The 51,711-nt window shown below is 55.7% G+C and overlaps 1 protein-coding gene across 1 annotated transcript; it reads left to right on the forward strand.

Moving 5' to 3' along the window:
- Positions 1-1,526: 1,526 nt before the first annotated feature.
- On the forward strand, positions 1,527-50,413 carry APEH (acylaminoacyl-peptide hydrolase; the record flags this gene model as incomplete). The annotated part of the gene is given in 18 exon segments (XM_072132406.1): positions 1,527-1,675; positions 8,000-8,129; positions 8,517-8,643; positions 8,727-8,817; positions 8,894-8,969; positions 9,049-9,194; positions 9,272-9,409; positions 9,478-9,569; positions 9,646-9,686; positions 44,447-44,568; positions 44,644-44,704; positions 44,776-44,873; positions 44,972-45,026; positions 45,159-45,251; positions 49,963-50,100; positions 50,179-50,262; positions 50,334-50,375; positions 50,378-50,413. Coding segments are annotated over 18 exon segments (1,579 nt in total), but the record flags the coding sequence as incomplete, so codon positions are not given.
- Positions 50,414-51,711: the final 1,298 nt, after the last annotated feature.

Consider the following 51,711-nt stretch of genomic DNA (forward strand, 5'->3'; position numbering starts at 1 on the left):
GAGAAGAGGGACCGCGGGGGAGGGGGAGAAGAGTGACTGCAGGGAGGGGGAGAAAGGGACCGCGGGGAGGGGGGAGAAGAGGGACCGCGGGGAGGGGGGAGAAGAGTGACTGCAGGGAGGGGGGAGAAGAGTGACTGCAGGGAGGGGGGAGAAGAGTGACTGCAGGGAGGAGGGAGAAGAGTGACTGCGGGGAGGGGGGACAAGAGTGACTGTGGGGAGGGGGGACAAGAGTGACCGCAGGGAGGGGGGAGAAGAGTGACTGCAGGGAGAAGAGTGACTGCAGGGAGAAGAGTGACTGCAGGGAGAAGAGTGACTGCAGGGAGGGGGGACAAGAGTGACTGTGGGGAGGGGGGACCACAGGGAGGGAGGAGAAGAGTGACTGCGGGGAGAAGAGTGACTGCAGGGAGGAGGAGAAGAGTGACTGCAGGGAGGGGGGAGAAGAGGGACTGCAGGGATGGGGGAGAAGAGGGACTGCAGGGAGTGGGGAGAAAAGTGACTGCAGGGAGGGGGGAAGGAAGTGACTGCAGGGAGGGGGAGAAGAGTGACCGCAGGGAGAAGAGTGACTGCAGGGGAGGGGGGAGAAGAGTGACTGCAGGGAGGGGGGAGAAGAGTGACTGCAGGGAGGAGGGACAAGAGGGACCGCAGGGAGGAGGGACAAGAGGACCGCAGGGAGGAGGGACAAGAGGGACCGCAGGGAGAGGGACAAGAGGGACCGCAGGGAGGAGGGACAAGAGGGACCGCAGGGAGGAGGGACAAGAGGGACCGCAGGAGGAGGACAGAGGCCGCAGGGAGGAGGGACAAGAGGGACAGCAGGGAGGAGGGACAAGAGGGACCGCTGGGAGGAGGGAGAAGAGTGACCGCAGGGAGGGGGAGAAGAGGGACCGCGGGGAGGGGGGAGAGAGGGACCGCAGGGGAGGGGGAGAAGAGGGACCGCGGGGAGGGGGAGAAGAGGGACCGCAGGGAGGGAGGAGAAGAGGGACCGCGGGGAGCGAAGAGGGACCGCGGGGAGGGGACCGCGGGGAGCGAAGAGGGACCGCGGGAGGGGGGCGAAGAGGGACCGCGGGGAGGGGGCGAAGAGGGACCGCGGGGAGGGGGGAGAAGAGGACCGCGGGGAGGGGGAAGAAAGAGGACCGCGGGGAGGGGGAGAAGTGGGACCGCGGGGAGGGGGGGAGAAGAGGGACCGCGGGGGAGGGTCCAGGGACCCCGGTTTGACACTCACGTTTACCGCCTGTGATTGGGGGAAGGTGACATCTATGACACTGACCCCAGGGCGCGCCCCGTCTCCCACCTGCAGGGACTGCGCGGCTCGGATGCTGCAGGCTGCTGCCGGCTCCATGCTGGTGCTGCGGTATGTGTGTGCACAGCGCCCTGCACCTGCCCTCAGTAAAGATGGCCGCCGCCGCTTCTCTCCGCTGTCTCTCTGTTCTGTTCCCCTAACAAACATGGCCGCCGCCGCGGTCACGTGCCCGTCCTCTCCAACAATCTCCATGGAAATATCGAGCCTCGCTGTGTCACATGACTCACGTCCACTACGTGCCACCTGCTCCGGCTGTCACGTGAGGCCCTGCCCCCAGGTGTGGCCGAGCCAATCAGTGAAGGCGGAAGGAACCACTGTAAGTGGGGCAGGGGTGAGCCCGGAGTCTTGTTTCCCCCCAGAGGCGTAGAGATGGCGCAGGTGAGTGATGTGACAGCTCCCGCCATAACCCGCGGCTTGTCCTGAGCGGGAGAACTACATGTCCCAGCACGACCCCCGCATTACACGTGAGAGAGGGGAAAAGTGTCCGGGAGGAGGAGGCGGGGAGGTGTCGGGAGGAGGAGGAGGCGGGGAGGTGTCTGGGAGGAGGAGGAGGCAGGGAGGTGTCTGGGAGGAGGAGGAGGCAGGGAGGTGTCCGGGAGGAGGAGGAGGCAGGGAGGTGTCTGGGAGGAGGAGGAGGCAGGGAGGTGTCTGGGAGGAGGAGGAGGAGGCAGGGAGGTGTCTGGAGGAGGAGGAGGCAGGGAGGTGTCTGGGAGGAGGAGGAGGCAGGGAGGTGTCTGGGAGGAGGAGGAGGCAGGGAGGTGTCTGGGAGGAGGAGGCGGCGGGGAGGTGTCTGGGAGGAGGAGGAGGCGGGGAGGTGTCTGGAGGAGGAGGCGGCGGGGAGGTGTCTGGGAGGAGGAGGAGGCGGGAGGTGTCCGGGAGAGAGGAGGCGGGAGGTGTCCGGGAGGAGGAGGAGGCGGGAGGTGTCCGGGAGGAGGAGGAGGCGGCAGGGAGGTGTCTGGGAGGAGGAGGAGGCAGGGAGGTGTCTGGGAGGAGGAGGAGGCAGGGAGGTGTCTGGGAGGAGGAGGAGGCAGGGAGGTGTCTGGGAGGAGGAGGAGGCAGGGAGGTGTCTGGGAGGAGGAGGAGGCAGGGAGGTGTCTGGGAGGAGGAGGAGGCAGGGAGGGTGTCTGGGAGGAGGAGGAGGCGGGGAGGTGTCTGGGAGGAGGAGGAGGCAGGGAGGTGGCTGGGAGGAGGAGGAGGCAGGGAGGTGTCTGGGAGGAGGAGGAGGCAGGGAGGTGTCTGGGAGGAGGAGGAGGCAGGGAGGTGTCTGGGAGGAGGAGGAGGCAGGGAGGTGTCTGGGAGGAGGAGGAGGCAGGGAGGTGTCTGGGAGGAGGAGGAGGCAGGGAGGTGTCTGGGAGGAGGAGGAGGCAGGGAGGTGTCTGGGAGGAGGAGGAGGCAGGGAGGTGTCTGGGAGGAGGAGGAGGCAGGGAGGTGTCTGGGAGGAGGAGGAGGCAGGGAGGTGTCTGGGAGGAGGAGGAGGCAGGAGGTGTCTGGGAGGAGGAGGAGGCAGGGAGGTGTCTGGGAGGAGGAGGAGGCAGGGAGGTGTCTGGGAGGAGGAGGAGGCAGGGAGGTGTCTGGGAGGAGGAGGAGGCAGGGAGGTGTCTGGGAGGAGGAGGAGGCGGGGAGGTGTCCGGGAGGAGGAGGAGGCGGGGAGGTGTCCGGGAGGAGGAGGAGGCGGGGAGGTGTCTGGGAGGAGGAGGAGGCGGGGAGGTGTCCGGGAGGAGGCAGGGAGGTGTCTGGGAGGAGGAGGAGGCAGGGAGGTGTCTGGGAGGAGGAGGAGGCAGGGAGGTGGCAGGGAGGTGTCTGGGAGGAGGAGGAGGCAGGGAGGTGTCTGGGAGGAGGAGGAGGCAGGGAGGTGTCTGGGAGGAGGAGGAGGCAGGGAGGTGTCTGGGAGGAGGAGGAGGCAGGGAGGTGTCCGGGAGGAGGAGGAGGAGGCAGGGAGGTGTCTGGGAGGAGGAGGAGGCGGGGAGGTGTCTGGGAGGAGGAGGAGGCAGGGAGGTGTCTGGGAGGAGGAGGAGGCAGGGAGGTGTCTGGGAGGAGGCAGGGAGGTGTCTGGGAGGAGGCAGGGAGGTGTCTGGGAGGAGGAGGAGGCAGGGAGGTGTCTGGGAGGAGGAGGAGGCAGGGAGGTGTCCGGGAGGAGGAGGAGGAGGCGGGGAGGTGTCCGGGAGGAGGAGGAGGAGGCGGGGAGGTGTCCGGGAGGAGGAGGAGGAGGCGGGGAGGTGTCCGGGAGGAGGAGGAGGAGGCGGGGAGGTGTCCGGGAGGAGGAGGCGGGGAGGTGTCCGGGAGGAGGAGGAGGAGGCAGGGAGGTGTCTGGGAGGAGGAGGAGGCAGGGAGGTGTCTGGGAGGAGGAGGAGGCGGGGAGGTGTCTGGGAGGAGGAGGAGGCGGGGAGGTGTCTGGGAGGAGGAGGAGGCGGGGAGGTGTCTGGGAGGAGGAGGAGGCGGGGAGGTGTCCGGGAGGAGGCAGGGAGGTGTCTGGGAGGAGGAGGAGGCAGGGAGGTGTCTGGGAGGAGGAGGAGGCAGGGAGGTGGCAGGGAGGTGTCTGGGAGGAGGAGGAGGCAGGGAGGTGTCTGGGAGGAGGAGGAGGCAGGGAGGTGTCTGGGAGGAGGAGGAGGCAGGGAGGTGTCCGGGAGGAGGAGGAGGAGGCAGGGAGGTGTCTGGGAGGAGGAGGAGGCGGGGAGGTGTCTGGGAGGAGGAGGAGGCAGGGAGGTGTCTGGGAGGAGGAGGAGGCAGGGAGGTGTCTGGGAGGAGGCAGGGAGGTGTCTGGGAGGAGGCAGGGAGGTGTCTGGGAGGAGGAGGAGGCAGGGAGGTGTCTGGGAGGAGGAGGAGGCGGGGAGGTGTCCGGGAGGAGGAGGAGGAGGCGGGGAGGTGTCCGGGAGGAGGAGGAGGAGGCGGGGAGGTGTCCGGGAGGAGGAGGAGGAGGCGGGGAGGTGTCCGGGAGGAGGAGGCGGGGAGGTGTCCGGGAGGAGGAGGAGGAGGCGGGGAGGTGTCCGGGAGGAGGAGGAGGAGGCGGGGAGGTGTCTGGGAGGAGGAGGAGGCAGGGAGGTGTCTGGGAGGAGGAGGAGGCAGGGAGGTGTCCGGGAGGAGGAGGAGGCGGGGAGGTGTCCGGGAGGAGGAGGAGGCGGGGAGGTGTCCGGGAGGAGGAGGAGGCGGGGAGGTGTCCGGGAGGAGGAGGAGGCGGGGAGGTGTCCGGGAGGAGGAGGAGGCGGGGAGGTGTCCGGGAGGAGGAGGAGGCGGGGAGGTGTCCGGGAGGAGGAGGAGGCAGGGAGGTGTCTTGGAGGAGGAGGCAGGGAGGAGGAGGCAGGGAGGTGTCTGGGAGGAGGAGGCAGGGAGGTGTCTGGAAGGAGGAGGCAGGGAGGTGTCTGGGAGGAGGAGGCAGGGAGGTGTCTGGGAGGAGGAGGCAGGGAGGTGTCTGGGAGGAGGAGGCAGGGAGGTGTCTGGGAGGAGGAGGCAGGGAGGAGAAGGCAGGGAGGTGTCTGGGAGGAGGAGGCAGGGAGGAGGAGGCAGGGAGGAGGAGGCAGGGAGGTGTCTGGCAGGGAGGAGGAGGCAGGGAGGAGGAGGCAGGGAGGTGTCCGGGAGGAGGAGGAGGAGGAGGCAGGGAGGTGTCCGGGAGGAGGAGGAGGAGGAGGAGGCAGGGAGGTGTCCGGGAGGAGGAGGAGGCAGGGAGGTGTCTGGGAGGAGGAGGAGGCAGGGAGGTGTCTGGGAGGAGGAGGAGGAGGCAGGGAGGTGTCTGGGAGGAGGAGGAGGAGGCAGGGAGGTGTCTGGGAGGAGGAGGAGGAGGAGGCAGGGAGGTGTCTGGGAGGAGGAGGAGGAGGAGGCAGGGAGGTGTCTGGGAGGAGGAGGCAGGGAGGTGTCTGGGAGGAGGAGGCAGGGAGGTGTCTGGGAGGAGGTGTCTGGGAGGAGGTGTCTGGGAGGAGGTGTCTGGGAGGAGGAGGCAGGGAGGAGGAGGCAGGGAGGAGGAGGCAGGGAGGAGGAGGCAGGGAGGTGTCTGGCAGGGAGGAGAAGGCAGGGAGGAGGAGGCAGGGAGGTGTCCGGGAGGAGGAGGAGGCAGGGAGGTGTCCGGGAGGAGGTGTCCGGGAGGAGGAGGCAGGGAGGAGGAGGCAGGGAGGTGTCCGGGAGGAGGAGGAGGCAGGGAGGTGTCTGGGAGGAGGAGGAGGAGGCAGGGAGGTGTCTGGGAGGAGGAGGAGGCAGGGAGGTGTCCGGGAGGAGGCAGGGAGGTGTCCGGGAGGAGGCAGGGAGGTGTCCGGGAGGAGGCAGGGAGGAGGCAGGGAGGTGTCCGGGAGGAGGAGGAGGCAGGGAGGTGTCCGGGAGGAGGAGGAGGCAGGGAGGTGTCCGGGAGGAGGAGGAGGCAGGGAGGTGTCCGGGAGGAGGAGGAGGCAGGGAGGTGTCCGGGAGGAGGAGGAGGCAGGGAGGTGTCCGGGAGGAGGAGGAGGCAGGGAGGTGTCCGGGAGGAGGAGGAGGCAGGGAGGTGTCTGGGAGGAGGAGGAGGCAGGGAGGTGTCTGGGAGGAGGAGGAGGCAGGGAGGTGTCTGGGAGGAGGAGGAGGCAGGGAGGTGTCTGGGAGGAGGAGGAGGCAGGGAGGTGTCTGGGAGGAGGAGGAGGCAGGGAGGTGTCTGGGAGGAGGAGGAGGCAGGGAGGTGTCTGGGAGGAGGAGGAGGCAGGGAGGTGTCTGGGAGGAGGAGGAGGCAGGGAGGTGTCTGGGAGGAGGAGGAGGCAGGGAGGTGTCCGGGAGGAGGAGGAGGAGGAGGCAGGGAGGTGTCCGGGAGGAGGAGGAGGCAGGGAGGTGTCCGGGAGGAGGAGGAGGAGGCAGGGAGGTGTCCGGGAGGAGGAGGAGGAGGCAGGGAGGTGTCCGGGAGGAGGAGGAGGAGGCGGGGAGGTGTCCGGGAGGAGGAGGAGGAGGCAGGGAGGTGTCCGGGAGGAGGAGGAGGCAGGGAGGTGTCCGGGAGGAGGAGGCGGGGAGGTGTCCGGGAGGAGGAGGAGGCGGGGAGGTGTCCGGGAGGAGGAGGAGGCGGGGAGGTGTCCGGGAGGAGGAGGAGGCGGGGAGGTGTCCGGGAGGAGGAGGAGGAGGCGGGGAGGTGTCCGGGAGGAGGAGGAGGAGGCGGGGAGGTGTCCGGGAGGAGGAGGAGGAGGCGGGGAGGTGTCCGGGAGGAGGAGGAGGAGGCGGGGAGGTGTCCGGGAGGAGGAGGAGGAGGCGGGGAGGTGTCCGGGAGGAGGAGGAGGAGGCAGGGAGGTGTCCGGGAGGAGGAGGAGGAGGCAGGGAGGTGTGTGGGAGGAGGAGGAGGCGGGGAGGTGTCCGGGAGGAAGAGGAGGCGGGGAGGTGTCCGGGAGGAGGAGGAGGCGGGGAGGTGTCCGGGAGGAGGAGGAGGCGGGGAGGTGTCCGGGAGGAGGCAGGGAGGAGGCGGGGAGGAGGAGAAGGCAGGGAGGTGTCTGGGAGGAGGAGGAGGCAGGGAGGAGGAGGCAGGGAGGTGTCCGGGAGGAGGAGGAGGCAGGGAGGAGGAGGCAGGGAGGTGTCCGGGAGGAGGAGGAGGAGGCGGGGAGGTGTCCGGGAGGAGGAGGCAGGGAGGTGTCCGGGAGGAGGAGGCAGGGAGGTGTGTGGGAGGAGGAGGAGGCGGGGAGGTGTCCGGGAGGAGGAGGAGGAGGCAGGGAGGTGTCCGGGAGGAGGAGGCAGGGAGGTGTGTGGGAGGAGGAGGAGGCGGGGAGGTGTCCGGGAGGAGGAGGAGGAGGCGGGGAGGTGTCCGGGAGGAGGAGGAGGCGGGGAGGTGTCCGGGAGGAGGAGGAGGCGGGGAGGTGTCCGGGAGGAGGAGGAGGCGGGGAGGTGTCTGGGAGGAGGAGGAGGCAGGGAGGTGTCTGGGAGGAGGCAGGGAGGTGTCCGGGAGGAGGAGGAGGCGGGGAGGTGTCTGGGAGGAGGAGGAGGCAGGGAGGTGTCTGGGAGGAGGAGGCAGGGAGGTGTCTGGGAGGAGGCAGGGAGGTGTCCGGGAGGAGGAGGAGGCGGGGAGGTGTCTGGGAGGAGGAGGAGGCAGGGAGGTGTCTGGGAGGAGGAGGCAGGGAGGTGTCTGGGAGGAGGCAGGGAGGTGTCCGGGAGGAGGAGGAGGCGGGGAGGTGTCTGGGAGGAGGAGGAGGCAGGGAGGTGTCTGGGAGGAGGAGGCAGGGAGGTGTCTGGGAGGAGGCAGGGAGGTGTCCGGGAGGAGGAGGAGGCGGGGAGGTGTCTGGGAGGAGGAGGAGGCAGGGAGGTGTCTGGGAGGAGGAGGCAGGGAGGTGTCTGGGAGGAGGAGGAGGCAGGGAGGTGTCTGGGAGGAGGCAGGGAGGTGTCTGGGAGGAGGAGGCAGGGAGGTGTCTGGGAGGAGGAGGAGGCGTCATGGGGGGAGAATACATGGGCGTCATGGGGGGGTACATGGGCGCCATATCCCCCCCCCCCCATATGACGCCCATGTATCCCCCCCATGACGCCCATGTATCCCCCCCATGACGCCCATGTATCCCCCCCATGACGCCCATGTATCCCCCCCATGACGCCCATGTATCCCCCCCATGACGCCCATGTATCCCCCCCCCCATGACGCCCATGTATCCCCCCCCCCTATGTTTGTGGGCAGCCAATGCCTCCGGTGCAGTTATTAGTTGGACCCTTCTCTGCTTCCTGTCCCTGTAGAGGTCGGGGGTCATCCTCCGGGTGGGAATGGAATCAGGACTAATGGACTTCTTTCTGCAGGTGATGAGGAAGTCCCGGGACGTGGCCGCTCTGTACCGTGGCCTCAGCCAGTTCCCGTCACTCTCCAGCGCCTCCATCGGACCGGATGTCACCACCCAATATGGCGGAAAGTACACCAACCTCTACACAGGTAACCAATGGACCGGGCATCATTCTCAAGATCTCTGCTTGTTGTCAATGACTAGAAACATTTGTGTCCTGTGATTTGTTACACTGTATCAGTGGTGGGGGGGAGACCTGATACACTGTAACGAGAACTGAGCTGGAGGGTCCTGAGTGGAACCTGCAGATAGCTCCACCCACTGCCTGGCCCCTCCCCTCTCTCAGCCCCACTCCCATAAATGTCCCTGGCCCCTCCCCTCTCTCAGCCTGACCCACCTCTGACTCCATCTTTTAGGCCCCTCCCCATCACAGCCTTTCCCCACCCTCTCTAGATGCCCCTCCCATTCTAAGGCAATGCTTGTGGATGCTCGGGGGAGGGTCTATCCTCTGGCTGACCCCGCCCCTTTGTCCCCAGAGTGGTCGCAGAGGGATCTGGACCGCGATGAGCAGGTGAAGTTCTGCCGCCAGTACATCGTCTTCCATGATAACAACGCCGTGGTCTATGCTGGTGCTTGTGGAAACGGCAGTGAAATCAAAGGAGAGTAAGTAAATGGGCGGAGCTCTGAGTGTTGGGGGTCTCCGCAGCGGGGGTCCTCTAACACCCCCCTATCATCTCTCTCCCCAGACTGCTGAGCCGGGAGTCGCCCTCAGGGGCTCTGAAGGCTGTTCTGCGAGAGACCAAGAATAAGAGCGGGGCGGAGGTGCAGTTTCTGGAGGTGAGACCCCTGGCGCCTCACTGTGGGGGTCCGGGGCCTCGGGGTCTCAGCTCACCAGCGCCTCCTCTCCTTTCAGGTCTGGGACAGAAACCGCAAGGTGAAAAGCATCAGTCTGACGGCGCTGGACAAACACGGGAAGGTGTACGAGGACGGTGAGTGGCGTCCCAGGGGGAGGGGCTAGCTGGTGTCTGGCTCCGCCCCTGCTCAGGGTGACTGTTTCATCCCCCGCAGAGCAGTTCGGGTGTCTGTCCTGGTCCCACTCAGAGACGCATCTGCTGTACATCGCCGAACACAAGAGACCGAAGAGCAAGTCCTTCTTTGATGCTGCAGATCCCATCACCGAGGAGGAGGAGGGCGGAGCCACCAAAACCAGCAAGGTGAGGGATCCTCAGGGGTGGGGCTTATCATGTATCATACATCGCCTCCCCCTTAACTCTTTCCCTCCCGCCTGCAGGGGGAGCAGTTTGTTCTCCATGAGGATTGGGGCGAGGGTCTGGTGGATCGGAGCCTCCCGGTTCTGTGTGTCCTGGACATCGAGAGCGGGAACATCTCTGTGCTGGAGGGGATCCCCAATCACGTGTCTCCGGGTCAGGTAAGTATGTGCCCCCCCCCCCCTGATACCCCCCCACCACGTGTCACACAGCACCTTCCTCTCTCCAGGCCTTCTGGTCCCCGGGGGACACGGGCGTGGTGTTTGTGGGCTGGTGGCACCAGCCCTACCGGATCGGCTTAAAGTACTGCGCCAACAGAAGGTAAGTGTATGAGACTGCACCCTCCAGAGCCGCAGCACCCACAACACTGACCACCTACCACCCCCTGTCTCCCCAGATCTGCCCTGTTCTATGTGGACCTGACCGGCGGGAAATGTGGTGAGCACCAAGACTATGAACCCAGCAGAATAGTGAGTGCAGCTCTGGGGTATAATACAGGATGTTACTCAGGATCAGTACAGGATAAGTAATGTCATGTATGTACACAGTGACTGCACCAGCAGCAGCAGAATAGTGAGTGCAGCTCTGGGGTATAATACAGGATGTAACTCAGGATCAGTACAGGATAAGTAATGTCATGTATGTACACAGTGACTGCACCAGCAGCAGAATAGTGAGTGCAGCTCTGGGGTATAATACAGGATGTAACTCAGGATCAGTACAGGATAAGTAATGTCATGTATGTACACAGTGACTGCACCAGCAGCAGAATAGTGAGTGCAGCTCTGGGGTATAATACAGGATGTAACTCAGGATCAGTACAGGATAAGTAATGTCATGTATGTACACAGTGACTGCACCAGCAGCAGAATAGTGAGTGCAGCTCTGGGGTATAATACAGGATGTAACTCAGGATCAGTACAGGATAAGTAATGTCATGTCTGTACACAGTGACTGCACCAGCAGCAGCAGAATAGTGAGTGCAGCTCTGGAGTATAATACAGGATGTAACTCAGGATCAGTACAGGATAAGTAATGTCATGTCTGTACACAGTGACTGCACCAGCAGCAGAATAGCTCGTGCTGGATCATTCTGCTGTGAACTGCTGACGGGTGTGGTTGTGTTCAGCTGAGCTCCTGCACCACCTGGAGCAAACCCAATCCACCCAGGCCTGCTCTCTCCTCCCCAGGGAGGGAGTGGGTTCTGTGGGATGAATCCTGCAGGAAAGTCCCAGGCTCCTGTCTCCCGGACCAGGCCGGCGGGGGGCAGGAGAATCCAGTTACCGGCCAAAACTGATGGCGTGAGAAGATCTGCCCGGAGCCAAGGACGCAGCAATGTGACCTCGGCTGCCACCCCCAAGACCCAGGGAAGCCGCAAGGTCTCCGGAACACAGAATATTAAGGCAAGTAACATCAGCCTGAGTGCTCCTCCTGGAAAGCTGAGTGACTGTGCGGGAAAGCTGGGTGGTTCAGCTGAAAAGCTGGGTGCTCACGGAGGTGTGCAAAAGGCATGGGGTGATCTTAAGGCCCGGGAGTCTGCTACCATCTATGGCTCCCGGATTGCTGAGCACCTCCGTGAGTACGAGGAAGCTGGAAAAGCGCTGAGGAGGCTCCAGGAGGAGATAAGGGAGACCTTGGCCCTAGCGGGGGTGGCCACTAAGAAGAAAAAGTCTGATCTTCTTACCACCATAGACAGACTAAAAGCCGAGGTCACCGCTCTGGAAGAAAAGCGTCATCTAATCCGTGAGCACAGCGGTCCGTTTCGTGAGAAATTAGAAAACGACGCCCGGTTTGATGATATGCGCCAGGATAAGCTGAGAAAGCTGAAGGGGCTTCAGGTCCAGGCGGATGATGGCGATGATGAGGAGGATGAGGAAGACCTGCCGTGTCCGTCTGGTGGCCTGCACCAACACCAGCAGGCCTCGCACGACAGGCTGCCTGCGGAGCAAGCGCCATTACCATCAGGCTGCGGCTCTGCCAACCTGGAGGAGGAAAGTGATGACAGCGGCCAGGGGGGGGCGCTAATGGCTCAGATCCGTCAGCTTGAGTCCCCAGTTCACCTCCAGAACTTCTCCTTCGGCGATGATATGCCAGATGACGACCTAAAGAGAAAGAAGAGAGCCAAGAAGACCAAGGCGTCTCAGGAGGTGAATCTGGTGTTTCGTCCCCTCCCTGTTCCCTCCGGGCGGGCAGCAGTGCCAGCCTGTCGTGTAGGCCCCGTTGCCCAGCCCAGCACGAATCCTGCAGTGGACTCGGCGCCAGGGTGCGGGGAGAGTGCAAAGCCACGTTCCATCATGGCGCAGAGCACCAGCCTTGTTTGTAGTAGCAAGGATGGTGCAGGGAAGGCATCGGCCGAAAGGCCGGACAGTGAGGGCGATCCAGCAGGTCCTGGTACTGTGCGCTGCCCCCTAGTGGGAGGGGGGGGTGGCCCAGTGCCAGGGGCAGTGGCGGTGGCTCCTGTGGCCCTTAGCGCTGTTGCTTGCTCTGGTGAGCAGCGGCAGCGTGATGGGGCTGCTGGGGCTTGTAGTGCGGCGCCTCCCAAACATCCCGTGCAGCCTGCAGAGAAAAGCGCAGGAAAAGTATTATTCTGTATTGGTGCATCAAACTCTGAAGACATAAAAGGGGCAAAAAAACTGTCTGCAGTCTGTAAGGACAAGAGGCCTCTACCACCAATCGAGCAGCGATGCTCAAACATCATAAAAACTGCTGGACAACAAGGGGTTAATGCCAATGAGGCAGAGGGCACAAGTAAGATCGGGGTTGGAGCTGCCTCTTCTCAGGCTGTATCAGCTATGGAGGTGGCTCTACCCCCAGTGCCCAGTGACGCCGAGGCAACCCCAGGTCCTCCTGGCCCAGCTGGTGTGAGTGATGCAAGGAAGCGAGGCAGTATTGTACATAGTGTGGTGAATGTTGGGGTGGTGAATGGCGCTGGGGGGGATCCTGGTGTGAGTGCTGGACCATCTGCACCCCCAGTGGTGGCCGCTCCCATAAGGAGCTATGCGAGTGTCACCGCTGGGGCAAGTGGGGTTAACTCCTTGTCTCCTGGCTCTGGGAACAGCGTTTTGCAAAGGCGTCTTCTGGAGGCTCTCAGGAGAGGGGAAAAGTCAATCACTGTAGAGGGGAGAGAGGTTGATCTGTCCTTCTGGACAGACAGGCATGGCCTGGCAGCCTTCCAAGAGAAAAGGGGGGGAGAGACTGTATGGTCTTTACCCACAACTGGGCCCGGAGCTGCCCGTAGGAATGTGGTTCGTCTTCGCTGGAGGGGCAGTGACGCATGCCCACCCAGGTCAAGGGTGGTGGAGCTCCTCCTGAAGATGAACTTCAGGGCTAGTGACATCTTTGCCCTGATACATCCTTATGGTACTCCGGAGTTCGATGTCAGCTTTGTTCGGCCGGAGGGCTTAGAGCTCTTCTGGTCGAATTATGAGCTGGCAAAGAACGAGCCTGGCTGGCGAGACTTTGCTGTGCAAGCAGTGTCTCGCCAAAACACAGTCAAGAAAGTGACCGTTTTGACCCGTAACGAGTCACTTTCTTGCATGGACATCATGACTTGGCTCAGTCGTTATGGTGAGGTTGTACAGGTACCTCAGAAAAACCGCGATGAATTTGGCATTTGGTCTGGAGCCTGGACCTTCATGATGAAGTTGAAGTGTTCAGGCGGCACAGTCGCCCACATTCCCTCTTCAGCCTTTCTTGGGCGAGACAGAATCCTGATTTTCTACCAGGGGCAGCCGAAGGTCTGTCACAGGTGCGGTGACCCCACACACTTTAGCGCCAGCTGCCAAGTGCAGAAGTGCGCTTTGTGTGGTGGGCTAGGTCATCTCGCTGCATCCTGTAAGGACATTAGGTGTAACCTGTGTGGTGAGCTCGGTCACCCTTTCAGCCGTTGTCCTCGCTCCTTTGCCAATGCGGTTGTGACCCCAGTGGAGGAGAGCCATGAGGTTGCTTCTGCTGGGGAGGGTACCAGCAGAGGTGGAGGAGCTAAGGGGCCTGTGAAGAAAAGTAAGAATAAGTCACCTTCTCAGTTGAGGCGGCTTGAGGCCAGACAAAAAGGGAGAGACCTGGGGAAGCCTCAGGTTGCTGGGGTGACCCTTGGTCCTTCCTCAGAGGCTGGTCTTGCTACTGAGGCCCTGAGGGATGATGAGTTGGATGAGGAGGTCAGGAGGATGGAGCGCGAGAAAGGTGCCATGTCCTCCACGTCCTCCCATTATGAAAGTATGGATGAGGATAACAGGATTTGGCTAGAAAATAAGCGCAAGCAGAAAAAGAAAAAACGCGGCGTATCTAAGGTACCTAAGGAAGGGAAAACTTCCTCCCCTCTGGTTGAGCTTTCCAACCGGTTCCTCACCCTCGATGAGATCGCCTCCTCGGGAAGAGAGGCTGAGGGTGGGGTTCTGGAGGTGGCGGCGGAGCAGCCTGCAGGGGGCGCCGAGTCTCTATCCTCTGGGGAAGCTGGGTCCTCAGAGTGGGAGACTGACTCAGAGTCAGGAGACAAGGACGAAGGAGAGGGTGGTCCGGGTGGGTCCTTGGGGGCCAGTAATAATATGGACACCACAATCTCATTAAAGAGAAGCTGCCCCAATTCTGAAGGTAAAAGGGAAAAGGGATCATCCTCAGAGGACAGTAGAGGGAAGGGAGGCAGTAAGAAAAAAGCCGTCTAACTCAATCACTCATGATGGCGGCACCCACTCCGTTGACGCTGGCGTCCATTAATGTCGCCAGCATTAAGTCTGATGCGGCTAGATTTGCGGCCTTTGATTTTCTCGGCCGTGTTGAAGCCGACATTTTATTTTTGCAGGAGACCAGGCTGCCAGATTTGGCGGCCGTGTTTAAAGCTAAGAGGGAATGGAGACACGGGCCTTCCTATTGGTCTCTTGCGGCCGAGCCGTATAGCGGAGTGGCGGTCCTTTTTACCGCGCCGGTAGAATGCCGACGAGTTATTGAGTTAGAAATGGGGAGGTGCCTGATCCTGGATGTCCTCATGAAGGGACAAGAACTGCGCCTAATTAACATCTATGGTCCCCAGTCCAAGTGGGACAGGAAGTGTCTCTTTATGAGGATCAAGCCCTATCTTTTTACAAGTCGGCAGGTGGTCTTTGGAGGGGACTTCAATGCTGTCACGAGGTCCCAGGATAGGGGAGGTTCCAGAGACAAGCTGACTTATGATAGCGTCGCTCTTAATAGCATAGCTAGTGAGGCTCGCCTGGTGGATGTCCACATCCGGCACACCCCAGGCCACGCGGGGTTCACCTATTATAGGGGTAGCTGCAGGTCTAGAATAGACAGGTTTTATTTAAAGGAGGAAGCCATTTCTTCAGCAGTGTCCGTTGTTGAGGTGGAGTTCTCCGACCACTGTCTAATTTTGTTTTCTCTGAATGTTACAGAGACCCCCCGGATGGGAAGAGGCTACTGGAAGCTCAATTCGTCTCTCCTGGAAGAAGCGGAGATAAGACAATCCTTTGAGGACTTTCTTCAGAGCCAGGTACCATTGCTGGGCCTTTGTAGCAGTAAGGCAGAGTGGTGGGAGATGCTCAAGAAAAGGGTGGCGAGATTCTTCCGCCAGCTCTCGAGCCTCAGGAGCCTGGACAGGTACCGCCTGTATCAGGGCCTGAGGAGGAAACTCGAGCATCTCGTCTCGACTGGAGGTAGTCGTGAGGACATCTCCAGAGTGAAATCCTTGCTGAAGAGGTGTCAGTACGATAGACACGCATCTTTGGTTTTTGAGAGGGATTACGGGAAATACCGCTCGCCCGACCCTTACAGAAACTGCAAGATGTCAGTGAATGGTAAAGTTGTCACAGGACTGGTTGACAGTACGGGATCCCTGAAAAGGTCCAGATCAGGGATTCTGGAGGTCGTCAGATCCTTCTACTCACACCTCTTGGGCAGGAAGGATCTAGATCGGGATGTGATGTCGGCTTTCCTGGCTGAAACTGTCCCTGAGCCAGGAGTAGACCCCTCTCTTGATGTTTTGACAGAGATGATCAGGGAAGAGGAAGTCAGCCTGGCGATTGAAGGGCTCGCCCTCAAGAAATCGCCAGGTCCGGATGGCTTAACATCTGAGTTTTATAAGACCTTTAAGGACGCCTTGGTTCCCCTCTTGACTGAGGTATTCAATGAGTGTCTTTCCTCGGGCGCTCTGCCGAAGTCAATGAGGAGGTCTGCCCTGATCATCCTGTCAAAGGGTAAGGACCGATCTCGTATTGAGAACTGGCGTCCCATAGCGCTTCTCAATACGGACAGAAAGGTTTTGGCAAAGGTGCTGTTTAATCGGCTGGTGCAGTTTGCACCCCGGCTCCTTTCGGGGACCCAGCACTGCTCTGTTCCAGGCCGCAGTACATTTAGTGCTGTGCTTTGTGTCCGGGAGGCAGTGGAGCAGGGCAGGGCTGGTAACTGGAAGGGGTACTTGCTGTCCTTGGATCAGGCAAAAGCGTTTGATCGGGTTGACCACGAGTACCTCTGGTCTGTCCTTCTGAGGTATGGCCTGCCGGGGGAGTTTGTCAATTGGCTAAAAGTTTTGTATGCAGGGGCAGAGAGTTTCCCGCTTGTGAACGGTTGGATTGGCCGCTCTTTTGAGGTCGGGTCTGGTGTTCGCCAGGGTTGTCCTCTGAGCCCACTTTTATACGTGTTCGCGATTGACCCATTCCTTAGGAGGGTTGATCGTGGGCCGTTGGTGGGAGTCGGGATGGACCAGGCGGCACCGGAAGCCACTCTAAGGGTGGTAGCGTACGCTGATGATGTCACCGTTTTTGTGTCCTCGAGAGGGGAGGCGCAATGGGTGATGTCAGAGGTTGACCGCTACTCAGAGGCTTCTGGGTCCAAGATCAACCGGGATAAGTGTGAGAGTCTCTGGCTGGGAGAGGGGGATCCAGGCTTTGATCTCCCGGACACTCTTCCAGGGCCCCAAGACTCTGCCAAAGTTCTCGGCATCGAATTTGGCCAGGGGGATTACCCCATGCAAAACTGGGATGGCAGGCTTAAGATCGCCGCTCAGAGGGTGGACCAGTGGAAGGGTTGGTCTTTGACCCTCAGGGAAAGGGTGAACTTGATTAAAACTTACCTGCTCCCATTGCTGATATATCTGGGCAGTGTGTGCATGTTGCCAGAACCCCTCTGGACTCGGGTGTACAGTCTGTTCTTCCAGCTGTTATGGGGGAATAGGCTGAACCTAATCAAGAGGGAGGTTACTTACCGCACGAGGAGACAAGGAGGGTTGTGTATGGTCAACCCTGTGGTGTTCCTAGTGAATACCTTTCTTAAGATCAATGTAGCAAACCTCTGGAAAGAGAGGGCTCCTCCGTGGGTATACTCCTGCAGGGGATGGTTTCGGCCTTTCTTCCAGGAATGGGAGACAGGAGGGCGAGTGAAGGATCTCCGTACACCACATGGGCATCTTCCGGCTTACGCTACCCCGGTTCTGAAGGTGATTCGCCGGTGGGGTCTGGGAATGTGGGAGATCAGGACCATGTCGAGGAAACTCCTTGACAAAAGGGTTCTGTTGACCCATTTCCAGAAGCCTCTGGCCCTCAGGGATTGCCCAAGTCGGGATCTTGGGGTGGGTTTAGGTCTTTTGAATTCCATCAGGATCCCCTTGAAGTTTTGGGACTTGACTTGGCGCTGCTTCCATGGAAAGCTGTGTGTGAGGGACAATCTGAAGTGTAGGAGCTCTGAGGAAAGGGGTTGTCCCCGGGAGGAGTGCGGTGGCCTGCTGGAGAGCATGGACCACTTCCTGCTTCAGTGCCCCTTTAACACAGAGGTGTACAACCGGGTGGGCGCTTCCATCCATTGGCCCGGGTTGGCCGGTCTCTCCTATGCGGAGTGGGCCTATGGAGCATTCAGAGGCCTGGGTGGCCGGGACCGATGCACGTTATTCCTAGTTAGTCTAGTGGTCAGGTACCACACGTGGAACGCACGGTGTTTAGTATCGACGCAGCGTAAAATCCTCCCGGTGGATGAGGTGGTTAGGAACATTCTGGGTGACCTGGTGAAGGTGCGCTCTCTGGAGTATGAGAGGCTGGGCACGGGGAGGGCCTCTCTCCTTTGGAGGGGGTTCTCCTTTAGTGTCCCTTAGTCTGTCATCTCCGCTCCTGGTGTTGGGCTGAAGCTGACACTGTAGATTTTTGTTTTGTGTCCTGAGGTTATAGTGATGTTGGGCTTGCAGGCGCCGAACCTGGGCTTTATGTGGTTGGTTTGTTATATGTTGATATGTTTAATGTGTTTGTATTTTGTGTACAGTGTGTATTTATGTAGTTATAGTTAATGTGTATATAGCTTGGTTGGTTTTTGGGGTGTTGGTGTTAGGGTGTTAGGTTGGGAGGGGGGTGGACGGGATTTGGACAGTATGATCCTGGGCACTGGTCTGGACTATATAGCGCGAACTTTGGACGTTAGACCAGTGTCTGGGTGGGAGGGTGATGGGCGTGGGATTTAGTTAGTTATATTTAATGTTTTCATTTCCTGTTTGTTTTTTTTTGCTGTGTATTCTTTAGTTATTTATGGGGAAAAAAAAAAAAAAAAAATTATTATAAAAAATTATAAAAAAAAAAAAAAAAAAATTAGGTGGTGGGATTGGGTGAAGGTTTTGTTTTATAATGCTGATTGTGTGGTGTGTGTGTGGCTGGGCCAGGAGATTTTTGTAAGTCTCTTTTAGTTTGTATTATTGTTTTGTTATTATTATTATTGTTTTGTTTTGCCGGAAGTTATGGCTTGATTTATGTTTATTGTTGTAATGTTTTTCATTTTTATATATAAAATAAAAGATTTACAGGATGTAACTCAGGATCAGTACAGGATAAGTAATGTCATGTCTGTACACAGTGACTGCACCAGCAGCAGAATAGTGAGTGCAGCTCTGGGGTATAATACAGGATGTAACTCAGGATCAGTACAGGATAAGTAATGTCATGTCTGTACACAGTGACTGCACCAGCAGCAGCAGAATAGTGAGTGCAGCTCTGGGTATAATACAGGATGTAACTCAGGATCAGTACAGGATAAGTAATGTCATGTATGTACACAGTGACTGCACCAGCAGCAGCAGAATAGTGAGTGCAGCTCTGGAGTATAATACAGGATGTAACTCAGGATCAGTACAGGATAAGTAATGTCATGTATGTACACGGTGACTGCACCAGCAGCAGAATAGTGAGTGCAGCTCTGGGGTATAATACAGGATGTAACTCAGGATCAGTACAGGATAAGTAATGTCATGTATGTACACGGTGACTGCACCAGCAGCAGATAGTGAGAGCAGCTCTGGAGTATAATACAGAATGTAACTCAGGATCAGTACAGGATAAGTAATGTCATGTATGTACAGTGACTGCACCAGCAGCAGAATAGTGAGTGCAGCTCTGGGGTATAATACAGGATGTAACTCAGGATCAGTACAGGATAAGTAATATCATGTATGTACACAGTGACTCCTCCAGCAGCAGATAGTGAGAGCAGCTCTGGAGGCGGTTACCTCGTTAGAGGAGGGTGTGACTGTGTGTGGAGCTGCTGTGTGTTTGTGCTCCTGAGCTCCTGGAGGAAGATCTGCCCGCCCAGGGCCTGCTCTCTCCTCTCCCAGGGAGGGAGTTAGGTTCCTGGGGATGAGCGAGGGAGCCGACTCCCAGGCTCCTGCTTCCCGGTCTAGGCCGGCGGGAGGCAGGAGAGGTCAGCAACCGGCCAGCGCGATGGAGGACTCAGGGGTGAGACGTTCCACCAGGAGTCGCAGCAATACGGCTCCTGCTCCCCCTGAGTCTAATGTGAAGCAACACCCTAAGAACCTGGATGTCGGTGCGGGTGAGAGCGGTCCTTCCGGGGCTGGAGCCATGAAGCGGAGTGCTCACAGAGGTAAGGCTGACCATGCGGGGGGAGGCTGGGCGGTGCAGGGGCCCCGGGAGTCTTTGTCCACCTATGCCTCCCGGGTCCAGAGCCACCTCTGTGAGTACGAAGAGGCGACAAAGACCATCAGGAGGCTCCGGGAGGAGCTGCGATGTGCCCGCGCCAGGGCGAACACAGCGCAAAAAAAACGGAAAACAGAAATTTATTGTGAAATTAACAAACTTAAAGCTGACATTGATAAGCTGATGAAGAGAAAGAACTTTATTTGTAATAACAGCGGTCCATTTAAAGAAAAACTTTTAAATGATGAGAGACTTTCAGAAATGGCTGATAACAGAGAGCAAAGGCTGAAGGGGTTGCAGCCTGCGAGCCAGGTGGAGGAGGATGATGATGATAACGAGCAGCAGTTCCCACCTGGCGGCCTGCAGGAAGATCAACAGGCCTCGTGCAGTGGGCCCCCTGCAGGACAGTCGGCAGTAACACCTCGCTCGGGGGAGGACAGTGACACCGGCAGCCAGGGAGGGACGCTCATGGCGGAGATCCGGCTGCTCGAGTCCCCAGTGCGCATGGAGAACTTTTCTTTTGGTGACGAACTCCCAGAGGAAGCCGCTGGGGGGAGCAGCCGGAGGAAGAGTAAGAAGACCAGGCCCAAGCAGCAAGAAGAGGTACGTTTCATCTTTACCCCCCTCCCTGTACACCCCCCCGGGCAAAGCGCAGGGTCAGCTCACTGTGCAAGCCCTGCTACCCAAACCCCCCCGAGTTCTGCTGTGGACCCGGTGCAAAGGTGCAGGGAGATTACAGGTGTGACATCTGATGTGGCGATGGGCTCCGTCTCTGTTTGTGGTAACAGTGGGGGAGCAGGGGAGGCATCGGCCGCAAGGCCGGACAGTAAGGGCGGCTCGGCTGTGGCGATACCATCAAAATCCAGTGCTGTGGTGCGTCCCCCGCTGGGAGGGGGGGATAGCCCGGCACTGGTGGCAGCTTCCGGTGCCTCGGTGCCTCTTCATGCTGTTGCCGCTGATCACTTGGTTATGGGGCGGCGGCAGTGTGGAGGGGTCGCTGAGGCTGAGGGCTCCGGACCTCCCACACAAAAAGTGTTATTCTGTGTTGGTGTTGGGGATAATTTGAATTCTACGGAAAATGGAGATCAGCGGCGCCTCACACCAGCTAAAGAACAGCGGCGAATGTTACCAAGCCCCAGGAGAAGTAAAATAACATCTGCTACCGATGATGCGGAGGGCACAAGTGTGACACAAGTCGGGGTCCCCTCTGGGCGATGCGCTGCGAGGGGACCCCCGTCCCTTGTGCCTGAAGATGCGGAGGTGGTCATGTCCCCTGATGTTGGTGCTGGTCCAGCCAGTGTGAGTGGTGTCAGTAATGTTGTGGTGGATAATGTGAATGGTGTGAGTGGTGCTGAATCTTTTCCAGCTTTGGGGGTGGGTGATGGAGTGACTGGTGGTGTGAGTGGCGCGGCTGAGTGTAACATGGAGGTGGGTTGTGTTAATGTGGTGGGTGCAGGGGTTGGTCCGGTTGCTCCCCCAGTGGCGGCCCCTATTAAGAGCTATGCCAGTGTCGCTGCTGGGGGAAGTAGGGTTCCATCATCCTCGTCTCTGGGCTCTGGGGACGGCTTTTTGCAACGGCGCCTCCTGCAGGCCTTACAGAAGGGAGAAAGGACGATCAATGTAGCGGGGCAGGAGGTTGATTTGTCGTTTTGGATAGAGAGGCACGGCCTGTCTGCCTTCCGAGAGCAAAGAGGCAGGGAGACACCATGGTCGCTCCCGACAACCGGGCCGGGTGCTAACCGTAGGAATGTGGTCCGTCTTCGGTGGCGTGGCAGTGATGTGTGTCCCCCTCGGGCACGGGTAGTTGAGCTGCTGCTGAAGATGGACTTCAAGGCGGCTGACATCTTTGCCTTGATCCATCCCTATGGTACATCTGAGTTTGATGTCAGCTTTGTTCGGCCGGAGGGGCTTGAGCTCTTCTGGTCCAACTATGAGCTGAGATACAACGAGCCCGAGTGGCGGGACTTTGCTGTGCAAGCAGTGTCCCGCCAGAGCGAACTCAAGAAAGTGACCGTTCTTACCCGTAACGAATCACTATCTTGCTTTGACATCATGACCTGGATGAATCGTTATGGAGAGGTACTGGGAGTACCCGAGAAAAATCGTGACGAGTATGGTATCTGGTCAGGGGCCTGGACCTTCATGGTGAAGTTGAGGCGTTCAGGTAACTCAGTCGCCCACATCCCTTCATCAGCCTTCCTGGGGAGGGATCGGATCCTGATCTTCTACCGGGGGCAGCCTAAGCTGTGTCACAGGTGCGGTGACCCCACACATTTCAGCGCAAACTGCACCGTGCAGAAGTGTGCGTTGTGTGGGGGTGTAGGCCATCTCGCTGCATCCTGTACAGGGCAGATTAGGTGTAACCTGTGTGGTGATCTCGGTCACCCGTACAGTCGTTGTCCTCTTTCCGTCGCTAATGCAGGCTCAGCCTCAGCGGATGAAAGCCATGAGGCTGAATCTGCTGGGGAGGGGACTAGCAGAGGCGGAGGAATGGAGGGGCCAGGGAAGAAAGACAGGAAAAAGACGCCTGCCCAGCTAAGGCGTCTAGAGAAGCGTCAACAGGAGAGAGAGCGGGGGGAGTCTCGGGCTGCTGGGACAACCTCTGGCGCTGTCCTGGAGACCACACCTGTCGCTGAGGCCCCAGGGGATGATGTACTGGATGAGGAGGTCAGGAGGATCGAGAGAGAGGAAGGTGCCACGTCCTCAGACTCCTCCCATTATGAGAGTATGGATGAGGATAATAGGGCGTGGCTAGAGGAAAAGCGTAAGCGTGGCGCCAAAAAGAAGAAAAAGGGTAAAAAGAAGGGAGGTGTAAGATCTTCTCCCTCCCTGACTAAGGTACCCAAGGAAGGTGCAACCGACCCCCCGCTGGTCGAACTTTCAAATCGATTCCTGGCCCTGGATGGAGCCTCTCCTGCCGATGGAGGGGCTGAGGGTGAAGGGCCAGAGGTGGCGGAGCCTGCAGGAGGTGCCGAGTCTCCCCCTGGGGAGTCAGGGTCCTCAGGAGGGGAGACTGGCCCAGAGTCTGGAGACGAGGATGAGGGGGCAGGTCCTGGATCTGCCCCTGAAGCATCAGAGGTGCGGGAGATGGACACCACAATATGTCTAAAAAGGGGGTGTTCATTTCCCGAGGGTGGTGGTAAGATGGGTAAAAAGAAAGCCGTCTAACTCAATCACTCATGATGGCGGCACCCACTCCGTTGACGCTGGCGTCCATTAATGTCGCCAGCATTAAGTCTGATGCGGCTAGATTTGCGGCCTTTGATTTTCTCGGCCGCGTTGAAGCCGACATTTTATTTTTGCAGGAGACCAGGCTGCCAGATTTGGCGGCCGTGTTTAAAGCTAAGAGGGAATGGAGACACGGGCCTTCCTATTGGTCTCTTGCGGCCGAGCCGTATAGCGGAGTGGCGGTCCTTTTCACCGCACCGGTAGAATGCCGACGAGTTATTGAGCTAGAAATGGGGAGGTGCCTGATCCTGGATGTCCTCATGAGGGGACAAGAACTTCGCCTAATTAACATCTATGGTCCCCAGTCCAAGTGGGACAGGAAGTGTCTCTTTATGAGGATCAAGCCCTACCTTTTTACAAGTCGGCAGGTGGTCTTTGGAGGGGACTTCAATGCTGTCACGAGGTCCCAGGATAGGGGAGGTTCCAGAGACAAGCTGACTTATGATAGCGTCGCTCTTAATAGTATAGCTAGTGAGGCTCGCCTGGTGGATGTCCACATCCGGCACACCCCAGGCCACCCGGGGTTCACCTATTATAGGGGTAGCTGCAGGTCTAGAATAGACAGGTTTTATTTAAAGGAGGAAGCCATTTCTTCACCAGTGTCCGTTGTTGAGGTGGAGTTCTCCGACCACTGTTTAATTTTGTTTTCTCTGAATGTTACAGAGACCCCCCGGATGGGAAGAGGCTACTGGAAGCTCAATTCGTCTCTCCTGGAAGAAGCGGAGATCAGACAATCCTTTGAGGACTTTCTTCAGAGCCAGGTACCATTGCTGGGCCTTTGTAGCAGTAAGTCAGAGTGGTGGGAGATGCTCAAGAAAAGGGTGGCGAGATTCTTCCGCCAGCTCTCGAGCCTCAGGAGCCTGGACAGGTACCGCCTGTATCAGGGCCTGAGGAGGAAACTCGAGCATCTCGTCTCGACTGGAGGTAGTCGTGAGGACATCTCCAGAGTGAAATCCTTGCTGAAGAGGTGTCAGTACGATAGACACGGGAAATCCCGCTCGCCCGACCCTTACAGGAACTGCAAGATGTCAGTGAATGGTAAAGTTGTCACAGGACTGGTTGACAGTACGGGATCCCTGAAAAGGTCCAGATCAGGGATTCTGGAGGTCGTCAGATCCTTCTACTCGCACCTCTTGGGCAGGAAGGATCTAGATCGGGATGTGATGTCGGATTTCCTGGCAGAAACTGTCCCTGAGCCAGGAGTAGACCCCTCTCTTGATGTTTTGACAGAGATGATCAGGGAAGAGGAAGTCAGCCGGGCGATTGAAGGGCTCGCCCTCAAGAAATCGCCAGGCCCGGATGGCTTAACATCTGAGTTTTATAAGACCTTTAAGGACGCCTTGGTTCCCCTCTTGACTGAGGTATTCAATGAGTGTCTTTCCTCGGGCGCTCTGCCGAAGTCAATGAGGAGGTCAGCCCTGATCATCCTGTCAAAGGGTAAGGACCGATCTCGTGTTGAGAACTGGCGTCCCATAGCGCTTCTCAATACGGACAGAAAGGTTTTGGCAAAGGTGCTGTTTAATCGGCTGGTGCAGTTTGCGCCCCGGCTCCTTTCGGGGACCCAGCACTGCTCTGTTCCAGGCCGCAGTACATTTAGTGCTGTGCTTTGTGTCCGGGAGGCAGTGGAGCAGGGCAGGGCTGGTAACTGGAAGGGGTACTTGCTGTCCTTGGATCAGGCAAAAGCGTTTGATCGGGTTAACCACGAGTACCTCTGGTCTGTCCTTCTGAGGTATGGCCTGCCGGGGGAGTTTGTCAATTGGCTGAAAGTTTTGTACGCAGGGGCAGAGAGTTTCCCGCTTGTGAACGGTTGGATTGGCCGCTCTTTTGAGGTCGGGTCTGGTGTTCGCCAGGGTTGTCCTCTGAGCCCACTTTTATACGTGTTCGCGATTGACCCATTCCTTAGGAGGGTTGATCGTGGGCCGTTGGTGGGAGTCGGGATGGATCGGGCAGCACCGGAAGCCACTCTAAAGGTGGTAGCGTATGCCGATGATGTCACCCTTTTCGTGTCCTCGGGAGGGGAGGCGCAATGGGTGATGTCAGAGGTTGACCGCTACTCAGATGCTTCTGGGTCCAAGATCAACCGGGATAAGTGTGAGAGTCTCTGGCTGGGAGAGGGGGATCCGGGCTTTGATCTCCCGGACACTCTTCCAGGGCCCCAGGACTCTGCCAAAGTTCTCGGCATCGAATTTGGCCAGGGGGATTACCCCATGCAAAACTGGGACGGCAGGCTTAAGATCGCCGCTCAGAAGGTGGACCAGTGGAAGGGTTGGTCTTTGACCCTCAGAGAAAGGGTTAACCTGATCAAAACTTACCTGCTCCCGTTGCTGATTTATCTGGGCAGTGTGTGCATGTTGCCAGAACCCCTCTGGACTCGGGTCTACAGTCTGTTCTTCCAGCTGTTATGGGGGAATAGGCTGAACCTAATCAAGAGGGAGGTTACTTACCGCACGAGGAGACAAGGAGGGTTGTGTATGGTCAACCCTGTGGTGTTCCTAGTGAATACCTTTCTTAAGATCAATGTAGCAAACCTCTGGAAAGAGAGGGCTCCTCCGTGGGTATACTCCTGTAGGGGATGGTTTCGGCCTTTCTTCCAGGAATGGGAGACAGGAGGGCAAGTGAAGGATCTCCGTACACCGCATGGGCATCTTCCGGCTTACGCTACCCCGGTTCTGAAGGTGATTCGCCGGTGGGGTCTGGGAATGTGGGAGATCAGGACCATGTCGAGGAAAATCCTTGACAAGAGGGTCCTGTTGACCCATTTCCAGAAGCCTCTGGCCCTCAGGGATTGCCCAAGTCGGGATCTTGGGGTGGGTTTAGGTCTTTTGAATTCCATCAGGATCCCCTTGAAGTTTTGGGACGTGACTTGGCGCTGCTTCCATGGAAAGCTGTGTGTGAGGGACAATCTGAAGTGTAGGAGCTCTGAGGAAAGGGGTTGTCCCCGGGAGGAGTGCGGTGGTCTGCTGGAGAGCATGGACCACTTCCTGCTTCAGTGCCCCTTTAACACAGAGGTGTACAACCGGGTGGGCGCTTCCATCCATTGGCCCGGGTTGGCCGGTCTCTCCTATGCGGAGTGGGCCTATGGAGCATTCAGAGGCCTGGGTGGCCGGGACCGCTGCACGTTATTCCTAGTTAGCCTAGTGGTCAGGTACCACACGTGGAACGCACGGTGTTTAGTATCGACGCAGCGTAAAATCCTCCCGGTGGATGAGGTGGTTAGGAACATTCTGGGTGACCTGGTGAAGGTGCGCTCTCTGGAGTATGAGAGGCTGGGCACGGGGAGGGCCTCTCTCCTTTGGAGGGGGTTCTCCTTTAGTGTCCCTTAGTCTGTCATCTCCTCTCCTGGTGTTGGGCTGATGCTGCACTGTAGATTTTTGTTTTGTGTTCTGGGCATGTAGTGATGTAGGGGCTTGCAGGCGCCGAACCTGGGCTTTATGTGGTTTGTATTTATGTTGTTTAGACTTTAATTGTATTCTGTTTTCTTTGTTATGTTGTAAATACTGTATATATTGTATATATTGTATATAGTGGGGCTTGGGACATAGTGTTAGGTTGGGAGGGGGGTGATGGTGGTGGGATTTACATTGACCTTGGACTCTATGACCCTGGGCACTGGTCTGGACTACTTAACGCAAACTTTGGACGTTAGACCAGTGTCTGGGGGGAAGGGGAGGGTGCGGGCGAGGGATTTAGTTTAGTGTAGTGTTATGTGTATTCTGTGTTTGTTATTATATATTTATAAAAAAAAAAAAAAAAAAAAAAAAAAATGGGTGTGGGATGTGATCTGTGTGGGGTGGTTTGTTATTAGAGGGTGTGGGGTGGGTTTATGTATATTTATAGTCATTTATGTTTATTTGTGGGTGTGGCTTGTCTTATTGTTTATTGGTTTGGTTGAGGGTGTGACAATCGGTTGGGTGGGGGTTGTAGTATTTGGTGTTTATACATTTTGGTGTATTTTAAGTTATTGTTTTAGCTAGGAGTGAATGTGGCTGGACCAGCAGGTAAGATATTGTATATATTTTGTATATATTATGTATTATGTTTGGTTTGTATTGTTATGTTTTTTATTTTTATATAAAATAAAAGATCTACAGGATGTAACTCAGGATCAGTACAGGATAAGTAATGTCATGTATGTACAGTGACTGCACCAGCAGCAGAATAGTGAGTGCAGCTCTGGGGTATAATACAGGATGTAACTCAGGATCAGTACAGGATAAGTAATGTCATGTATGTACAGTGACTGCAGCAGAATAGTGAGTGCAGCTCTGGAGTATAATACAGGATGTAACTCAGGATCAGTACAGGATAAGTAATGTCATGTATGTACACAGTGACTGCACCAGCAGCAGAATAGTGAGTGCAGCTCTGGGGTATAATACAGGATGTAACTCAGGATCAGTACAGGATAAGTAATGTCATGTATGTACACAGTGACTGCACCAGCAGCAGAATAGTGAGTGCAGCTCTGGGGTATAATACAGGATGTAACTCAGGATCAGTACAGGATAAGTAATGTCATGTATGTACACAGTGACTGCACCTGCAGAATAGTGAGTGCAGCTCTGGGGTATAATACAGGATGTAACTCAGGATCAGTACAAGATAAGTAATGCCATGTATGTACACAGTGACTGCACCAGCAGCAGAATAGTGAGTGCAGCTCTGGAGTATAATACAGGATGTAACTCAGGATCAGTACAGGATAAGTAATGTCATGTATGTACACAGTGACTGCACCAGCAGCAGAATAGTGAGTACTGCTCTGGGGTATAATACAGGATGTAACTCAGGATCAGTACAGGATAAGTAATGTCATGTATGTACACAGTGACTGCACCAGCAGCAGAATAGTGAGTGCAGCTCTGGAGTATAATACAGGATGTAACTCAGGATCAGTACAGGATAAGTAATGTCATGTATGTACACAGTGACTGCACCAGCAGCAGAATAGTGAGTGCAGCTCTGGGGTATAATACAGGATGTAACTCAGGATCAGTACAGGATAAGTAATGTCATGTATGTACAGTGACTGCACCAGCAGCAGAATAGTGAGTGCAGCTCTGGGGTATAATACAGGATGTAACTCAGGATCAGTACAGGATAAGTAATGTCATGTATGTACACAGTGACTGCACCAGCAGCAGAATAGTGAGTGCAGCTCTGGGGTATAATACAGGATGTAACTCAGGATCAGTACAGGATAAGTAATGTCATGTATGTACACAGTGACTGCACCAGCAGCAGAATAGTGAGTGCAGCTCTGGGGTATAATACAGGATGTAACTCAGGATCAGTACAGGATAAGTAATGTCATGTATGTACACAGTGACTGCACCAGCAGCAGAATAGTGAGTGCAGCTCTGGAGTATAATACAGGATGTAACTCAGGATCAGTACAGGATAAGTAATGTCATGTATGTACACAGTGACTGCACCAGCAGCAGAATAGTGAGCGCAGCTCTGGGGTATAATACAGGATGTAACTCAGGATCAGTACAGGATAAGTAATGTCATGTATGTACACAGTGACTGCACCAGCAGCAGAATAGTGAGTGCAGCTCTGGGGTATAATACAGGATGTAACTCAGGATCAGTACAGGATAAGTAATGTCATGTATGTACACAGTGACTGCACCAGCAGCAGAATAGTGAGTGCAGCTCTGGGGTATAATACGGGATGTAACTCAGGATCAGTACAGGATAAGTAATGTCATGTATGTACACAGTGACTGCACCAGCAGCAGAATAGTGAGTGCAGCTCTGGGGTATATTACAGGATGTAACTCAGGATCAGTACAGGATAAGTAATGTCATGTATGTACACAGTGACTGCACCAGCAGCAGAATAGTGAGTGCAGCTCTGGGGTATAATACGGGATGTAACTCAGGATCAGTACAGGATAAGTAATGTCATGTATGTACACAGTGACTGCACCAGCAGCAGAATAGTGAGTGCAGCTCTGGGGTATATTACAGGATGTAACTCAGGATCAGTACAGGATAAGTAATGTCATGTATGTACACAGTGACTGCACCAGCAGCAGAATAGTGAGTGCGGCTCTGGGGTATAATACAGGATGTAACTCAGGATCAGTACAGGATAAGTAATATCATGTATGTACACAGTGACTGCACCAGCAGCAGAATAGTGAGTGCAGCTCTGGAGTATAATACAGGATGTAACTCAGGATCAGTACAGGATAAGTAATGTCATGTATGTACACAGTGACTGCACCAGCAGCAGAATAGTGAGTGCAGCTCTGGGGTATAATACAGGATGTAACTCAGGATCAGTACAAGATAAGTAATGCCATGTATGTACACAGTGACTGCACCAGCAGCAGAATAGTGAGTGCAGCTCTGGAGTATAATACAGGATGTAACTCAGGATCAGTACAGGATAAGTAATGCCATGTATGTACACAGTGACTGCACCAGCAGCAGAATAGTGAGTGCAGCTCTGGGGTATAATACAGGATGTAACTCAGGATCAGTACAGGATAAGTAATGTCATGTATGTACACAGTGACTGCACCAGCAGCAGAATAGTGAGTGCAGCTCTGGGGTATAATACAGGATGTAACTCAGGATCAGTACAGGATAAGTAATGTCATGTATGTACACAGTGACTCCTCCAGCAGCAGAATAGTGAGTGCAGCTCTGGGGTATAATACAGGATGTAACTCAGGATAAGTACAGGATAAGTAATGTCATGTATGTACACAGTGACTGCACCAGCAGCAGAATAGTGAGTGCAGCTCTGGAGTATAATACAGGATGTAACTCAGGATCAGTACAGGATAAGTAATGTCATGTATGTACACAGTGACTGCACCAGCAGCAGAATAGTGAGTGCAGCTCTGGGGTATAATACAGGATGTAACTCAGGATCAGTACAGGATAAGTAATGTCATGTATGTACACAGTGACTGCACCAGCAGCAGAATAGTGAGTGCAGCTCTGCAGTATAATACAGGATGTAACTCAGGATCAGTACAGGATAAGTAATGTCATGTATGTACACAGTGACTGCACCAGCAGCAGAATAGTGAGTGCAGCTCTGCAGTATAATACAGGATGTAACTCAGGATCAGTACAGGATAAGTAATGTCATGTATGTACACAGTGACTGCACCAGCAGCAGAATAGTGAGTGCAGCTCTGGGGTATAATACAGGATGTAACTCAGGATCAGTACAGGATAAGTAATGTCATGTATGTACACAGTGACTGCACCTGCAGCAGAATAGTGAGTGCAGCTCTGGGGTATAATACAGGATGTAACTCAGGATCAGTACAGGATAAGTAATGTCATGTATGTACACAGTGACTGCACCAGCAGCAGAATAGTGAGTGCAGCTCTGGGGTATAATACAGGATGTAACTCAGGATCAGTACAGGATAAGTAATGTCATGTATGTACACAGTGACTGCACCAGCAGCAGAATAGTGAGTGCAGCTCTGGGGTATAATACAGGATGTAACTCAGGATCAGTACAGGATAAGTAATGTCATGTATGTACACAGTGACTGCACCAGCAGCAGAATAGTGAGTGCAGCTCTGGAGTATAATACAGGATGTAACTCAGGATCAGTACAGGATAAGTAATGTCATGTATGTACACAGTGACTGCACCAGCAGCAGAATAGTGAGTGCAGCTCTGGGGTATAATACAGGATGTAACTCAGGATCAGTACAGGATAAGTAATGTCATGTATGTACACAGTGACTGCACCAGCAGCAGAATAGTGAGTGCAGCTCTGGGTATAATACAGGATGTAACTCAGGATCAGTACAGGATAAGTAATGTCATGTATGTACACAGTGACTGCACCAGCAGCAGAATAGTGAGTGCAGCTCTGGGGTATAATACAGGATGTAACTCAGGATCAGTACAGAATAAGTAATGTCATGTATGTACACAGTGACTGCACCAGCAGCAGAATAGTGAGTGCAGCTCTGGGATATAATACAGGATGTAACTCAGGATCAGTACAGGATAAGTAATGTCATGTATGTACACAGTGACTGCACCAGCAGCAGAATAGTGAGTGCAGCTCTGGGGTATAATACAGGATGTAACTCAGGATCAGTACAGGATAAGTAATGTCATGTATGTACACAGTGACTGCACCAGCAGCAGAATAGTGAGTGCAGCTCTGGGGTATAATACAGGATGTAACTCAGGATCAGTACAGGATAAGTAATGTCATGTATGTACAGTGACTGCACCAGCAGCAGAATAGTGAGTGCAGCTCTGGGGTATAATACAGGATGTAACTCAGGATCAGTACAGGATAAGTAATGTCATGTTTGTACACAGTGACTGCACCAGCAGCAGAATAGTGAGTGCAGCTCTGGGGTATAATACAGGATGTAACTCGGGATCAGTACAGGATAAGTAATGTCATGTATGTACACAGTGACTGCACCAGCAGCAGAATAGTGAGTGCAGCTCTGGAGTATAATACAGGATGTAACTCAGGATCAGTACAGGATAAGTAATATCATGTATGTACACAGTGACTGCACCAGCAGCAGAATAGTGAGTGCAGCTCTGGGGTATAATACAGGATGTAACTCAGGATCAGTACAGGATAAGTAATGTCATGTATGTACATAGTGACTGCACCAGCAGCAGAATAGTGAGTGCAGCTCTGGGGTATAATACAGGATGTAACTCAGGATCAGTACAGGATAAGTAATGTCATGTATGTACACAGTGACTGCACCAGCAGCAGAATAGTGAGTGCAGCTCTGGGGTATAATACAGGATGTAACTCAGGATCAGTACAGGATAAGTAATGTCATGTATGTACAGTGACTGCACCAGCAGCAGAATAGTGAGTGCAGCTCTGGGGTATAATACAGGATGTAACTCAGGATCAGTACAGGATAAGTAATGTCATGTATGTACATAGTGACTGCACCAGCAGCAGAATAGTGAGTGCAGCTCTGGGGTATAATACAGGATGTTACTCAGGATCAGTACAGGATAAGTAATGTCATGTATGTACACAGTGACTGCACCAGCAGCAGAATAGTGAGTGCAGCTCTGGGGTATAATACAGGATGTAACTCAGGATCAGTACAGGATAAGTAATGTCATGTATGTACACAGTGACTGCACCAGCAGCAGAATAGTGAGTGCACCTCTGGAGTATAATACAGGATGTAACTCAGGATCAGTACAGGATAAGTAATGTCATGTATGTACACAGTGACTGCACCAGCAGCAGCAGAATAGTGAGTGCAGCTCTGGGGTATAATACAGGATGTAACTCAGGATCAGTACAGGATAAGTAATGTCATGTATGTACACAGTGACTGCACCAGCAGCAGAATAGTGAGTGCACCTCTGGAGTATAATACAGGATGTAACTCAGGATCAGTACAGGATAAGTAATGTCATGTATGTACATAGTGACTGCACCAGCAGCAGAATAGTGAGTGCAGCTCTGGAGTATAATACAGGATGTAACTCAGGATCAGTACAGGATAAGTAATGTCATGTATGTACAGTGACTGCACCAGCAGCAGAATAGTGAGTGCAGCTCTGGGGTATAATACAGGATGTAACTCAGGATCAGTACAGGATAAGTAATATCATGTATGTACACAGTGACTCCTCCAGCAGCAGATAGTGAGAGCAGCTCTGGAGGCGGTTACCTCGTTAGAGGAGGGTGTGGCTGTGTGTGGAGCTGCTGTGTGTTTGTGCTCCTGAGCTCCTGGAGGAAGATCTGCCCGCCCAGGGCCTGCTCTCTCCTCTCCCAGGGAGGGAGTTAGGTTCCTGGGGATGAGTGAGGGAGCCAAGTCCCAGGCTCCTGCTTCCCGGTCTAGGCCGGCGGGAGGCAGGAGAGGACAGCAACCGGCCAGCGCTATGGAGGACTCAGGGGTGAGACGTTCCACCCGGAGTCGTAGCAATACGGCTCCTGCTCCCCCTGAGAAGCGGAGAACCCAGAAGCTGAATGCCCAAGTCGGTGCGGGTGGGAGCGGTCCTTCCGGGGCTGGAGCCATGAAGCGGAGTGCTCACAGAGGTAAGGCTGACCATGCGGGGGGAGGCTGGGCGGTGCAGGGGCCCCGGGAGTCTTTGTCCACCTATGCCTCCCGGGTCCAGAGCCACCTCTGTGAGTACGAAGAGGCAACTAAGACCATCAGGAGGCTCCGGGAGGAGCTGCGTTGTGCCCGTGCCAGGGTGAATACAGCAATGGGGAAGCAGAGGACGGAGATTACCAGTGAGATTAAAAGACTGAAATCAGACATTGAGAAGCTTCTTATAAGAAAGACTTTTATTAGCGAGAACGGCGGTCCATTCAAGGAAAAATTGTTGAATGATGACAGATTTGCAGACATGGCTGATACCAGAGAGCAGAGGCTGAAGGGGTTGCAGCCTGCGAGCCAGGTGGAGGAGGAGGATGATGATGATGATAACGAGCAGCAGTTCCCACCTGGCGGCCTGCAGGAAGATCAGCAGGCCTCGTGCAGTGGGCCCCCTGCAGGACAGCCAGCAGTAACACCTCGCTCGGGGGAGGACAGTGACACCGGCAGCCAGGGAGGGGCGCTCATGGCAGAGATCCGGCTGCTCGAGTCCCCAGTGCGCATGGAGAACTTTTCTTTTGGTGATGAACTCCCAGAGGAAGCCGCTGGGGGGAGCAGCCGGAGGAAGGCAAAGAAGACCAGGCCCAAGCAGCAAGAAGAGGTGAGATTCATCTTTACCCCCCTCCCTGTACACCCCCCCGGGCAAAGCGCAGGGTCAGCTCACTGTGCAAGCCCTGCTACCCAAACCCCCCCGAGTTCTGCTGTGGACCCGGTGCAAGGGTGCAGGGAGATTACAAAGCCAGGTGGTGAGGTGCAAGGCTCCATCTCTGCTTGTAGTAGTGGAAATGGAGCAGGGAAAGCATCGGCTGAAAGGCCGGACACTGAGTGTCGCCCCGCGGGGGGCGCTCCATCTAGCACTGGCACTGTGGCCTGCTCCCCAGGGGGAGGGGGGGGCAGCCTGGTGTCGGTTACGGGTCCCAGTCCCAGTCCTCCCAGCGGTGGCGATTTCTCCATGGAAAAAAAAGTCCTGTTTTGTATTGGAATTGGTAATAATGAAAATAGACATCCTGTAGAGACTGGTGAAAGACGGACGGCAACCAAACGCAAACTGAAATCTGACGCCGAAGAAGCGGAGGGCAAAAGCCAATCTGGGGTTGGGGTCACCTCTGGACAGATCATGCAGGCCGGGGGAATTGGTTCTGTGGAGGTGGCCTCTGCCCCTATGGCCAGAGATGCTGAGGCTGTCCTGCCGTCCGTCGTTACTGCTGGTCCAGCGAGTGTGAATGGTGCTGTGGCTGAAGGATCGTTATCAGGGGGAGAAAATGCAGGTGATGGTGGTGCTGTGAGTGGAGATGGTGGTATGGAGAGAGGTATTGCTGGGACTAGTGGTGCTGCTATGGTGGGAGGTGATGTTGTTACTATGAGTGGAAGTGTTGCTGTGGATGAGGGGGCTGTTGTGAGTGGCGGGGCTGTTGTGAGTGGAGATGGTGGTATGGAGAGAGGTATTGCTGGGACTAGTGGTGCTGCTATGGTGGGAGGTGTTGCTGTAACTGGGGAGGTTCCTGTGAGTAGAGATACTGGTGTGGCTGGTGGTGTTGCTGGGACTTGTGGTGATGCTATGGTGGGAGGTGATGGTGTTGTGGGATGTTTTGCAAGTAATAAGAGGGCTGTTATGGGTGGGGGTATGGTGGGATCTGGTCCTATTGTACCCCCAGCGGTGGCAACCCCCAGCAGTGGTAGAAGTTATGCCAGTGTCACTGCTGGGGGAGATTTCCCATCCTCCTCGTCTTCGGGCCCTAGGGGCAATATTTTGCAGCAGCGTCTTCTGGAGGCTCTGAGAAAAGGGGAAAGATCAATCACTGTAGAGGGTGGAGAGGTTGATCTGTCCTTCTGGATAGAGAGGCACGGCCTTGGAGCCTTCCGAGAAAATAGAGGGGGGGAAACTGCATGGTCCCTCCCGACAGCCGGGCCAGGTGGCGCCCGTAGGAATGTGGTCCGTCTTAGGTGGCGGGGCAGTGATGCGTGTCCACCTAGAACTAAGGTGGTTGAGCTCCTCCTAGAGATGGGCTTCAAGGCAATAGACATCTTTGCCTTGATTCATCCTTATGGCACATCTGAGTTCGATGTCAGTTTTGTTCGCCCGGAGGGACTTGAGCTCTTCTGGGGGAATTATGAGCTGAAAAAGAACATGCCCGGTTGGCGAGACTTTGCTGTTCAGGCAGTGTCTCGCCAAAATCAGGTCAAGAAAGTGACCGTTTTAACCCGTAATGAATCACTTTCTTGCTATGACATCATGACTTGGCTTGGGCGATATGGTGAAGTATTAGAGACGCCAAGGAAAAATCGGGACGAGTTTGGTATCTGGTCAGGGGCCTGGACCTTTATGATGAAGTTAAAGGTTTCAGGTAACTCGGTTGCCCACATCCCTTCATCAGCCTTCCTGGGGAGGGATCGCATCCAGATCTTCTACCGGGGGCAGCCTAAGCTGTGCCACAGGTGCGGTGACCCCACACATTTCAGCGCAAACTGCACCGTGCAGAAGTGCGCGTTGTGTGGGGGTGTCGGCCATCTCGCTGCATCCTGTAAGCAGATTCGGTGTCACCTGTGTGGTGACTTAGGTCACCCGTTCAGCCGTTGTCCTCGTTCTTTTGCTAATGCGGTTCTGGCTCCGGTGGGTGAAGGCCATGAGGCTGAATCTGCTGGGGAGGGGACTAGCAGAGGCGGAGGAACTGAGGGGCCAGGGAAGAAAGATAAGAAAGTGACGCCATCACGACAGAGGCGTCAGGAGAGGCGCCAAAGGGACAGGGAGGTGGGGGAGTCGCGGGTCACTGCCCCCGGCCCTGTCCTTCACCCCAATCTTGTTGCTGAGGCCCCGGGGAATGATGAGTTGGATGAGGAGGTCAGGAGGATCCAGAGGGAGGAAGCGGCCACGCTCTCAGAATCCTCCCATTATGAGAGTATGGATGAGGATAGTAGGGCGTGGCTACAGGAAAAGCGCAAGCAGGGCAAAAGGAAAAAGAAAAAGAAGGGAGATTTACAATCTTCTCTCACCCTGACTCAGAAGCCAAAGGAAGGTAAAACTGATTCCCCTCTGGTTGGTCTTTCCAACCGGTTCCAAGCCCTTGACAACGTCTCTGCCTCAGAGGTTGAGGGTGAGGTTCCGGTGAGGGCGGGAGGGCTTTCAGGAGATGCTGAGTCTTCCGCTGAGGATGCTTCGTCCTCAGAATGGGAGACTGACCTGGAGTCCGGAGACGAGGATGAAAGAGCTGATATGGACACTACAGTTTCAAAAAAGAGAGGGAAAGGGTCCTCTTCTGAAACTGAAGAGAAGGGCGGTGGGAAAAAGAAAGCCGTCTAACTCAATCACTCATGATGGCGGCACCCACTCCGTTGACGCTGGCGTCCATTAATGTCGCCAGCATTAAGTCTGATGCGGCTAGATTTGCGGCCTTTGATTTTCTCGGCCGCGTTGAAGCCGACATTTTATTTTTGCAGGAGACCAGGCTGCCAGATTTGGCGGCCGTGTATAAAGCTAAGAGGGAATGGAGACACGGGCCTTCCTATTGGTCTCTTGCAGCCGAGCCGTATAGCGGAGTGGCGGTCCTTTTTACCGCACCGGTAGAATGCCGACGAGTTATTGAGTTAGAAATGGGGAGGTGCCTGATCCTGGATGTCCTCATGAAGGGACAAGAACTTCGCCTAATTAACATCTATGGTCCCCAGTCCAAGTGGGACAGGAAGTGTCTCTTTATGAGGATCAAGCCCTACCTTTTTACAAGTCGGCAGGTGGTCTTTGGAGGAGACTTCAATGCTGTCACGAGGTCCCAGGATAGGGGAGGTTCCAGAGACAAGCTGACTTATGATAGCGTCGCTCTTAATAGCATAGCCAGTGAGGCTCGCCTGGTGGATGTCCACATCCGGCACACCCCAGGCCACGCGGGGTTCACCTATTATAGGGGTAGCTGCAGGTCTAGAATAGACAGGTTTTATTTAAAGGAGGAAGCCATTTCTTCACCAGTGTCCGTTGTTGAGGTGGAATTCTCCGACCACTGTCTAATTTTGTTTTCTCTGAATGTTACAGAGACCCCCCGGATGGGAAGAGGCTACTGGAAGCTCAATTCGTCTCTCCTGGAAGAAGCAGAGATAAGACAATCCTTTGAGGACTTTCTTCAGAGCCAGGTACCTTTGCTGGGCCTTTGTAGCAGTAAGTCAGAGTGGTGGGAGATGCTCAAGAAAAGGGTGGCGAGATTCTTCCGCCAGCTCTCGAGCCTCAGGAGCCTGGACAGGTACCGCCTGTATCAGGGCCTGAGGAGGAAACTCGAGCATCTCGTCTCGACTGGAGGTAGTCGTGAGGACATCTCCAGAGTGAAATCCTTGCTGAAGAGGTGTCAGTACGATAGACACGCATCTTTGGTTTTTGAGAGGGATTACGGGAAATACCGCTCGCCCGACCCTTACAGAAACTGCAAGATGTCAGTGAATGGTAAAGTTGTCACAGGACTGGTTGACAGTACGGGGTCCCTGAAAAGGTCCAGATCAGGGATTCTGGAGGTCGTCAGATCCTTCTACTCGCACCTCTTGGGCAGGAAGGATCTAGATCGGGATGTGATGTCGGGTTTCCTGGCTGAAACTGTCCCTGAGCCAGGAGTAGACCCCTCTCTTGATGTTTTGACCGAAGTGATCAGGGAAGAGGAAGTCAGCCGGGCGATTGAAGGGCTCGCCCTCAAGAAATCGCCGGGTCCGGATGGCTTAACATCCGAGTTTTATAAGACCTTTAAGGACGCCTTGGTTCCCCTCTTGACTGAGGTATTCAATGAGTGTCTTTCCTCGGGCGCTCTGCCGAAGTCAATGAGGAGGTCAGCCCTGATCATCCTGTCAAAGGGTAAGGACCGATCTCGTGTTGAGAACTGGCGTCCCATAGCGCTTCTCAATACGGACAGAAAGGTTTTGGCAAAGGTGCTGTTTAATCGGCTGGTGCAGTTTGCACCCCGGCTCCTTTCGGGGACCCAGCACTGCTCTGTTCCAGGCCGCAGTACATTTAGTGCTGTGCTTTGTGTCCGGGAGGCAGTGGAGCAGGGCAGGGCTGGTAACTGGAAGGGGTACTTGCTGTCCTTGGATCAGGCAAAAGCGTTTGATCGGGTTAACCACGAGTACCTCTGGTCTGTCCTTCTGAGGTATGGCCTGCCGGGGGAGTTTGTCAATTGGCTGAAAGTTTTGTACGCAGGGGCAGAGAGTTTCCCGCTTGTGAACGGTTGGATTGGCCGCTCTTTTGAGGTTGGTCTGGTGTTCGCCAGGGTTGTCCTCTGAGCCCACTATTATACGTGTTCGCGATTGACCCATTCCTTAGGAGGGTTGATCGTGGGCCGTTGGTGGGAGTCGGGATGGATCGGGCAGCACCGGAAGCCACTCTAAGGGTGGTAGCGTATGCCGATGATGTCACCGTTTTTGTGTCCTCGAGAGGGGAGGCGCAATGGGTGATGTCAGAGGTTGACCGCTACTCAGAGGTTTCTGGGTCCAAGATCAACCGGGATAAGTGTGAGAGTCTCTGGCTGGGAGAGGGGGATCCAGGCTTTGATCTCCCGGACACTCTTCCAGGGCCCCAGGACTCCGCCAAAGTTCTCGGCATCGAATTTGGCCAGGGGGATTACCCCATGCAAAACTGGGACGGCAGGCTTAAGATCGCCGCTCAGAAGGTGGACCAGTGGAAGGGTTGGTCTTTGACCCTCAGAGAAAGGGTTAATCTGATCAAAACTTACCTGCTCCCGTTACTGATTTATCTGGGCAGTGTGTGCATGTTGCCAGAACCCCTCTGGACTCGGGTCTACAGTCTGTTCTTCCAGCTGTTATGGGGGAATAGGCTGAACCTTATCAAGAGGGAGGTTACTTACCGCACGAGGAGACAAGGAGGGTTGTGTATGGTCAACCCTGTGGTGTTCCTAGTGAATACCTTTCTTAAGATCAATGTAGCAAACCTCTGGAAAGAGAGGGCTCCTCCGTGGGTATACTCCTGCAGGGGATGGCTCCTCCGTGGGTATACTCCTGCAGGGGATGGTTTCGGCCTTTCTTCCAGGAATGGGAGACAGGAGGGCAAGTGAAGGATCTCCGCACACCGCATGGGCATCTTCCGGCTTACGCTACCCCGGTTCTGAAGGTGATTCGCCGGTGGGGTCTGGGAATGTGGGAGATCAGGACCTTGTCGAGGAAACTCCTTGACAAAAGGGTTCTGTTGACCCATTTCCAGAAGCCTCTGGCCCTCAGGGATTGCCCAAGTCGGGATCTGGGGGTGGGTTTAGGTCTTTTGAATTCTATCCGGATCCCCTTGAAGTTTTGGGACGTGACTTGGCGCTGCTTCCATGGAAAGCTGTGTGTGAGGGACAATCTGAAGTGTAGGAGCTCTGAGGAAAGGGGTTGTCCCCGGGAGGAGTGCGGTGGCCTGCTGGAGAGCATGGACCACTTCCTGCTTCATTGTCCTTTTAACACAGAGGTGTACAACCGGGTGGGCGCTTCCATCCATTGGCCCGGGTTGGCCGGTCTCTCCTATGCGGAGTGGGCCTATGGAGCATTCAGAGGCCTGGGTGGCCGGGACCGCTGCACGTTATTCCTAGTTAGCCTAGTGGTCAGGTACCACACGTGGAACGCACGGTGTTTAGTGTCGACGCAGCGTAAAATCCTCCCGGTGGATGAGGTGGTTAGGAACATTCTGGGTGACCTGGTGAAGGTGCGCTCTCTGGAGTATGAGGGGCTGGGCACGGGGAGGGCCTCTCTCCTTAGTGTTCCTTAGTCTGTCCTCTCCCCTCCTGGTGAAGGTGCACTCTCTGGAGTATGAGAGGCTGGGCACGGGGAGGGCCTCTCTCCTTAGTGTCCCTAAGTCTGTCCTCTCCCCTCCTGGTGAAGGTGCGCTCTCTGGAGTATGAGAGGCTGGGCACAGGGAGGGCCTCTCTCCTTAGTGTCCCTTAGTCTGTCTTCTCCTTCTGGTGAAGGTGCGCTCTCTGGAGTATGAGAGGCTGGGCACGGGGAGGGCCTCTCTCCTTAGTGTTCCTTAGTCTGTCCTCTCCCCTCCTGGTGAAGGTGCGCTCTCTGGAGTATTAGAGGCTGGGCACGGGGAGGGCCTCTCTCCTTAGTGTCCCTTAGTCTGTCCTCTCCCTCCTGGTGAAGGTGCGCTCTCTGGAGTATGAGAGGCTGGGCACGGGGAGGGCCTCTCTCCTTAGTGTCCCTTAGTCTGTCCTCTCCCTCCTGGTGAAGGTGCGCTCTCTGGAGTATGAGAGGCTGGGCACGGGGAGGACCTCTCTCCTTAGTGTCCCTTAGTCTGTCCTCTCCCTCCTGGTGAAGGTGCGCTCTCTGGAGTATGAGAGGCTGGGCACGGGGAGGGCCTCTCTCCTTAGTGTCCCTTAGTCTGTCCTCTCCCTCCTGGTGAAGGTGCGCTCTCTGGAGTATGAGAGGCTGGGCACGGGGAGGGCCTCTCTCCTTAGTGTCCCTTAGTCTGTCCTCTCCCTCCTGGTGAAGGTGCGCTCTCTGGAGTATGAGAGGCTGGGCACGGGGAGGGCCTCTCTCCTTTGGAGGGGGTTCTCCTTTAGTGTCCCTTAGTCTGTCATCTCCTCTCCTGGTGTTGGGCTGATGCTGCACTGTAGATTTTTGTTTTGTGTTCTGAGCATGTAGTGATGTTGGGCTTGCAGGCGCCGAACCTGGGCTTTATGTGGTTTGTATTTATGTTGTTGAGATTTTATTTGTATTCTGTTTTCTTTATGTTGTGTTGTAAATACTGTATATATTGTATATATTGTATATAGTGGGGTTTGGGACATAGTGTTAGGTTGGGAGGGGGGTGATGGTGGTGGGACTTATGAACTGACCCTGGGCACTGGTCTGGACTACTTAACGCAAACTTTGGACGTTAGACCAGTGTCTGGGGGGAGGGGAGGGTGCGGGCGAGGGATTTAGTTTAGTGTAGTGTTGTGTGTATTATGTATTATATATTGGAAAAAAAAAAAAAAAATGGGTGTGGGATGTGATCTGTGTGGGGTGGTTTTTTATTAGAGGGTGCGGGGTGGGTTTATGTATATTTATAGTCATTTATGTTTTATTTGTGGGTGTGGCTCGTCTTATTGTTTATTGGTTTGGTTTAGGTTGTGATAATCGTTTGGGTGGGGGTTGTGGTATTTGGTGTTCATTCATTTCGGTGTATTTTAAGTTATTGTTTTCACTAGGTGTGAATGTGGCTGGACCAGCAGGTAATATATTGTATATATTGTATATTAAGTTTTGTTTGTATTGTTATGTTTTTTACTTTTATATAAAATAAAAGATCTACAGGATGTAACTCAGGATCAGTACAGGATCAGTAATGTCATGTATGTACACAGTGACTGCACCTGCAGCAGAATAGTGAGTGCAGCTCTGGGGTATAATACAGGATGTAACTCAGGATCAGTACAGGATAAGTAATGTCATGTATGTACACAGTGACTGCACCAGCAGCAGAATAGTGAGTGCAGCTCTGGGGTATAATACAGGATGTAACTCAGGATCAGTACAGGATCAGTAATGTCATGTATGTACACAGTGACTGCACCAGCAGCAGAATAGTGAGTGCAGCTCTGGGGTATAATACAGGATGTAACTCAGGATCAGTACAGGATAAGTAATGTCATGTATGTACACAGTGACTGCACCAGCAGCAGAATAGTGAGTGCAGCTCTGGGGTATAATACAGGATATAACTCAGGATCAGTACAGGATAAGTAATGTCATGTATGTACACAGTGACTGCACCAGCAGCAGAATAGTGAGTGCAGCTCTGGAGTATAATACAGGATGTAACTCAGGATCAGTACAGGATAAGTAATGTCATGTATGTACACAGTGACTGCACCAGCAGCAGAATAGTGAGTGCAGCTCTGGGTATAATACAGGATGTAACTCAGGATCAGTACAGGATAAGTAATGTCATGTATGTACACAGTGACTGCACCAGCAGCAGAATAGTGAGTGCAGCTCTGGGGTATAATACAGGATGTAACTCAGGATCAGTACAGGATAAGTAATGTCATGTATGTACACAGTGACTACACCAGCAGCAGAATAGTGAGTGCAGCTCTGGGGTATAATACAGGATGTACCTCAGGATCAGTACAGGATAAGTAATGTCATGTATGTACACAGTGACTGCACCAGCAGCAGAATAGTGAGTGCAGCTCTGGGATATAATACAGGATGTAACTCAGGATCAGTACAGGATAAGTAATGTCATGTATGTACACAGTGACTCCTCCAGCAGCAGAATAGTGAGTGCAGCTCTGGGGTATAATACAGGATGTAACTCAGGATCAGTACAGGATAAGTAATGTCATGTATGTACACAGTGACTGCACCAGCAGCAGAATAGTGAGTGCAGCTCTGGAGTATAATACAGGATGTAACTCAGGATCAGTACAGGATAAGTAATGTCATGTATGTACACAGTGACTGCACCAGCAGCAGAATAGTGAGTGCAGCTCTGCAGTATAATACAGGATGTAACTCAGGATCAGTACAGGATAAGTAATGTCATGTATGTACAGTGACTGCACCAGCAGCAGAATAGTGAGTGCAGCTCTGGGGTATAATACAGGATGTAACTCAGGATCAGTACAGGATAAGTAATGTCATGTATGTACACAGTGACTGCACCAGCAGCAGAATAGTGAGTACAGCTCTGGGGTATAATACAGGATGTAACTCAGGATCAGTACAGGATAAGTAATGTCATGTATGTACACAGTGACTGCACCAGCAGCAGAATAGTGAGTGCAGCTCTGGAGTATAATACAGGATGTAACTCAGGATCAGTACAGGATAAGTAATGTCATGTATGTACACAGTGACTGCACCAGCAGCAGAATAGTGAGTGCAGCTCTGGGGTATAATACAGGATGTAACTCAGGATCAGTACATGATAAGTAATGTCATGTATGTACACAGTGACTGCACCAGCAGCAGAATAGTGAGTGCAGCTCTGGAGTATAATACAGGATGTAACTCAGGATCAGTACAGGATAAGTAATGTCATGTATGTACACAGTGACTGCACCAGCAGCAGAATAGTGAGTGCAGCTCTGGGGTATAATACAGGATGTAACTCAGGATCAGTACAGGATAAGTAATGTCATGTATGTACACAGTGACTGCACCAGCAGCAGAATAGTGAGTGCAGCTCTGGGTATAATACAGGATGTAACTCAGGATCAGTACAGGATAAGTAATATCATGTATGTACACAGTGACTGCACCAGCAGAATAGTGAGTGCAGCTCTGGGGTATAATACAGGATGTAACTCAGGATCAGTACAGGATAAGTAATGTCATGTATGTACACGGTGACTGCACCAGCAGCAGAATAGTGAGTGCAGCTCTGGGGTATAATACAGGATGTAACTCAGGATCAGTACAGGAGAAGTAATGTCATGTATGTACACAGTGACTGCACCAGCAGCAGAATAGTGAGTGCAGCTCTGGGGTATAATACAGGATGTAACTCAGGATCAGTACAGGATAAGTAATGTCATGTATGTACACAGTGACTGCACCAGCAGCAGAATAGTGAGTGCAGCTCTGGGATATAATACAGGATGTAACTCAGGATCAGTACAGGATAAGTAATGTCATGTATGTACACAGTGACTGCACCAGCAGCAGAATAGTGAGTGCAGCTCTGGGGTATAATACAGGATGTAACTCAGGATCAGTACAGGATAAGTAATGTCATGTATGTACACAGTGACTGCACCAGCAGCAGAATAGTGAGTGCAGCTCTGGGGTATAATACAGGATGTAACTCAGGATCAGTACAGGATAAGTAATGTCATGTATGTACAGTGACTGCACCAGCAGCAGAATAGTGAGTGCAGCTCTGGGGTATAATACAGGATGTAACTCAGGATCAGTACAGGATAAGTAATGTCATGTATGTACAGTGACTGCACCAGCAGCAGAATAGTGAGTGCAGCTCTGGGGTATAATACAGGATGTAACTCAGGATCAGTACAGGATAAGTAATGTCATGTATGTACACAGTGACTGCACCAGCAGCAGAATAGTGAGTGCAGCTCTGGGGTATAATACAGGATGTAACTCAGGATCAGTACAGGATAAGTAATGTCATGTATGTACACAGTGACTGCACCAGCAGCAGAATAGTGAGTGCAGCTCTGGGGTATAATACAGGATGTAACTCAGGATCAGTACAGGATAAGTAATGTCATGTATGTACACAGTGACTACACCAGCAGCAGAATAGTGAGTGCAGCTCTGGGGTATAATACAGGATGTAACTCAGGATCAGTACAGGATAAGTAATGTCATGTATGTACAGTGACTGCACCAGCAGCAGAATAGTGAGTGCAGCTCTGGGTATAATACAGGATGTAACTCAGGATCAGTACAGGATAAGTAATGTGATGTATGTACACAGTGACTGCACCAGCAGCAGAATAGTGAGTGCAGCTCTGGGGTATAATACAGGATGTAACTCAGGATCAGTACAGGATAAGTAATGTCATGTATGTACACAGTGACTGCACCAGCAGCAGAATAGTGAGTGCAGCTCTGGGGTATAATACAGGATGTAACTCAGGATCAGTACAGGATAAGTAATGTCATGTATGTACACAGTGACTGCACCAGCAGCAGAATAGTGAGTGCAGCTCTGGGGTATAATACAGGATGTAACTCAGGATCAGTACAGGATAAGTAATGTCATGTATGTACAGTGACTGCACCAGCAGCAGAATAGTGAGTGCAGCTCTGGGGTATAATACAGGATGTAACTCAGGATCAGTACAGGATAAGTAATGTCATGTATGTACACAGTGACTGCACCAGCAGCAGAATAGTGAGTGCAGCTCTGGGGTATAATACAGGATGTAACTCAGGATCAGTACAGGATAAGTAATGTCATGTCTGTACACAGTGACTGCACCAGCAGCAGAATAGTGAGTGCAGCTCTGGAGTATAATACACTGCTGTGGTCTGGGGTTAACCCTGCATGTGCTGGTCTCTTTCTTGTAGTGACTCTCTCGTGTGACTCGTCTGCCGTCTTCTCCCCGCGGTTGAGTCCTGATCGCTGTCGGGTGGTGTACCTGAGGTGCTCGGTGTTCGGGCCCCACCAGCAGTGCTGCCAGATGCTGATGGTGGGTGCCCTGTGTGGGGGGGGGGCGGGGGGTGGTGTTGATGTGGTGACTCGCCCTGTCTCTCCTGTGTTGCAGTATGACTGGTACACCAGAGTCACCTCCATTGTGGTGGACATGGTTCCTCGCTGTGCGGATGGTAGGTGTTATCCTGCATCCTCCGTGTTCACTGCTCGCCCCCCCCTCATCCTCCGTCTTGTCTCCTCGCAGGGAGGTTTGGGGGTATCTACACCTCGCTGCTGGCGCCGCTCTGCTGGGCAGCGGACAGCCGGAGGGTGATCCTGGACACGGCGCAGCGTAGTCAGCAGGTAGGGGGTCCCCGGGGGAGCAGTGATGGGGTCACTGGGGCGCGGTGATGGGGGTCCGCATGGTGCAGCTCATGTAGTCCTCTCCTGTCTCTCCCCAGGCCCTCTATGCAGTGGACACCATGACGGGGCAGGTGACCTCTCTGCACTCCGGGGGTAGGAGTCTCCGCACATCATGTGACCTCCGTACATCATGTGACCTCCGCACATCATGTGACCTCCGCACATCATGTGACCTCCGCCATCTTTGGGGCTCAGACTTTTTCTGATGTTTTTGTTCTTTTGCAGAATCTTCTCCCGGGAGCTGGAAGTTAATGGTCATTGACCGCGACCTCCTCATCGTCAGGTTCTCCTCTCCAAACTGTCCCCCCACCGTGGTGAGTCCTAAACCCCCTCCCCTCCTGCCCTGGGGTTCCTCATCCTGTGCCTTCCTGCCCTGGGGGGTTCTGCGTCCCCTCCTCCCCCTCTGCTCCTGCCCCGCGGAGGTCCTGCGTCCCCCCTCTTTGTGCTGAGCTGTGTCTCCTGTGTAGAGGGTGGGCTTCCTCCCTGGGGGGTCCTGCGCCCCCCCTCTTTGTGCTGAGCTGTGTCTCCTGTGTAGAGGGTGGGCTTCCTCCCTGGGGGGTCCTGTGTCCCCCTCTCTTTGTGCTGAGCTGTGTCTCCTGTGTAGAGGGTGGGCTTCCTCCCTGGGGGGTCCTGTGTCCTCCCTCTTTGTGCTGAGCTGTGTCTCCTGTGTAGAGGGTGGGCTTCCTCCCTGGGGGATCCTGCGCCCCCCCTCTTTGTGCTGAGCTGTGTCTCCTGTGTAGAGGGTGGGCTTCCTCCCTGGGGGGGTCCTGTGTCCTCCCTCTTTGTGCTGAGCTGTGTCTCCTGTGTAGAGGGTGGGCTTCCTCCCTGGGGGATCCTGCGCCCCCCCTCTTTGTGCTGAGCTGTGTCTCCTGTGTAGAGGGTGGGCTTCCTCCCTGGGGGGTCCTGTGTCCCCCTCTCTTTGTGCTGAGCTGTGTCTCCTGTGTAGAGGGTGGGCTTCCTCCCTGGGGGGTCCTGTGTCCTCCCTCTTTGTGCTGAGCTGTGTCTCCTGTGTAGAGGGTGGGCTTCCTCCCTGGGGGGTCCTGTGTCCTCCCTCTTTGTGCTGAGCTGTGTCTCCTGTGTAGAGGGTGGGCTTCCTCCCTGGGGGGTCCTGCGTCCCCCTCTCTTTGTGCTGAGCTGTGTCTCCTGTGTAGAGGGTGGGCTTCCTCCCTGGGGGGTCCTGCATCCCCCCTCTTTGTGCTGAGCTGTGTCTCCTGTGTAGAGGGTGGGCTTCCTCCCTGGGGGGTCCTGTGTCCTCCCTCTTTGTGCTGAGCTGTGTCTCCTGTGTAGAGGGTGGGCTTCCTCCCTGGGGGGTCCTGCGTCCCCCCTCTTTGTGCTGAGCTGTGTCTCCTGTGTAGAGGGTGGGCTTCCTCCCTGGGGGGTCCTGTGTCCCCCCCTCTTTGTGCTGAGCTGTGTCTCCTGTGTAGAGGGTGGGCTTCCTCCCTGGGGGGTCCTGCGTCCCCCCTCTTTGTGCTGAGCTGTGTCTCCTGTGTAGAGGGTGGGCTTCCTCCCTGGGGGATCCTGCGTCCCCTCTCTTTGTGCTGAGCTGTGTCTCCTGTGTAGAGGGTGGGCTTCCTCCCTGGGGGGTCCTGTGTCCTCCCTCTTTGTGCTGAGCTGTGTCTCCTGTGTAGAGGGTGGGCTTCCTCCCTGGGGGGTCCTGCGTCCCCCCTCTTTGTGCTGAGCTGTGTCTCCTGTGTAGAGGGTGGGCTTCCTCCCTGGGGGATCCTGCGTCCCCTCTCTTTGTGCTGAGCTGTGTCTCCTGTGTAGAGGGTGGGCTTCCTCCCTGGGGGGTCCTGTGTCCTCCCTCTTTGTGCTGAGCTGTGTCTCCTGTGTAGAGGGTGGGCTTCCTCCCTGGGGGGGTCCTGTGTCCCCTCTCTTTGTGCTGTGCTGTGTCTCCTGTGTAGAGGGTGGGCTTCTCCCTGGGGGGTCCTGCGTCCCCCTCTCTTTGTGCTGAGCTGTGTCTCCTGTGTAGAGGGTGGGCTTCCTCCCTGGGGGGTCCTGCGTCCCCCTCTTTGTGCTGAGCTGTGTCTCCTGTGTAGAGGGTGGGCTTCCTCCCTGGGGGGTCCTGTGTCCCCCCCTCTTTGTGCTGAGCTGTGTCTCCTGTGTAGAGGGTGGGCTTCCTCCCTGGGGGGTCCTGCGTCCCCCTCTTTGTGCTGAGCTGTGTCTCCTGTGTAGAGGGTGGGCTTCCTCCCTGGGGGGGTCCTGTGTCCCCCCTCTTTGTGCTGAGCTGTGTCTCCTGTGTAGAGGGTGGGCTTCCTCCCTGGGGGGTCCTGCGTCCCCCCTCTTTGTGCTGAGCTGTGTCTCCTGTGTAGAGGGTGGGCTTCCTCCCTGGGGGGTCCTGCGTCCCCTCTCTTTGTGCTGAGCTGTGTCTCCTGTGTAGAGGGTGGGCTTCCTCCCTGGGGGGTCCTGTGTCCTCCCTCTTTGTGCTGAGCTGTGTCTCCTGTGTAGAGGGTGGGCTTCCTCCCTGGGGGGTCCTGCGTCCCCTCTCTTTGTGCTGTGCTGTGTCTCCTGTGTAGAGGGTGGGCTTCCTCCCTGGGGGGTCCTGCGTCCCCCCTCTTTGTGCTGAGCTGTGTCTCCTGTGTAGAGGGTGGGCTTCCTCCCTGGGGGGTCCTGCGCCCCCCTCTTTGTGCTGAGCTGTGTCTCCTGTGTAGAGGGTGGGCTTCCTCCCTGGGGGGGTCCTGTGTCCCCTCTCTTTGTGCTGTGCTGTGTCTCCTGTGTAGAGGGTGGGCTTCCTCCCTGGGGGGTCCTGCGTCCCCCTCTCTTTGTGCTGAGCTGTGTCTGCTGTGTAGAGGGTGGGCTTCCTCCCTGGGGGGTCCTGCGTCCCCCTCTTTGTGCTGAGCTGTGTCTCCTGTGTAGAGGGTGGGCTTCCTCCCTGGGGGGTCCTGTGTCCCCCCCTCTTTGTGCTGAGCTGTGTCTCCTGTGTAGAGGGTGGGCTTCCTCCCTGGGGGGTCCTGCGTCCCCCCTCTTTGTGCTGAGCTGTGTCTCCTGTGTAGAGGGTGGGCTTCCTCCCTGGGGGGTCCTGCGTCCCCTCTCTTTGTGCTGAGCTGTGTCTCCTGTGTAGAGGGTGGCTTCCTCCCTGGGGGGTCCTGCGTCCCCTCTCTTTGTGCTGAGCTGTGTCTCCTGTGTAGAGGGTGGGCTTCCTCCTGGGGGGTCCTGCGTCCCCTCTCTTTGTGCTGAGCTGTGTCTCCTGTGTAGAGGGTGGGCTTCCTCCTGGGGGGTCCTGTGTCCCCCTCTCTTTGTGCTAAGCTGTGTCTCCTGTATAGAGGGTGGGCTTCCTCCCTGGGGGGTCCTGTGTCCCCCCCTCTTTGTGCTGAGCTGTGTCTCCTGTGTAGAGGGTGGCTTCCTCCCTGGGGGGTCCTGTGTCCCCCTCTCTTTGTGCTGAGCTGTGTCTCCTGTATAGAAGGTGGGCTTCCTCCCTGGGGGGTCCTGTGTCCTCCCTCTCTTGTGCTGAGCTGTGTCTCCTGTGTAGAGGGTGGGCTTCCTCCCTGGGGGGTCCTGTGTCCTCCCTCTTTGTGCTGAGCTGTGTCTCCTGTGTAGAGGGTGGGCTTCCTCCCTGGGGGATCCTGCGTCCCCCTCTTTGTGCTGAGCTGTGTCTCCTGTGTAGAGGGTGGGCTTCCTCCCTGGGGGGTCCTGCGTCCCCTCTCTTTGTGCTGAGCTGTGTCTCCTGTGTAGAGGGTGGGCTTCCTCCCTGGGGGGTCCTGTGTCCCCTCTCTTTGTGCTGAGCTGTGTCTCCTGTGTAGAGGGTGGGCTTCCTCCCTGGGGGGTCCTGTGTCCTCCCTCTTTGTGCTGAGCTGTGTCTCCTGTGTAGAGGGTGGGCTTCCTCCCTGGGGGGTCCTGCGTCCCCCCCTCTTTGTGCTGAGCTGTGTCTCCTGTGTAGAGGGTGGGCTTCCTCCCTGGGGGGTCCTGCGTCCCCCTCTTTGTGCTGAGCTGTGTCTCCTGTGTAGAGGGTGGGCTTCCTCCCTGGGGGGTCCTGCGTCCCCCTCTTTGTGCTGAGCTGTGTCTCCTGTGTAGAGGGTGGGCTTCCTCCCTGGGGGGTCCTGCGTCCCCCTCTTTGTGCTGAGCTGTGTCTCCTGTGTAGAGGGTGGGCTTCCTCCCTGGGGGGTCCTGCGTCCCTCTCTTTGTGCTGAGCTGTGTCTCCTGTGTAGAGGGTGGGCTTCCTCCCTGGGGGGTCCTGCGTCCCCCCTCTTTGTGCTGAGCTGTGTCTCCTGTGTAGAGGGTGGGCTTCCTCCCTGGGGGGTCCTGCGTCCCCTCTCTTTGTGCTGAGCTGTGTCTCCTGTGTAGAGGGTGGGCTTCCTCCCTGGGGGGTCCTGTGTCCCCCCCTCTTTGTGCTGAGCTGTGTCTCCTGTGTAGAGGGTGGGCTTCCTCCCTGGGGGGTCCTGTGTCCCCCCTCTTTTGTGCTGAGCTGTGTCTCCTGTGTAGAGGGTGGGCTTCCTCCCTGGGGGGTCCTGCGTCCCCCTCTCTTTGTGCTGAGCTGTGTCTCCTGTGTAGAGGGTGGGCTTCCTCCCTGGGGGGTCCTGCGTCCCCTCTCTTTGTGCTGAGCTGTGTCTCCTGTGTAGAGGGTGGGCTTCCTCCCTGGGGGGGGTCCTGCGTCCCCTCTCTTTGTGCTGAGCTGTGTCTCCTGTGTAGAGGGTGGGCTTCCTCCCTGGGGGGTCCTGCGTCCCCCTCTCTTTGTGCTGAGCTGTGTCTCCTGTGTAGAGGGTGGGCTTCCTCCCTGGGGGGTCCTGCGTCCCCCTCTCTTTGTGCTGAGCTGTGTCTCCTGTGTAGAGGGTGGGCTTCCTCCCTGGGGGGTCCTGGGTCCCTCTCTTTGTGCTGAGCTGTGTCTCCTGTGTAGAGGGTGGGCTTCCTCCCTGGGGGGTCCTGGGTCCCTCTCTTTGTGCTGAGCTGTGTCTCCTGTGTAGAGGGTGGGCTTCCTCCCTGGGGATCCTGCGTCCCTTTCTTTGTGCTGAGCTGTGTCTCCTGTGTAGAGGGTGGGCTTCCTCCCTGGGGGGTCCTGCGTCCCCCCTCTTTGTGCTGAGCTGTGTCTCCTGTGTAGAGGGTGGCTTCCTCCCTGCGGCCGGGCAGGAGTCGGACATCTCGTGGGTCTCATTGGAGGAGGAGAAGCCGATGGTAGAAATAGACTGGAGCTACAAGACGCACCGCCCCCCCCCGGAGGAGGAGAACCCCCAATACCGTAAGTGATCCCGACCCCCGCTGTGCCGCCCCGTTTCTCCAGGTTCTGGTTCTGATCCGCTGCTCTTCTGTCTTGTAGCTGGACTGGACTTTGAATCCATCTTGCTGAGGCCGCAGGGCCCTCCCACGGAGGGTGGTCTCCCCCTGGTGGTCTTTCCTCATGGTGAGTGGGTGTTGGTCCCGATGTCTCTGTGTCCTGGTCCGTATTCTGCTCTCATGGTCTTCTCCCTGCAGGGGGTCCGCACTCCGTCTTTGTCAGTGAGTGGATGCTCTTCCCGCTGCGCTGTGTAGGATGGGCTGTGCCGTGCAGCTAGGTGAGTCTGGGGGCGGGGGGCTTTTCAGGTGAGTCTGGGGCGGGGGGCTTTTCAGGTGAGTCTGGGGCGGGGGGCTTTTCAGGTGAGTCTGGGGGCGGGGGGCTTTTCAGGTGAGTCTGGGGGCGGGGGCTCTTCAGGTGAGTCTGGGGCGGGGGCTCTTCAGGTGAGTCTGGGGGCGGGGGCTCTTCAGGTGAGTCTGGGGGCGGGGGCTCTTCAGGTGAGTCTGGGGGTGGGGGCTCTTCAGGTGAGTCTGGGGGCGGGGGCTCTTCAGGTGAGTCTGGGGGTGGGCGCTCTTCATGTGTGGGGTTGGGGGGTGGGTGCTCTTCAGGTGTGGGGTTGGGGGGTGGGTGCTCTTCAGGTGTGGGGTTGCGGGGGAGCGCTCTTCAGGTGTGGGGTTGGGGGGGAGCGCTCTTCAGGTGTGGTGTTGGGGGGGGGGCTCTTCAGGTGTGGTGTTGGGGGGGAGTGCTCTTCAGGTGTGGGGTTGCGGGGGAGTGCTCTTCCAGGTGTGGTGTTGGGGGGGAGTGCTCTTCAGGTGTGGGGTTTGGGGGGAGCGCTCTTCAGGTGTGGTGTTGGGGGGGAGCGCCCTTCAGGTGTGGGGTTTGGGGGGAGCGCTCTTCAGGTGTGGGGTTGGGGGGGGGGAGCGCTCTTCAGGTGTGGGGTTGGGGGCGTTCGCCCTTCAGGTGTGGGGTTTGGGGCGTTCGCCCTTCAGGTGTGGGTTTGGGGGGAGCGCTCTTCAGGTGTGGGGTTGGGGGGGGGGAGCGCTCTTCAGGTGTGGGGTTGGGGGCGTTCGCCCTTCAGGTGTGGGGTTTGGGGCGTTCGCCTTCAGGTGTGGGTTTGGGGCGTTCGCCTTCAGGTGTGGGGTTGGGGGGGCTCTTCAGGTGTGGGGTTGGGGGGATCGCTCTTCAGGTGGGGTTGGGGGGATCGCTCTTCAGGTGTGGGGTTGGGGGGTGCGCTCTTCAGGTGTGGGGTGGGGGGGTGCGCTCTTCAGGTGTGGGGTTGGGGGGTGCGCTCTTCAGGTGTGGGGTTGGGGGGTGCGCTCTTCAGGTGTGGGGTTTGGGGGGGGCTCTTCAGGTGTGGGGTTGGGGGGGGGGGCCTCTTCAGGTGTGGGGTTGGGGCATTCGCTCTTCAGGTGTGGGGTTGGGGGCATTCGCTCTTCAGGTGTGGGGTTGGGGGCATTCGCTCTTCAGGTGTGGGGTTGGGGGGTGCGCTCTTCAGGTGTGGGTTGGGGGGTGCGCTCTTCAGGTGTGGGGTTGGGGGGGGCTCTTCAGGTGTGGGGTTGGGGGGGGGCCTCTTCAGGT

The sequence above is a fragment of the Engystomops pustulosus genome, unplaced genomic scaffold (genome assembly GCF_040894005.1).
Source record: "Engystomops pustulosus unplaced genomic scaffold, aEngPut4.maternal MAT_SCAFFOLD_546, whole genome shotgun sequence".
NCBI classification, from domain to species: Eukaryota; Metazoa; Chordata; class Amphibia; order Anura; family Leptodactylidae; genus Engystomops; species Engystomops pustulosus.